Here is a 72,089-nt window from a genome sequence, read left to right as displayed (position 1 = left end):
ACTTAATTCCTATCTGTTTCTCTCTTCCAGGTGTAGATGCTCTGGACAAAGCGGGACCCAGCCTCCGTGTTTGAGAGGGGCGAGGCTGCTCCCACCTGGGCCACAAGACTCCTCTGAAACTTGGCTCTCAGTCTAGTTGTGGGAACACTACCTAGATTGAAGAGGTACAGAGATAGAAGAAAGATATTAACTCTGGTGAAGCTGAATCTGTGTCAGAGAAGGAGTCAGGACTGGTCATAGCCAAGATATCTGTGGCTGCTCCCTGACCTTTGAACTCCACCGCCATGACGACTGCAGTACAGCCCAGTGAACTGGTGTTTGAATTTGCCAGTAACGGGATGGATGAAATCAATCAGGTAAGCCTAACACCCATTAAACATAACTGGACTTGGAGTCTGCATTATTGATTTGACTTGAATAACTTTTTGACCAGAAATGAATTGATTCAAGCTGATGCACTGGTTGTGATACTACTAATAAATGTAAGACTTTTGATAGTAGCGGAAACACAACTTGTGTAAACAAAATGGTTGTAAGAATAGCTGTGGCTCAGAGGCTGTGATCTTTAACTCTGACAACATGGTGAGGGACAAGGTGGGTGGCGTGTGGGATAGAGTGGAGGCGAGGTCTGGGAACAGGAGCATGGGCTGTTGGGAGAAATGGAAAGACTGAGAAACCTCCTGTGAGGTTAGGGTGCGTAGGAGGGAGAGGGTGGGGCATGAAAGTTTTTATGGCACAGAGGTTACTGTGTGTGTATGAAATGAGAACCTGTGCCCCATGTGTCTTTTCATTGGCTGGTCAGGTGAGCAGTTATCTCATCCCCACACCCATGTCTGAATCCTGTGGAGCAGGCTTGATTGTGCATGTGGTCTCAGTGAGCTTATGTGTTGTAGTGTTTGTGTGTCTCTAGAGTGACGAATTGTCACTGGATCTCTGAATAGCACCATTCAGGCCGAACCTGACAGACAAGTTACGAGGCTGCTTGGAAGGGATTGGATAATTCCATTTAAGCGTCTTGCATTGTTCCAGCATAACAGTTTTTTTTTTGCTGCACCCTCTCAGCCTGTTGTGCAAGCAGTATTCCCCTATTTACTAAGTCTTCAAAATCCCCCCTAAAAGGAACAGCTCATGGCCATACTGGTGAAGTGACCATTTTATTCCTGCTGCCCATTTTTTAAGATTTATTTTGGCCACAAAAAAGCTGTTTTAGCTGAGTGAAATGATGTGGGTTTGGTAGGGACCAGCCATGCCAGATCTGTATTGTTTTAGGTCAGTCAGCAGCAAGCGGACAAGTGTATCAGGTCCTGTCTAACAGTAGTACAAAGTGTTTTTTATTACTCCCAATTTGAAGTAAGGATAAAACAAAAAAAATCCTTAAATTTCTAACATGATTAATGTTTAAGATAAGATAAGATAATCCTTTATTCGTCCCACAGTGGGGAAATTTTCAAACTTGATGGTATCTTTCATGGGAAGGTATGCTGACAAATCTGGTAACTGAATATTATAAGTGTACAGACAGTTGAGCTTTATTGCGAATGGGAAGTTAAAACAGAAGATTACTGGTTCATGTGAGGAAGAGCTTGCACAGATGCTTTGCTTTCAAAGGTGGAATGGGGAACTCAGAAATGCAAATCCACCTGATTCTTATCGCCTCTCTTTCCCTATTAGATGTGTTGCACAAGTCAACAAAGAGGAAGAGCTGATTAAACCCTTTACGATGTTCAGTATCATTTATAGGACTGTGTTAGATGATGGACGCTGACTCTCCCAGGAGTTTCAACGACTCACAGTATTACAGATTTTAACACTGAATTTTCTCTTCCACAACCATCCACTTGTACATAAAAACACATTTTTGAAATGATTAATTCGCAACTTCTTCTTGTTTTACATGATGAAACAAGACCCGTTTGAAGTAAACGCAGTATCCAGCTAACAACAGAACAATAGCGAAGACAGCATCTTGTGACGTCTCATGCTCTTGTCAGCAAACTGTGTCGATTCAGATACTCTGCGTTTGAAGGGAAGGTGTGGGAGCTGCTATTTGTTTCAGGAGCTCAGCAGACCAACAGTCAGAATGCCTTTGTCTGCACACATGCTCGACTTACTCAAGGACAGCTAACACCATTTAAGCTCAGGCAAGGAGAAGCGCCAGTCTCCCTGTCTAGCTATCTGATAATATGTCTACCATAGACTGTGATTAATAAGAAACATTCAGGGTATGTCAGGGAGACATTGATAAAATCTGTAGTCAAAGCAAAATCCAGGGTTTTTAATTGCCCCGGGAGGCCTGGGCCTTTTGTTGCTGTGATGGCATAAACAATATGTTGACGATATTGAGATGTGATAAACATCTTGTAGAGTCATCTTCCTTTATATTTACTCACACCAGTGTTGAGCACCGTGTACACAGTTACTAACAAACACTTTGATGGGTAACTGTTGCTGGTCCTTGTGCGGAGGCCTAAACATTTTACACTGTAATTAAATAATGGGCCTGTCTGTGAGTGTCCTTGTTAAAGTGTAGCTGAATGGGAGTGTAACCATGGACTCCCATGATACCCCCCCCCCCCCGTCTCACCTCTATGGCTCAAAGTCCAGAGATCCAAACCAACAATGCACACTTGTGTAAAGAGACAATTAAGCTTTTATTCATAGTCCTCCCATTGCACCTTTTCGTCACACTTTTCTTTTTTTAAATCACATGACAGTGACAAAGTAGTTTTAATTTATCTTTTTTTTTTGTAAAATTTGTTTTGTGATACATCTCTGGCACCTGTAGGCCAACCAACAATGCCAAAGTCATAGCTGATACAAGTATTTGTAGCCATGAACAGGAGGTATGAGACTTAGGTACCTTTACTAATATTTAAACTCTGGAAAAGATGAATTATACTTCTCTTCTAGCTTACTCTGGGTCGTTGAGATTAGATGAAAATGTCTTTTCTCTGTTGCTAAAATGTGATGTGTGATGAAATGTGTGATGAAATGAACCATTTTGAAACCACTCCTCAGGCATCCGCAGAAGTTGCATTAAGTGTTTACCACAGAAGTGGAAACAGCACCAGTCCATTATTGAAGCATAGTGTCTTGCCACCCTCTGGTGGTGAGAAGACTGTGAATTGCTTCGCATCAAAGCAGCACAATTGACATCTAAATTTAGTTCACCTTGATGAATTTAATTCAGATTAGTTGAAATAAATAAATCCACAGATGTAATTTATGGCCAGTTGAGCCAGAAAAACCTGAGTCTGAGTCATGCAAAGGACTGAATCGATCCCCCTGTCCCAGATGAACCAAGCATCCAGTGAGCGCTCTTGACACTACATTTATTTGTAGCTGTTGTGCATGTTTGGCTTCTCAGCTGCCCCTCAATGGGGCTCAAACTCCAATAATTCCCTGTGTCCCTTTACCACTCCCTGCATCAGGCCTGAAATGAGAAGGTAGGGTTACAATTCCCAAAGCAGCTCAGGACGTGATGAAAGGGGTACTTGCCTGCAATTCATGATTGATCCATTAACATTCATTTGGGCTTGTATATTTTCCGAGCGTAAGATTAACTCCTCAGGAGAAGTAGGCCAAATCAAACAGCTGGTTCCCGTCTTCTTCGGCAGGTCCCTGTGGGCCACTGCAACACCACAGAAATGATCTCTCCTTCATGCTATATGCCTCTCCATTAGCTGAAAATGAGCATGAGTCTACAGTATTTTACAAGGGAATAAAAATAAGAGACCAAATCTGGTTATAACATTAGTGTGATGTTATCTGGGGTTTTTTATATCGCATTTATGATGTGCAGTGGAGGAATTAACAGCGGTTTTATTGCATAGACTCACAGGTATGTGCAGAGACTGTCAGTCTCCCAGTGATAACTCCTGTGTTACAACATATGCTCTCTCATCACTCTCTCTCTCATCACTCTCTCTCTCTCTCTCTCTCGCTCTCTCTCTCTCTCTCTCTCTCTCTCTCTCTCTCTCTCTCTCTCTCTTTCTCGCTCTCTCCCTCCTCTGTTCAGCTGGACGACCCGTCAGTGTTCCCAGCTGTGATTGTGGAGCAGGTGCCGGCAGCCGATTTGTTGCAGGTCTATTCAGGTTTGGAATCTGATGAGGTGACCAATGGCATCATGGTGGACACTACTCTCCATGTGGTGGAGGAACAGTCCATCTTGGTGGGAGGGGTGGACCTTTCAGGTACTTTGCTGTAGTTTAAAGGGATCGGCACTCAGTTTAAAGTACAATATGCTAGTTTCAAGATCAAAACGGTTATCAAAAACATGGAAAACCACATAAAAGTACAATCTATATATTTTATTTCTATCCAGATGTGCAACTGAACTTTTGTGTCTTTCATTGCAAATTATTCAGATGTGAAATTCAACAGCTATTCAGTTTGATTTGAAAAATAAAAAGCTACGTGAAATTGTATACATTCAAATGAGAATAATAAATTGCTAGCATAGCCTCAAGAGTCTTCATTAGTTACTAAGGAGGTCAACTACATGAACAGTTTGTCTAGATTCAATCTTAAGTTTATCTATTACTTATTCTATTCTATTACTTATTCTTTTTTCATGAATACCACATTTTATTAAAAGTAAAAAGACTGTGATATATAAGTACTGAAATACCACAAAACAACACAAATATGCAAATAGTTACCCCCCAAAAGGTAAAATTGATGGCTCTGTTATCCTTTGTGGGCAGAAACAACCGTTCAGGGCGCAGAGGACAGCATGGAGACAAATGCAGCTGCAGCTGCTCTTCTCAACATGGAGTCGCCAAACAACATTCTGGACGAGAAGCGTATGAGTAAGCTCTTGTACATATTTGAAAAAATGATGAAATAGGATTTGATGAAACACTTTAAATTTATCTTTCATCTGTTTCTTGTTTTTTCTTTTTGTTCTTGTAAAGTTCACACCTACGGTATGCTCGAGTCAGACTTGACATATGCTCCTCTGAGGCCTGACCAGATGGATAATGGTGCCCTTGACATGTCTCTGGATGAGGACACTTCATCCATGGATGAGATAGCCCAGAAGTCTTCCTTAAAACCACAGAAAAAAACCAAAGGTTTGATAATGTTATCCTCCTGCTTCTCCCCCTGCTAAACTTTCAGTGTCATAGGTAATTAAATGATTTTAACTTTGACCTCTCTGTTCATAATGTTACCTCTCAATTTGAATCATAGTGCGGAAGCCTCGGGCGGTTCGTCCCTGCTCTCCTATCACCACTCCTAGCCTGCCACTCAAGAAGAAGAGCAAAGAGGGCAAAGGTAAGCCTCACTAACTAGTCTGCTTCTCTAAAATGAGCCAATAAATATCGAGGTCTCTCCTTCCCTTGTGTACACTCGGTTTCCTCCTCCGGAATGTGCAAACAGCAGTCCTCAACCCCTGCAGTCCGGCGGGGTTGAATCTGCGCAAGTTAATGGATGAGGGGATCTCAGATTGCTGTGTTTCACAGGGAAACAGAAGTGATTGCAGGCTGGAGGGCACAGCGATGCCCTACCGATAGAAACAGACAAGTGCTGCTCGCTGTGAGCCCTCATTTCACAGTACAGTGTAACACAATGAGGAGGGCTGGGGATGGCGGGTTCAGCTGCACACATATACATCACCCTGTCATGTTGTCTGGGGTTCAAGTAACTACTGGGAGCGCTGCTGTATTAACCACTTCTAGCCAAACCATTACGAATTAGAGTAATCTATTTTCTGGCGCGGTATAATTAATTCCCTTCTAAGGCGCACATTTAAACTCAGCTGACATAGTAGCAGTTGTAAGAAAAGACTAGCTTCTCCTCTTACCTCTTAGCTGCAGTATAAGTAATCTCCTAAATTACTAAATAAACTATAGATATTGATATAAAGGCTCTGAGGTGCCACCACAAATGTGTGACATGTTATAATGGCTTAATTTATTCCTTAAAATTTACAGGCAACACAATCTACCTGTGGGAATTCCTTCTGGCTCTACTGCAGGATAAAAACACCTGTCCCAAATATATCAAATGGACACAACGGGAAAAAGGCATCTTTAAGCTGGTGGATTCAAAGGCCGTTTCAAAGCTGTGGGGCAAACACAAGAATAAGCCTGACATGAACTATGAGACCATGGGTAGAGCTCTCAGGTAAGAATAACACACAAAGGATTTCCATTCCAAGTCTTGGTTGTCATACTCCATAACCTCTACTGCACTCCACTGATCATAGGTGATAATACAGTAACCGGACTTTCTTATTCATTTAGGTACTATTATCAGAGAGGAATTCTGGCGAAGGTAGAAGGGCAGCGGCTTGTGTATCAGTTCAAGGAGATGCCAGCTGATCTGGTGGTAATTGAGGATGAAGACACTGGCCCTGATTCCAACAGCTGCTACGGAAACCAGAGATCGTCCAGCGGGCGGTCGGTCGTCCGTGGAGGGTCCAAAGGGCACGGGAGGGCTCACAGTCAACATCAAGTCCCAATGAAACAGATGAAGAAGGAGGCTCACGAGGAACATCTGTACCAGGAAGCCAGTGTTTGTCAGACCGAACAGCTCCTTCAGACTGTCAATATGTTGCAAGCCGGCCAAGGATCAATTGTTCAAGAGCCGGCACAAGCTATGAGGTAGGAGATTGGCAAGAGGATAGCACTTTAAATTACACACACTGTTAAAGTTTTCCTCACTGTGAATTATCCCGTGGACATTTTAGAACGAATAATGATTCAATTTAATTTTTATTATGAATATAGCACAGTTGGCACCAGTGAAATATTTTCTAATCAGAGATTTGTGATTGTTGAAACTCGAGCCAGACTCCATATGGATATATATTCATTCATTAGTCTATATCCACAAGGATAAGTAGTGGATTTCCAGAAATATGCCTGTTCTCTCTCTTTTTGAGAGAAAGGGATAATTTGATGACTGAGTTATTTCTTGGTGGTGAGAAGATGCCAAGCTACAACATATTGTTTTTATAGTATCATATAATCTGTTAATTAACTTTAGAGGTGCTGGTCTGCAGATGTTTTCTTTTTTTAATCTTGGTTCAGTGCACGGCAAAACGATTCCCTCCAAGTCGGGGTAAATAAATGCTGGCTGTAATGTTGTGTTTATTGAACACCACACTTGAGAGAATAACCTTATTCTGAAGAACTTTGCTTAAAAGTTTTACATACAAAACTACACTACAAAACTCCATAGTCAGCTTCTACGCTAAATTCATGAAGCTTCTGAGTCGACTCTTTGTTATATTGATCAGGGCATTAGTACAGCTGTGTGGGATCGTATACTTGGTAATGTTCACAATTCGCCTCAATCTCGTCTTCTCAGGACCATCAACAATCCAGTGTCGCTCCCCATGGTCCTGACACCTACTGGTTCATTTCAGTCTGTTCCTCTCACCACTGTTCTGGCCAATGGAGACTCCAACCACTGCTCCCCACCTCAGGTTATTCTACACACCATGCCCTCCAGCACACAAAGTGGTAAAGATGTGCTCACAATCCATGCAGCTTCTCTTGGAGGTGAAGCCAGCAGTCTGCAGGATGGCCTCCCTCAACAGCTCCTGGTCACAAGTCTTTGTTCCTCCACCATCTCCACCTCCCCTCCCTGCGCGTCTCTTCCAGGAGTTATTACTTCCACTGCTTCAAATCTCAATGGCCTTCCTCGTTTGGTCACCATCAACACAACCTGTGGGCAGACCATGGTGGCGCAGCAGCCCGGTACTGTAATTGCCACCGTGCTCAAATCCAGCGACCTCTCTGGGTTGCAGGTCAAAGAAGAGCTACTGGACCCCAGCTACTTCCAGTCGATGGTGAATGGCGATCTGTCACTATCGGCAAATACGTTTGAGAAAGAAGAGATTGAGGCAGGGGAGTCTGAGCTGCAGTATAGGACTGTGATCATTGATAGCAGTCTAAGCCAGAGCCAGGAGGCTTTAAGTGAGACAATAGTTAATGGACATTCTTCCCAGACTGGCAGCCCCAGCGAGGGCCTGACCCCGGTGGAAGAGCTGGAAGTGCGTGGGGAGATGTCCTTACAGCCTGAGCAGGGAATCAAAGGCCTTCAAGAGCTACCACTGTCTGTCCAATTGCCTGCAAACTTTATCCAGATAAAGACAGAGCCTGCAGAGGCTTAGAGCTGCAGGACTCTTCCATGCAAGTTGAACCAAAAACAACCATTGAATCCACTTTGACCACAGACATTTTTTTCTTACCCTACCACAGTGATCTGATCAAAGATCAGAGCAAGGAATCATTGAGCAAGTTGCTCTTAAAAATTGGTCAGTTCAGCCTCAGGATTTATTGTTTACTCACACATTTTGTGACTTTGTGCCTAATTTTAAAAATCAAGGGAGTGTTTAGTTTTTCCAGTAAGTCATTTTTCAGATTTGGGATTGATTTCTATAGACTCTATCCTCAAGATGTAGAAATACAGCTACACAAGAAAATACACACATGTTCACATAAAACAAGCCCCTCTCCCCCCACCCCCACAGACAGCAGCAGTCACATTAACCAGGGATTGCTGTCTACCAAATGTGCCAGTTAATAGTTTTATCTTACGCCGCTTTGGACTGTTTTTAAAGAGGCAAACACAACAAACCAAAACTTGGAATGGAATGCCAAATGGTGCAATGAGTTCAGATTTCTGAGTAAGCACAGAATATCTGTGTGTGCTTTTGGGATGGACGCTGTTTCACGGTGTAGAGTTGAGAAACATCTCTCGAAGAGTGCCTTAGAGGAAGTTCTAGCCCCTGAGACCGTTCCGTTCAGACATCTGATTCAATGACATAAATATCTTTTCAGACTTTGAGACATTAAAGAGCATATTAATCATTTATTTTCTTAGAAATAAAATGTTACGGAATCACTCTATTTTACTCCTGGCCTTAAAACACTGTGCTACTATGGAAATGGGAATTTTCTGTCCACTAAGGACAGTGTAACAGTATATATAGTAATGCGGACCATAGGTACAGCAGGATGAGGAGTCACAATGTAGAGAAAGAATGAGCAGGAATTTTTTTATATCAGCTTCTGCTGCAGAGGACCAGGTGTTTATATGAAATGGAAATATATGTGTATATATAAATATGCAATTGAGATTAAATTTTAAGGCCATAGCAAATTTATTTATTTTGTGAATTTCTAAATTCTGTGTGAAAAAGTCACATTTATCGTCTATTTACATGTGTAAACATGAGGGAAAATACAAAGAATATGAACTGTAATAGTAATACCAGATTGCTTTTTTGGTAGTTTTTTTAAGACAGTTTTTTTATTGGTATATCATTCCATTTAGCTTGTCTTGGTATTTTCTTGACTTTTAGACTTGATTGCTCTGTGCAACATCATTATTCTACTGTTTTATCATTGTATTGTAGATATCCCCTGTTGTATGTCAAATTTAAACATGTATTGAATGTGCTTCTGTTCCCTTTTTTTGATAAAACATACCTCTTTACCTTTTTACCTTTGTTTTATGCAAAAACTGCATTAAATCTCAAATCAATCACTATGTTTTTGAAATTAGATTTCAAACTGTCTCTCCCTCCACTGTTTCTTTTCTCCTCTCTGCTCATCTCCTTTTCTAAACCCCCCCCCCCGCTCTTGGATCAGTATCGTCGGTGCCTCCCTTATTTGCTACCCCGCGTTGTTAAGGACCTTTTAAAGCCAACCGTGTGATTGGCCCCTTGGCCCTACCAGCGATGAAGCCATATTGATCCTGAATTGTATCACAGTTAAATTGGTTGTATTTTCCACCAGTACTGTTGCTGCAGAGTGAGGACTTCAGATATACTGACCTCCACCTTCATTGGTACCTAAGAACAGGATCCAAACGCTGCTTTACAAACCCATATCAGCCAAGGGCGCTCTGCAAAGACACTCTGAATGTATTCATATTGTTTAAATACATGCTTATGCAAATCTTTGACAATCTGTAATTACACTGGGTTATATTTGCTTCGAACTTCGTCTGCCTTTGAGTGAGATTTGCTGTTATTTTTTGATTATTTTTTTGCATTGTATATGTTCCTTTAACTGTCTGGCATTTTCCTTAAAGCACTATTGTCTGTAGGTATGTTGACTGCTTATGCTTCATTGCTTATATTTTCTTGGGTTGTCCATTGCATCCCCTATGCTGAATATAGAGTAGATTTTTAAGAAAAGGAAAATGTACTAATTAAAAAATTTCATTTTATGTTGGTCTTAGTTATTTTCATTTAATTTTTTAAAAAGAATTTGACACGTGAAGCAGAGATAAAATATCATACATTAAAAAAGCAGCAAAGGATCACTTCATGAATAGAATTCTGCAGTGGAGATGATGAAAATGAAATTAGGTGTTTCAGCCCTGGAAGTCAGTCATATTATTGGGCTGCTGCAGCGTTCAGGGACGCTCATCCACATGGTGTTTGAGGAGAAAGAAAAAACTAATGTTGGAAACTGGATTGCAGCCATTAGCATGCCAGAGACTGATTGGACTGTACTTAAGTGCACTACTTCTCCAGTTGCTGTGGGTGGATGAATACATTAGCATCTGACATGCCCAGAGCTGAAGACAGCAGAGTCTGTCACCACAGCTTGCCGAGTGAGGAGTGTATGTGTGTTTTTGGGCTTCGGTTGACAGTGAGGGTTATACTGAATTGGATGGATTCTTTTTGAAAGTGTGTTATCTTGGTGTGTGTGTGTGTGTGTGTGTGTGTGTGTGTGTGTGTGTGTGTGTGTGTGTGTGTGTGTGTGTGTGTGTGTGTGTGTGTGTTGCATGCATTGGCTTGGATTGACTGTCTGAATGGTAAAGCTTGGGAAGGAGGGTGATGGTGTTGAGGAGGCTGTCTGGCAGCAGGACTTGCCTATTGTACCTGGTTCTCTCTACACCCACATACACAGCTGTGCACCACACAATTAAATCTCGCCATAGGGTTAACACACACATACAGTGGTTCATCGATTGCCTGCCAAATGGTAAGCGGAGGCTGATATAGATTACCAAAATAATGAAAAGCTACGAGCAGCCCTTGCATCCACGCTATTCCTTTGGTTAGTGAGTCAGAGACCCTAAAGATGGAGTGAAAGTCAGGTCCTGGGAGAGGAGGACTATTTCTGTGTCGCCTGCAGCCACTGACACAGCGCGAGTGTTTACTGCTGTGCCATGCTGCCTCTCACAGTGGGAGCTGTTGAAGGATGACGGCTGACATTACTGTGCCTCCAGCCTGTAGCAGGAACAGTATAGGGAGCTTATTTAACCATCAGGTCACCAGACTGACTGCAACATCACACAGAAAAGGACTTGATGACTGCAGCTTCATGGCCACTGCACCTGTATGCTGTCTATTAAGTCAGCAGGCTGCAGCTAAGGTCAGATTGAAATAGACGTCTTTAAAATTTGATGGTTACATCGCAGTAGCAGGACTAAATATATTTTTAATGACAGAGGATGTAGTTATTTAAATAATAGTGAGGAAAACATGTTTTGATGCTGCAGCAGTACACCTCTCTAAACACAAGATGGCACTGGCAATACATGCTTTCTCTGAAGAACCTGTGCCTCTGACTGGATTGAAGAGAAGTATTCCTTCAGGTTACTAATCTAAATACAGACACTTCTCATGCATCAGTTTCCCCTCTTCTTCGCCCTAGAATAGCAACTCATGGATCTAAATGAAGCAGTTATTATTTGAAATGAAAATAAGCAGCTGGAAGTGAAGTTTCCCCGCTTTTTTGATAAGTAACAAAAGGAATAAATTCACATGTGAGCCTTGATGATAGTGGCCGATTCCTCAGGCCTGGTAGGCAGGCAGAATCCTTTGAACTGCGCTAACCTGGTAAATGCCTGGTATCTCTGTTTATCTGGCAGAGTAGTCGATCTGGATTCGTCTCCCAATCAAAGCAGAGACAAACATATGCTGGAGGGGGGTTTCCTAGACAGTGGATACGATGCATGTGAAAAAATGTGCAGGGCTTTTGAAATGATCCACTGTATCCATTTTATCTGGTCTACAAACATAAGAGAAGAGTTTCCTGCATTAGCTTTGCAAAACAAATGCAAAATGATTATAATGAATATATTTACAATTTACCATTATATTTAACATTCATACTTGTAGATGTAGAAGTATTAACAACCACAACATTAATTCTTCCAATAAAATTGATTGTTTTTTAGTTGTTCAGAGGAAACCCATTATTTTTTAAACAAAACTGCTGGTGTGTTTTTGTTTAGCTGTACTCTTGACATATTGTCATTGTTTTTTAACAGCAATCATCAAATAACCCACTGGCTCCACTACATTAATTTAATTAACCTCACTATATTTGTTACATCATGAGACATATTTCAAAAAGAATCCATTAAAAATGAACATTGTTATAGAAGCTGTAGGTTTTTGTGCAGTGGATTGAAGATGTCACTTACATTTCTCTTTTTTTCTTGGTGATCCTCTTTTGCTCTCATTTAGGTGTATTTGCAGCATCACCACCATCTATTGCCTCGCTGCTCTGCCACGATGACTTTTAATTGTGAGATATTTCTACTTCTACGTTTGACTTTCATGGTTAATATTGGACTTTTGTCCCAACAGGCGTGAGGAGCTGACAGGAAGCCAGCTGTAATATCTGTATCAGCCTCCCCAGTCAGGGTAAACCATCCCATTCAGTAAGACTCTCAGGGCTTCCATGGCAATTTGCTCTCACGACTACACAAAAGAGTCCTTGGAGTCTTCTGAGACTTCTCTAGATAGACAACTAAAAGCGCTTCACATAAAAATGACACTTAACACTATTTCCCCACACCAACAGCAGCAGTGACTTCATTCTGTCCGAATCTGATTCAGTGATCATTCAAATTATTTGATGTGATAAACTGGAAATATGAGAAAATGAATTATATAAATGCTGATTTTTATGAACTTTTCAAAAATGCCCTGGAGGCTTTGACGTTCACTTGTCAGTTCATTTGAAGAATATTTGCAATTATTGCATTTGTTAACTCATACCGCTGTTTTGTCTTGTTTGTTTTTTTACTTGACATGCCGCTTTAGGCTATTGACATTATTGATTTAAAAATAACAATATGTTTATGAGCATATCCATGAAGCATTTACATAAAGTGATATGCTTTGCCCTCATTTTCACAACATCCATACCGCTGCCAAATAATATTAATGTCACTGACATTATTATTACACTGAGCCAGCATGAGTCAACATTTAGATTTACTAAGCAGGCAAAACAATGCATCATTATGCATCAGATACACAAGAGAGTCTCATGTTATGAACAAGAATCCATAAAAACATGCATATCTATCTTTTCTTGTCAAGGCACTTTTAACCTGACACTAAATGTTGCCAATGAGCAGTGGTACTGTTGGCGGGGGGGTGGGGGGGGTGTCCATTCTGTAGACTTCATTTAGCAGAAAACCATGTTTCATTTGATGGAATAGCTGACATTATTTATATAAAGAAAACTAAGTTGGAAAATAAGGAAAGAAAAAAGCAAACTATGACAACAAGAGTTCTCCATTTTTGTCTCTCTGTTAGGCTTCTTGAGTACTCCTGGGAATTTCAGTGTCTTGTTATTCTGATGACAGAACATCAATTACAAATGCATATCTCCTTTTCTTATCTGTTGGTTGCAGATGAGTTCTTTCAGCTCGACAGATTGAGATGTGGTGTTACAGATTAAAATCGCCTCAGCAAAGAGGGAACTGTTTGAACAGTAGCATTATTTAAAGCATTATGTGGCTGGCAACAACAGTGCAGACAACAAAGAACAACACAGTAGAAGCTGCATTGCGAAAGGCAGCTGAGAACTACAATTATACCTCCCTAGTTTAACATGATTTTACAAAGAGATAAAGTAAATGAGATGTTGAGAGGGGTGTAGGGACATATGTCTCATCTGTAAATACCCCATAAATAAAAAAATAACTCCAGAAAACGGAGACAATATAGGTATATTTATTTAAAAGGATAAGGTAGTGGCACCACTTACACTGTTGGTATACTGTATGTACATTTCAGTATACTACATTAGCAGAAGAGAAGCTTTGTTTAACCTTGAGGTGAAATAAATGAAGACAAGGCACAAGTAACACATAAACAGAAAAGATTTTTTTAGAGCAGATTTCTTTCTAATACTTTCTCCCAAACTATCTTTAACAGGACCAAATAGCAAAGATACTGAGTTTGCAGATTAACAAAGAGCTTTTGATAGCTGTAAAAATGACCACTGCCACTTAGGTGAGAATACAAATGCTTCCGTGTCAATTAGTCTGACAAATTCTAGTGAACCATCTTTAAGATTGCTTAATAATCTTCTGCAATACACTCCTTTAGCCTTACTGGTGGTATGGGGTATTTGTCAAAGGAAGAATTTTAAGCTACACTGACCCAGACAGTACTCGCCCTTATCAGACCCTGCCCAACATGCGGGCGATCCACCAATTGCATGGCATGACAATCTGACAGATGACCCGACCTCCTTGGTAGTAGTAAGGCCAGGGGTTGAAGCCACCCAGGGGCTCGTGGTATCGGCGGCAGTAGCGGTAACCACGGCGACAGTACTGGCAGCAATAGCCGTTGTTATCCAGACGGTTATCCAGCTCGATTCCAACTTCTGTCTGCAGAGGACACAAGAACGGTCAAGTTTACAATAAAACACATGACAAATGCCAGTCCTCCTCCTGAAGGCAAGGGCAGGAGAGGAGGAGGAGGAGGAGGAGGAGGAGGAGGAGGAGGAGGAGGGGGATCGCTTGAATTGATGAGCCTGCTTTGCTTGTAGGTCAGCAGAATTTATGTAAAAACCAAACATGAGTGAAAAGATCACAATTGATGTCTGTGTAAATGCAAAGTTGTGCTGTGCTTGATGGCTGTGACAAAGAGATCAAGATAGACGTGGGTGGGGGTTTATTTAAGGTCCATGAGCATAAAACATAACACAACACCCTTGACCTTTCTATTATACTAGAAGAATGGACCGTCTGCTCTTAATTCAGTATTTACAGCCTGTACAGTGGCACTATCTCTAATCAAAAGGACACTAACATAGATACAGTAGTTAGCCATATGTTACACTTTGTCTTTCATATCTGACTTCTTAACTTCCTCGACTGATGCCAACAGTCTGCACAAAAATGGCTGCTTCTCCTCCAGTATTCAAATTCAAGCACTCCATGTCTCGGCGCCCTCCCCCTGACCTTGACTTTAAGTGCATGGCACATTCCTAAAGCAATTAGCAGAGTAATGATCGCCTAACAAGGATTCTTTCATTTGCTCTTGCTGGCTGCCTCTGAATTTATAGAGGGGCCAAATGAAACCCAAACTAAAGGTAAATTGGGTAGAATTAATGGCCCTTGGATTTTTCCATTGTGCTGGTTGGTTCATGCCCTCATAGACTCGTGGGGCTGAGTGTCATGCCTTTGATCAAGAGCAACTCTAAATGGGCTTTTGAGAGGGGCCACTTAACTCACCATGCAAGTCAAAGCAGCAACTGCCCTCAGTATGTATTTGACCACATTTCAATCTCTTTAAGTAAATGAATCCCCAGAGACAATCTGGCGCTGCCTTGCAAAGCTGCTTGGATCCAAGAGTCAGTGATTTCACATTTAGAACTAACCAACATAATTCTTACAACGCGCTCACAGTGACTCAGCTACATGCAATAGTGCAGAACAGAACACATCCTGTTCTGGGAGTAGATAATGTGTGGGAATTGTTTAATAGGACAGGACCGGCAGGAACAACTTCCAGTCCCTTACTACATTAAATATGGGAATAAGGGGTTGTCTCACAACACACACACACGCACACGCACACACACACACACACACACACACACACACACACACACACACACACACACACACACACACACACACACACACACACACACAGTTTTTTTTTGCTACAGCAGCTCGCAGACGAAAATCATGTACAAGGGAGTCACCATAAGCTCGAAGCATAAAACAGTACTCCATGCATTTGATGCAAGATATGATAAATTGTGTAAAATTACACACTCGTGAGACATACTTAAAACACATAGCAAGGCTGTGACAGATGATATCTAGTATAGCTGGGCTTGATTTATTACTATGACAAGCATAGGTAGGCAATGATTTATTGTTTCAGTCAACTTTCAGGTCATCAGCTTCCAGGCAATAATCTGTTATGGAAACAACATGAATGCTGTCAATGAACCAATGATAATCTTATCTGCTCCTTGCAGCCCGTACTGGAATGTTAAGAAATCCAGAGCTCCTGCTCAGAAAATGAAGATTTTATTCAAATGATTCCAAGTTTATCAAAACAAACACCCAATAGGCAGCATTGTACCTTAAAGTCAATTAATCAGAGCTATCCTTTTAAAACGGAGGGCACATATTAATCACTGTGGCTTTGAGTTCCGTCTCTAGTGGGATGCTGCTGTGATAAGACTGGTTCACCTTGGGAAATCTGAGCTAGTCACTCAAAAACAAGCATTAATGAAGAGTAAAAGCCATTACCCCTTGCTGCATCTGATTTCATCACAGACACACACACACACACACACACACACACACACACACACACACACACACACACACACACACACACACACACACACACACACACACTGGATATGAATGAGTCTGCAGAGTAGAAAACTGTCAGTCATTCAATAAGATGTAATGAATCAAAGCACGACTCCTCTAATCTCCACACTTGTTGGTGTTATTTCACACACACTGATCACTGCTCTTCATGAGCTTGAAGCACATGCCTGGATGTGTTATTAAATCTCATAGCAGAGCTCATCACATTCACACTGGGATCAAAACAGTGGAGATAACATTTATGTTTTATAACCTACTCTGTATTCAGAAGATTTTTTTTTTGCGCAGGACAGTGCAACATATGATAATCCCTCATTGTTCGTCCTGATCACAGATTTTGATATTACTGTACTCTACCGTCAGGTGGAATGACTATGAAATCGGATATAATTGAATAAAGCAATATTCATGCACGTCAGTAAACTCTTTCGGTTTACCAGTGTGATAAGGAGCTTTAGGTTTACTGTAGAGATTTCTCTAGAGGCATAAAAACCTCCTGCACTCAAGGATTTGGATTCCATTAGCTTGCTGAGCAGTCATCCACCATGACCATCGATGGTGCTCCAGAGATCTTTAAGGCTTGTCAAAATTTGACATACAATACAAAAAACCAAAAACCCAAAACAACAACATCAAATACGTTTATATGTGTGTGCGTGTGAGGTCAATTCACATGAGAAGCCCATCTTTACTATATGGGTCAAGGACGGTGGCACTGTTCCTATCGCCTTGTCAGATGACAGTTATTTAGGTTGGAAACTCAAGGGCCACCTTTGATACGCTCTGGTATGGCAGCTGTGGCAAAGGTCAGTTTCATATATATATATCTGTCAGCCTGTGTCACAGGGACTCAAACAATTACTTCATTTTTACAGACATGGAAGAACGCCGCACTGAAATTCAGACTTGTGTAAAGCAGAAGGAGTGAATTAATGCTTTTTATGTGCGTGGCTCGGTGTGTCTGAGTATGATAGATGAAAGGCTGTAGGTAGAAAGAGAAATAGTGTGAGTAGCAGACTATGTGTGTGTGTGTGTGTGTGTCTGGTGGATTGCTGACTGACTGCACATTTACATGAGTTCTGAATGAAGCATAAAAAAAAAGGTTTGGCTAACACGTTGGTTATCCCACTGGAATGAGCGAGAGTTCAGACTCCCAATTACAGACTGCTGCCTGGCCTCTGCTTGGCCACAAAGGCCTTTGTTATCGCCGGACCCACAAACAGAGCCTGTGTGCTGCTGGAATGGATTGTAGTGGTATACATAGCGCAGCTGATAAATTGTAGAATGCTTCAAAAGAAAAGCCAAGTTTTTCATCCCCTGGTATGTTTTAATTGCATAGCAATCGCATCTCTTGCCACAGACGATGAGGAAGACGCCGTTGAAGCTGATGCGAAATTGAAGAGCCTAGCAGGAGGTGTTTCTGGGATGGACCTGATAAATGCCAACATGCACAGGAGGTCTCATTTCGCTGAAAATGTCCCCACCATTTCCTACAGCTTTGAATAGGTGATGAAGCCGTAGCCCATCTTTGGTGGCTACTCATCTGTTTTAAGTGTTGACCGTGTGTGTGCATGACTGTCTTGTCACCTTTCACATGTACCTGTGATTACCTGGTGTGCATCTACTCTGTTATTGGGATCAGTATACATCTAAGTACTGCTTTATGATTCCCTCAACAACGCAGGATAATTACCAAATAGTACTGAGTTGTTTACTTAAGTAGACCAAAATATTCAATTTATTCATCCCATTTGATTTGTGTGTTTTGATAATGAATATGTTTTTACGACACTGTGACTTACTCATGCAGCAGTGAGTGACCTTGGGGAGCCTCGGAAAGAAGAAGGAGAAGAAGGGCGCCAGTGGGTGCTTTAAGGCACAAGTTGCTGGCTTTGAAAGCCTGGATATTCCTCTCAATTAATGGAGAGACATTAGGGGAGTCTTCAATGAACTCTCCTTATTTAAACAGATATATAGAGCAATTGCTTTGCCCTCCAGTGCACAAAGTCAGTTTTAACATCAATTAGTGAGCAATTTATATGCAGAAAAACTCCAAGCTGAGTTGAAGCTGACAGGAGTTGCTTTACAGTATTTTTGTGGTGTGGTCGCTGTTTGATGCATGGGAGGCCCACTTACATAGTCGTTTACTGGAACGTGCTCCAGGACGTCTCGGGTGAAACGCTGGACTGTAACTTCTGTGTCAGGTGCATCCACATTACCCACCTCAGTATCTGAATTCATAGTGAACAAAGGGAGATTGTTCTATTATTTTAGATTTAAGTTTTTCTAATTTTTGATGCTCCTGGATTACATTTTCTGCATGCACAAACTGATTTGATGTTATTTACTTCAGAAGAGCGGACTGGTGTGCCCACATCCACTAGCAATGCAGGTGCACAATAGCAATGAGAAATAATTTGTAGTCTCTCTGATGACAAGGGAAATTTACTAACATTCAACAGAAATATGGTGGAATTCATCATCATCTTTTTAATGTGGCTGTCAAACTGTAGTGCTGCTTCAGTTGTTGTTGTTGTTACAATAAAGCTAATTTTCATAAGATACTAATTGTTCAAACCTGCATCCTTTTGAGAAATATCCTGTCAAAAAATCACATCACCAGATGATAAGAAGTCATAGAACATAAAGTAAGTTCTTACTAATTGCTACACTGCTGAGGGAAATATCACTCTCTGTATAACTTTCATCTGATTGTTAGAGTTATATTTTGTTTGTGACTTTTATTACTCTGATTTGATAAACAGTCTGTCGGGATGCTCTCGTGAATTTCCCTTATTTGAAAGTCATATTGCTTTATTTTTGTAGTGTATGGAATGGATTTACAATTGTTGTATATGTGTTGCATCTACACAGATACTGATGTGTGGTAAAATAAAAAAAAAGAAATAACAAATATGAAAAACTATTTCAACAACTGAAGTAAGTTTTACTTCAGGGCTGACTTTATAGATAATTTATATTTTTCGCAGCACAGAATATGATGTGATCATTATATAAAATGGGCCTAGTTCAAGAAGCCAAAAATGTTACAACATTTTTATCTACAAGTGATAAAAATCCAATAACAGCTCTTACGCATTATGAGAATTTGTATGTCAGCTACTTTAACTAATTTAACTGATACAAACATCCTACGTACTTTTACTTAGATAGGATTTTGACTGCCAGTGAATTTAAATGCATCTCCACTAGTCTTCCTCCTATCCAAATACACAGAGTGTAGCCCAGGCTGGTAGTCTGTCTGGCTCTTGGACATACATATGGCTGCTAGGAATGCCCTCCAGCAGGAGAGTTAATAGCCTGTGTTTAGAGGCAGCGATGCCCCTTGCTCTCACCACCCGGAAGGGAAGGATGGATCCAGTGAATGGGCAGCTCCTGGCAAATCTCCCAGATCTTGGAACCAAAGAGGAATTCCGAATTAACGATAGGCTCCTCGGCTGGAACCCACACTTGGGACTCATCCACCTTCATATCCGTGGCCTCTGTCTCATCCACCTGCTCGAAAACACCACACAAACGGCAGACACACACAGACACATACATTCACCATGTCAAAGCTTACGAATATGTTAAAGTCCAGCTAAAAGTGTTGTCCTGCATTTGCACTCCTCTTCATCACAAAGCACCTCCAGCCTCAACGTTTTATCTATCACCTTTCTGTCCGCTGAGAGGGCTGCAACTTCCTGACTCCTGACTCCCACTATCCTGACACCCTCCTCTTTCTCCCTCACCCTCTTCTCAAGCCTCCGGCATGCTCTTTCTATTATACATCATTGAAATTCACAGACAGTGATGATTTGACTTCTAAATGACTTTAGAAGTGGTCTTCATTACTCTGAGTGTGGCTGCAATATCGTTTAATGTGACAGACACAATAAAGCTTTGCACGCTCCCACCCCCTTATACCACCACCACAATGCTTCGCTTGTCACCCAGCACTATCAGTGGGCTTAATTTGTTGATACTGTAGTTCATGAGCTGTAAAGTAAACTATTATTGCTTAATGATAGAGATTACTTGTCAGTGTTTTGTAATAGAGACATATGAGGAGGATTTAGCTATGCTCTCCTCTAACAGTAGAGATATTTATTTTCTTCATGTATATGTAAATACACACACAAATAAACCCCTCTTCCCATTCCCTTGTTAATTAGCAGCCCAGAACAGAAAAACAGTTCACTTGACAAATGTTTTTACAAGGTGATTTTCTCCCAGTATAAAGCTTAATTGCACATTAGTTAAGCTTGACGTAGAGTCCTAGGGCTATAGAAGGTGCAGGAATCATTTATTATGGGTTGCGCCCCCTCTCTCATGTGCACCCCTGTCACTCTTGCTTGAATTAGAATATCAGCTTCCGTGCTGGTTCTTCTTTGTCATCTCGCAACACATTTAAAACCTGCAGAGAAGGGAAACAAAACTTTAACACATTCTGTCACAAAAATTGTGTTGTGGGATGGAGGCGTCCTTCTCAAGCTTTTGACATATTTCCCCCACACTTTTGAACGCGGGTGGGTCAGGAAACTAATGATGACTCAGAGGATTGGTGTAGCGAGGTTGTGTTGGCCCTGACGAAAGGTTCGGTCTGGAATTGAGCTAGAGCGCGAGCAGTTCCTGTGGCTGCAGAAATTAAAATCAAACTGGAGAAACACAAACAGCACTCTCTAATTGGACCTCTTAACCGCTGAAGCCAAGTGAGTCTTCTCTGGAAATTAAATGGAGGTCACGACAGGGGGCTCACAACATGACTTTGACTTCACAGTTGAGAAACAACTCCAATAACTAGTAAGAGGGAGCCTGAGGGGAGTGTTAAAGGTCATAATTTTAACATGGGGCAGGGATTTCTAAATGCCAGTCGACACGCACAAAGACAACATGATTGCAGTCTTCTGGTTTACACACACACTTTTTAGAGACTTTTCCATTTTGCCATTGACAAATGGTATATTATTAGATCACAAGCGACTTTTTTTTTGACCAAGTATTGGACCTTCTGAATGATGATAATTTGTTTTGTGCAGCTTGGTCCTGGTATATGTATTCTTTCCGCCTGCAGTGCACAACCTAATCATACACCACTTGTGCTTTAATTAATGAATTTAATTTGCCTGCCACTGAATCCCAATGGGGGAAACACAAGGTTTATAGTGGTGCTATGTTTGCCAGACACCAACAAAGATTTTTTTTTTCTTTTACAATACCCAAGAGTGTTCACATGTGCACAACAAAGGCAAGGGTGATAATATTATGTAGTCAACCAGGATATGAATTTAATTTGAACTTTGACATGCAAATTCACACCACTGACAAATAGCACACTGTCTTGACGATGCTGATGCTGACCTTTGAGGGAATTTCTTGGGAATCGGAAAAGAGGAAGCTTGTAGTCGAGGAAGTGCTCTGCGAAATTGGGCTAGCAGTTACTTGGTTGAGCATATGCATTTTTTGAACGAACTGTGTGAGCAGGTCGTTCATGTTACCTATGTTGGGTATGAACAGAAAAAAGCTGAGGTAATTAGGGGTTAGCTCACCAAATTCACAGTTTCACTAAATAACTAGTTGCTACTATTTGACTTTGACAAACATGAATTCTATCATGAGTCTGTATGGTGTGACCAAACCGTCTGAGTCACCGGTCAATTTCTTATTGTGCAGATTATGCAGATATGAATGAATGAATGAATGAATGCTTTATTTCGAACATGCGCGCAGAATAACAACAAAAATGAAGACAACAATAATACTAATGACACACAAAACATGCTCAAAAAGGAGTAGGAAGAAGCATAAGCTTATAGAATCCTACCCCTTCTTCACTTCTCCATTGACATTAATTCCCCAAGTACAAAAAAAATAAACAAATGAAGTACTAAACATATATACAAGACAATAAACAGAAAAATAAGTTACAAATTGAATTGATAGAAAACACCCACTTATTAGACCCCTTCCCTCCCTCTCCCTGTACCCAGTGAAAACCATTTGCTTAGATAAATATGAGACAAAACAAACTGTATACTGTATACTGTGTGCTTGCGGCAGATTTGTGTAATCATATCCTTCGCTGGGATGTTGTGCTTCAGTACTCTGTTTTTTAGGCCTGCAGTTGTCTGAGTGGGAGGTTTTTGAGGTGAGCTTTTGTCATCCATATTAAGTGGCTGTTTAATGGAGCAAGAAGCATCCTTTGACAATGTTAAGGGGTGTGAAGGAGGCAGGTGGTGGTTTCTGTGTCAGACTGGGAGAACCAGAATGAAGCTGAGGGATTACTCCTTAGACCTTTCATTGAGAAAATAAATTGAAAAAGGAAGGAAAAATCCTGGCAAATAATTCATGTTTGTCACCTAGTTCTCCCTCGCAGGGGCTGCATTGCCTTATCAGCTGCTTGCAGTTTTTCCACCGTTTTTGCCATTGTTTTTAGCCTGACTCGAAAGCCTGCCACATCTGCTCTGAGCCCTCTCTGCTAAAAGCCTGCAGCTGGTTAAACTAGGAACCATTAGCGGTTGGCTTTAACCCCTGTGAGCTTCATTTGTGTCACAGCGTGAGGGGAAACCAGTGCTGATCTTCCCTGGGGTCATGCGTGGGAGGATTTTCACACTGTCTGATGTGAGGACGGACCTTGGTGAGGTCAAGTCAAGGTTGCTGGTTATTACCTAAACATAACCCCCTTGATATTTACTGTATTAGGCCATTGCTACTGTCCTTTGACTGACTAATCATTTTTGGTGAATTTCTCCTTTTATCCTGAATTCTTGGTCCCTGTGGCCCAGGAGCTGTTCCTTTATCCTTGCACTTGTGAGCATGAGTGGAACCCCTGACAGACGGGGGTGGGGGGTGGGGGGGGGGGGGCTGCTCCTTGGATGCAGCTTAGGAATCAATGACTATAGAGTTTGGACTGTCTGTTCTCTAATGCAGTTAATGACATTCAAATCTTGCGTCTACAATTTGTAAATACTTAACTTGTGCTACAATTTTTAATTGACTTTTTTTTGTCTTCAAATTTATCTAATAAAGGGTAATTTTATGAATAATATTGTCCAACATCTGTTTTTTTACGTTCCGGGGTCATAGCAGTTGTGTTTCTAATATCATATCTGCCATTCTTGCATTAAAAAAATATCCTCTGCAGCTGTATTCAGTGGTGTGACTGCAGCGGGTAAAGTAATGATGGAAATAAACCATCCTACGCTTATCTGGGTTCTTGCCAAGAATTTGATGAGAAGATCAAACCCACTCTATTGTTTATCAACAGATGATGGCCTTATGCACAGCTCTAATTTAATTCATCTTCCAGAGGGCGGGAACATTGTGCCAGCAGAAACATAAAAGTTCCGGCGCAGACTAGAAATGTCTGGATCATCTTCATCATTTTAGTTCAGTCATGATTACAAATTTGTTGACCTTTGAAACAGGTTTTGCAAGGTGACTTCAGTCTCTTTAAGGAACCAGTCATTCTGAATTTCTAGTTCCAAAATAGGTTATTTGCATCCTGTGTCTAACATGGAGTCAGAGTATATTAAGGTTCCACTATTTTCATGAGATATTGCTGTGTGTTTTGTGTCCCGGCTATCAGATCTGGACCACCTGTGGACTACAAGTCATCCCTGTATTGAGGCCATGCATAAGTGGGTTGCGCTGCTCATCACTGGGCCAGACCTATTTAACTAGAAAGATGGTGTATTGGGCACACAAGGAAGTTAATGTGCCTCTGTAGAATCACAGCTAAAAAAAAAAAAATGAATGGAATGAAAATAGGCATGGTGGTGCATTGGGTAGCTTTGTCAACTCACAGCAAGAAGGTTCCGGGTTTGTTTTCAATGCGGAATTTCTATGTTCTCCCCATGTCTGGGTGGGTTCTGTCTGGGTTCTCTGGCTTTCTACTATCTCCACAAACATGCAGCTTAGGTGAATTAGTCACACCAAATTGACTGTAGGTGTGAGTGTGTGTGTAAGGGGTTGTTTGTCTTTCATGTGGCCCTGCAGTGTGCTGGCGATGCGTCCATTTTCTACACCGTCTCCTGCCCACAGCCAGCTGGGATAGGTTCCAGCAACATCTGTGACCCACAAGTAGAAAAGTGGCCAAAGACAAGACGATTACGTAGATGAGACAATTACGGTTATCTCGGCTTCAAGAAAATGAATGGATGGATGAATATAGATTAGATAAATTAATAATATTGTACAGATTGTGATTTGAGGTGATTACAGATAGCATTTATTGAGTTTTCAGCAGTAAATGAGACTGAACTGTTTTCCACTGTTTTAAGTGTTTAGTTTAAGCCAAGCTGATGGTGGCGGCATTAAATTACCATAAAGGAATAAGAGTGGAATTCAATACACTCAATACACTCTCATCCCCCAATTTGTCAAATAGTGCAGCTCGGTCAGAGGCCATAAGTCTCAAACAGAGAAGCTTAGTCAACCTTCAACTTCAAAATAAAGCCTGTAGACTAGCATTTGTCATATTATAAAATTTGGTCCCAATTTTCCTCTATGTCCTGGGTTCGCTCCCACTCAATCCACTCATTCCAGTCACCTGTGTTGCTGCAACCACCTGGTTCCCATTTCTAATCGGGCTCCACCTACTTAAACTCAGCTCAGACCTCAGTTTGCTGCCAGATTGTCACCAGCCTGTTTTGAGATTTTGGTTTTTTCCTATGTTTTGCCTGTTCTTCAGAAACCTGTTGTAGCAATTTTTGTTGATTAAATTACGAATGGGGACTTCTCCTCCGGCGTTCTGCATGTGGGTCCTAACCTCACCCATAAAATCCCTTTGGCTTGTCCTGTTAGTGTCATCCTTTTTCCATTTTACATGAACACTCATTTGTTTGGCAAAGTTTTTTACACCAGATTCCGGCCGCAACCCTCTGCATTTATCCAGGCTTGAGATCAGCCTTCAGTTGACAGTGGCCGGTGCCCCCGCAGGGCTGCAGGTGCCGGGGATTGAACCCTGGGCAGCATACATGAAGCATGCACTCTAGCACTGAGCTAGATATTTCAGTTTATTTTAGCTTAAATATTAAAAAAAAAAACTTTGCCATGATATTGTAATTTTTTGAAAAGCACTGGCAGAGCTGTAAAACCCTGGCATTCCAATTGACCAATTCCTTATCCTTTTCATCCACACTCTGCTTCAGCTTCTCCCATGGTGGTCAGACTGAACTGCGTCTTTATGATAGCCTGATTATTTTTGGATATAATGAACTATAATCAACTATTGAGTAGAATGGGGTTGCGGAAAAGATTTAAATACTATAAAGACATAAACTTAGAAATGAACACGTCAATACGTATCATTAGTTATGCAAATAACATAACACAAGTTAAAAACCTGTGATTTAACTGGGCTTAACATAATAAATATGAAATACATGTATATATACTGCAGCTATGCTGAAAATTATGCACATAGCTACTGTATGTACTCTAGTCTTGGTTGTCAAAATGACGGCTTTCACAACTAATAAAAGTCTTTGTCGGTTTCGCGGCTTTAGAAGATTCACTTTGGAGCTGTGAATTAACTCTATTAGGTGCCACAGTGCATGCAAGAAGATGGAAATGGCACAGGCATATGGTGGTGCCTTGGCAATTAGCATGTGTTAAAGTAGATCAGACATTATGAGTATGAGAGGGAAAAAACAAAATGTTTGGTTTTTGGGCATAACAGCTTGTGTTCTTAAAGTTAAAACTGTCTGGGCTTTGCTTAGGCCGACAATTGGCTTATGCTGTTTTCAAAACGAAGCCGTGAGTGGTGAGCGTCAGATATTTGCCAGCTACTGTACTTTTTCCCAGCTACAATGTGAAATGTAAATGAGAGCATGCAAGTGGAAGAGACATTTGAGAGAAGGATTTTCTCTTTGAACATACAGCCCACTCAGTGAATTGCACTGTGACATTGAAAAATTGGGAATTTTGATTGATTGAATCTCCTCCATTCCTTTTGCAGGAGTTCACACACAACTAAGGGGAAGAAAATGAGATGCTCATACTCAAGGGGAAGGATCCTTGTGAATTTTATGAAGAAATAATCTTTTAAAAATACTATTTTAATACCGTACCTCTTTCTAAGACCTCTCCCGTACCCTTCCTCCTTCAGGCTATTTGGATAGAGCCTTTAGAGGAGATGATTAAAAATTAATATTGGCTCAAGATTGACGGAAAACACATTTGATGTGAGCCACAAAGGCGATGGGTTTGTGGGCAGTTTTCTGACAGTTTCACAAGCACCGCAAACCCCAGTTAATTCTTTAGTGGAAGGGGTAGGGGGGGAGATAGGATGAGATGGACAGACAGAGGATTTGTGTGGTGTTCACACAACTCTGGTTATCTCCCTAGAATATGCATGACAGCCTCTGTAGGACTACGGAGAGCCTGAACTACAGACAACTGAGGGAGGATGCATACCAGTAACTCTGTCTCTTCAGCCTCCACCTTTGCCACTGGTGGTAGTTTCCTAGTTTGAGTCCTGATGTAGCACCTCTGATGTTCGGCAAACCGGATTCCAGTGATTCCCTTTGAAAAAAAAAAGCAAAAGGAAAGGACACTCAGAAATTCAGATATATGTATCTTTCATTCGCTCTCTGTGATGTGAATATCTCATAAGCAATGGAGCAATCATTTTAAAACATATGTTTAAGGTTTCCGCTAATAATCAAAGCATTTAAAGAATCTAAGTGAAAATCTTATGTGTGAGAAGAGATATTTTGATCTCTTCCTTTCAGCGTGGTTTCAACCTGATGGCAGCTTGGCCTTTGCAACACATCTCTTGCTTTCAAGCTGAATAGGAGGAAAAAAAGAAGGTGGCATTCCATTGTGACTCCATAATACCTTACAGAAGGATATAGCTCACATGAGAACCAGTGACATTGTTGAGAATGAAGTGTTTTCTACAGAGATTGCCCCTATTGAATTAGAAAGTCAGAGGTCCCTGTCATTCTGTTAATCTGCACAGTCAAGTGTGGAGTCACTCTCTTCAGCTCCACTGATGATCCTCTAGCATGTGGACTGCTCCATTCAGTTGGACACACAGCCTCAATAGGCATGAAAGATCTGTTAATTTTCTCTCGCCGTTATTCTATGTTAATCTAACATATTCAGCCGCAGTAACTCTGTAAGACTTTCAGTAGATCAGATTGTATCCAATTTTCTTTCTGCAGAGCGGAGCTGCTCATTCAGCAGACTGTATTAGAACAGACGTCAGGATCTACATCTGGCACTGCTGCGTTAAAATTGTATCAACTGAAAATTGTATGAGCGGCAGCATGAAAATGGTACTTGATTCAATCTAAATTTAATTACAGTAACACAGTGATTGCTATGACGTCTCCTCTGGATCAGTCTACTTGACCATGTGGAGGCTGTTTCTACACGTTTGGAGGAGCTGTCACTCTGGAAAACAGATACCAGGCGAAACACGACAAGATACGAAGTGATGCCTGCTACAATCTACCGCATGCAATTTCGCCTGCATGGAAAAGGGTTAGGACAGATGCACAAAGCATAGTCTCACGCAAAAGCATAATATGTCAAGCTTTATTGTGATGAGTCTCAGTTTAATTTGGGTCCAATAAATTGTTGAACTGCAGCAGGAGAGGGTAATGTTGTGATGAGATACAATGATTACTGGGGTTGCTCAATCAGAAAATGAGGAATGGCATTTTACACTGGGATGAGAAATGGAAAAGTTATGTCATTTTAATAGACAATGTTACAGTATTCACTTATAACATCCATGTGCAAGATCATTCACGCCTATGCAAGAGAAAGCAAATATACGACCGCCTGCATCATTCAGCGCCTGTTAATGAAGAGCTTGAGTAATTTCACCCAGTGTTAGTTTTTGAAAGCCTTGATATTATCAGCATAATTTATTCAAGAGACATTTCTAAATCATTGACTATATAAGCCACAGTCACAATATCTGCAAAGTGGTTTTATAAGTAAGATGGAAAATACCTTTAATTTTTCAGTTTGTTTTATTTCATTCAAAACTGTAAAATTACATTATTTGTACATTTGAAACCACTGTTGTTAACGACAATAGTGACCAATTACACTTCTATTTTTTTAGACAGTTACTCCACTATTTCTACAGTATTATACTTCTTACAGTAAATAACTAATATAATGTGCAGATTATTATAGTAGGATTAATTTCCATTCTAAAAATCTGCATTTTTCTTTGTAATTTGAAAGTAAATTCTATTAGTCTCACATCTATGTATATCTTTACATTCAAACTCCAATTCTCAATGCAAATGTAGCTTTTTTTCTTTACACCAAACCTAATGTCTTTCTGAAAGATTATCCACAATAGTAGGTGTTCTGATGTAACAGAATTCCCCACAGATATATAACAGACATAAGGGTTGTTAACCATGTCATATGTTACAATGGTTTGCACAGTTGTTTTACAACAATAGGATTATGGGTTAGAAGAGTAAGGGAGTAGGATTAAATTATGTGAGTTGTTGTTTTGATATTCTGGAGAAATCTAAAAAAAATTTTTTTGTAAAAATTCTGTAAAAACGTTTTGCTGTAAAACTTTTAGATGCTGTTGCTTCTTTGCATTTGTTTGATTGATGCAAAATTTCCATTAGAAAAGTAAAGCGCTAAATGTATTTATGCACTAATTTGAATCCAGGTAATTCAAGTAAGCAGGTTATCTTTAACATCATTAGTATTATCCAAACACTTAATTCTTTATTATATAATCTAAAATATTCTTTACAGTTTTATGCGAATGTGATAAACATAGCTGAGTGAAACATGACTACATCTCTGCTGTTGTACAGCTAGAATAAATACACTAATTTGTGCTGTAAAACCAAAGCAGCTTTTTTGAACTACAACTTCATAACAATTTAAGGTCTTAAATATGCTTTTGCATCCTTGTCAAGAAAATGTATTATGAGTTTATTTTCAAGTCTAAAATGACCTGGACTGTTCTTTGTTTCTCTCAGTTTTTCTCCTCTTGATGGTCTGAATTCGTATAATATTGCCTGGAAACAATAATGGATTGATTTAGTATGTTTTCCTGGTACCATAATCCCTTCATTTTCCATTCCTCAAACAGCCTTGGGGTTTAATGAAGACTGTTCTAGTAGTGGGTTTGGTAAGTTCAATAACTTATAGCAACCCTTTTCCCAATTAAAATGTCTATTCTAACATCAGCGCACAATGTACCTCTTATTATCACCAATTGTACGCTACGGTTTTCATCTCTTCTCTCCCACACAATGAGGTTTTGATTACTCTGATCACTTACTTGTGTCTTAGTCCTTCAATGTGGAACACTGGATCAAACACATTTCCTCAGGGAAATGTGGAACAGGAAGTGGAACATACATGGATGTGCTTGTGATTATGTGGGATACACCCACCCACCAAAGTGTTCGCAAAACATCCTGGATTTTGAAAGCGAGCCAGAAAGACGATTGGTTGCAGAGGTAAAAGTTTTTTTGGTGCTGTGCATCGCTTCAGTATTTTATGTTAAAAAAAAGAAGAAGATTTTAACAAAAACAATAAAAACTCAATGCAGGTATTGGTTTTGGGATGAATTGTATCCTGTAACATTCAGCCTTGCAACCAAACATTTCACGGTAGATAATGGGGGAGAATGGAGAATAAAAGCACTCATTACCTTGTGGAGCAGCATGCTCCCCATTCCAGTGTGTAGCAGGTGTAACCTCCTGCACACTCAAGCATGAGTTGGGAATTAAAGGTAAGTTAATGAGTTGGTGGAGACAAAATTGTAGTTCAAATAGGTGTGAGAAATGAAATATGTAGATAGATGGACTTCTTAATTATGTTTGTCTCTGTGTCTCTTACTTTATCTTCCTCTCTTTGCTGCAACAGAGCAAAGCAACAGTTTGTGAAATTGTCAAGGAATATAATCACAAAATTTATGTACATGGACACAAATGTTAATTATTTTTGTAACTCTGACCAGAAATAAATCTTGTTCCTGCCTGATTCCTTTAATGAACTTATAATATCTGGGAAATATTCATAATTTAGTTGACATATTAAAAAACTTTTAATCAGTTGAAAGAACTGATGGCATATAATTTTTGGTATTTGACTCCATGAATACACATACAGATCTTATTTTATAATTTGGGCTGTGATACTGCGGTGGCGCTTGTGCATGTAGCACAGGAGTACACCTTCTGATTATATGGGCCCTTCTGATCCATGTGCACACCTCACTGAGCACAATTTCCATAAATTTGTTTCCCAGATGCTTCAGAAGCTTATCATGCTGATGGAGGAGCAGAAATAATGCTGCAGAAGGAAAATTATTTCAACAAAAAATCATTTCTGTCAACTTGCTGTTTAAGAAGGGACGCTATGTGAACAATACATTCTTTTGTAGAGCTGAAGAGGAGACACAATTATGGTGTCGAGCTTTTAACAGAAGAAAAGTGACTTTCAGAAATTTGCTTAACCTTGTACTTACATTTTTGAAGTCGTGCACCTCAAGAATCTCTTCGCTACCATTTCCCATTCTGAAGATCTCAATGCGGTGACTCGGGTCAATCTCCATCACACTGTCTGTCTCGACACCATCCAACACGGCTTTGTACCGATGGTCATAAACCTTCAATGACACAAAACAAGCTTCCAGAATAGAATAAAATGGATCATTGTGACAGTGTGTATTCTTTAGAGGTTCTATCATCATTACTTGAAAAAAATTGAGAAAGGTCAGCAAAAGATGTGCCTTCTGAAAATGATGGTCACAATTTTTCATCATCTAAGAACTTTGCGCTGAATATGAGAATAGCCTGCAGATCACTGGATAGTTGCTCACTTTTTCTTTTTTCAGAATTACTGTGTTGACAGCTGTTTCCGAAGTTGAAAAAAAGCTGTTGGAATTTTAAAGAATAGGAACATCCTTTTCTTGAACCAGACCCACAAGAAAAGCAACAAGAACAACAACAACAACCAAAAAACAAACTGATTTTACAGCAAAAAGAACTATTGAATCACACTCGACTCCAAATTTAATGAAAAACTTACATAACAGCAACAGCGGCTCAAATCGAAACAAAAGCAATTTGATCCATAAGTCACTTGGTTCTGGATGAAAACACAAATCAGTTGACAAGAACACAATGCCAGTTGTAAAAACTGTTGATTTCTTTTTTAGCCTCTTGGCAGTAACGCAAATTGTTGTGGCTCCTCTTTTCTTTCCTAACTCATGTTTTCCCTCATGTTTTAGCTCCTACCATTGAGGAAGTGTGAAGAGATCTAAATACACAAGAGGTGGAAGCAAAGAGAAATCTGCACTTCTTTGCTACAATACCAGACTCCTACCATTTTGATCTTGATGATGGTTGAGGAAACGATAGTATTTTATTTTTGAATAGTCAAATCATCTTTAATTAAATAATTAAAATCATTCAGTACACATTATTGTTTTGCCATAAGAAATGTTTTCCCTGACTTTTACGTCTGTGTGGTAATTCAGTAGGACTAATAATTCATCTACGGGCTGTTTGCAGACACTTTTAATGGAGGAGGAAAAGATGAAAAGCCAAAGACATGCCCATCATTAGCTTTGTTGAAAGTGACAGTTTCACCATCTACAAAAACCATCACTGCATCTGCATCTCTTGGTGTGTGACATGTGACGAAGTCTTTCCTCTTTTCCTTTTCTGTGCTTTTTTTTTGGGTCTCCTGGTGGCCTTAACAAAGGCCCAGTTGGGGTATCCACGTCTGTGCCTGCATGACGGTGGAGTGTAGTTTGTGTTTGAACGACCACGCTTCTGCCAAAACGGAAATATTTTTTCTGTTTTTTAGAGAAGAAGTTAGTATAATCACAGAACACCTAAACACACACCAAGACTTGAGAAACAGTCACCTTTTCACAAACCTAGATGCATTCAATGAACTGTTTTTGTATTTTCAATCTAGCATTCTTTCACATTTGTCTTTTTGGTGCAGAGCTGGTCGTCCACAGATGTTTTTTCAGTGAAAGTGATTAGCAGTTGACGAATGCAGTAAAAACTGAACCAAAACAAATAAAGTTGTTGACTGTAAAACCGAACCAACAAACTGTGAGATGCTAAAATGCTTCATGGCACTGAGGGGATGAAGAGTTGCATGATAATCATCTGTGGCTTTTGCCTCTGCAAGAAATCCTTCTAACATTAAATCAATTTATTAATATAGAAAATGAAACATCACAGCAGCTACATTTATCACAGGGTATCCGGAGAATAAAATGATAGCAGTTTAAACCAATGCATTTACAAACTCATATCAATGATAGTTATCAATTGTGCAACTAAAATATTTGGCTTGACAAGCTGTAGAGGTGAGAAATATTACTGTTATTATAATATTGATAGAAGGTGTGTGAAGTAATTAAATAAAGAGCTTTGGAATCTCCCAAACAGTAAATCCCTCTCTTCTTCTCGCCTTAGAGCAGAGATGTTTATCACATCTGTTGGTGCATGTACTGTTTTTCGGACATGTACAGATAGCTCTTAAAATTCCCTGCATGAAAAATGATTCATGCCCACCAGCTGAAAAGATGCTATTAATATTTATGTGAGGGTTGTGTTATGATGAGAAATATATTGCTGAGTTCATCTTCATCTGTCTCAGTAGCAAATCAGAGCTTTGCCAATGAGACAAATGATTAATGAATACACTGAGATGGGAGTCCATCAGGATTTATATCCCTCATCAGAAACATCTGAATGCCCTCTCAGGGTCTAACACAAAATTAGCTTCCACTTTATCCACTTTTCCATCATTAGTATTTAACATGTTTGCTTCTTGCTTATTCTCCGCATTAATTTAAATACAGTGTGTTACATATGGAAGTGACTCACAAGAGAGAACAGAGTGACAATAATCAAATAGGATATAATTCTTAATAGAAGAATAGTGTTAGAATTATTCTAGCTTATAAATCTCCTTTAACATGGGTTACAGTGGGATTGGCTACAAAGAGAAGAACTTGAAATCGTCACAAGAAACCAAATTAAGATGGACTTGAAATTTAAGTGTCGATTGAGCAGTTATGGATAAAATCAGAGCTATTAAACAATCTAAAAGTCTGTGTGGTGAATTAAAGTTTTATTAGAGGGCTTCTTTTATATTAACATAAAGGTGGAATGGGGGAATAGATTCTGGAGGTTTATTGATTTGTGCTAAAACACTGAATTACATTTTCAGCAGGCCATCACTTTTGATGAAAATCCAGCAGTGAGAATCTCCCCATCATCCCAGGTTGAAATAGATAATAATGTATTACAACAGTTTGACTTCAACTGGTTCAATATTCAAAGCTGCCGCTGTGTGCGATAATTGGCATTCTGAAAATAGAAATGAATAGCCTGCGTTTGGCCTTTAGATGCTTCACTACATTTAGAAACTTATGGTGTGATTCATTCTACAATAAGTGTGAGATTTTAGAACATAATGCAATATTTCTCCCTCATCGTAATGTTGATGATAATTTTAATGGGGTTTTGTTCTCATTTAATTTGGACATTTGTTAGAAAATATGCAATGGATGACTTGTTTCACATAATTCACTTCTCAAATGATAATCCGCACAATCTGTTAGTTTGCTGCAAAACATGAAAGAAAAAAACCCCAATACAATGCAGAAGGTTAGTTAGTTATCCATATGACACTAACAAAGATCAAAATAGACCAGCAGCAACCCATGGTACACCCTTCATCTACACAAGGGCTACGATGTGAATTCTACTGCATTTGAAACTCTTGAAAGCACTGTGCACATCAAAACTGCAGCAAAAAGATCAATTCCAAAACTCACCAAAAAGTAACAAAGTCCATTTGCCAAAACAACCTGAGACACTTGTCATTAGATGCAACTGTTGAAGTATGTGGTAATATAGATAAACCTGGCAGAAAAAGATTGTCTCTTCGAGGTACATGGGAACACATTTGATCCTTCTTTATTTGTATATTACATATATTAAAGAAGAATAAACAAATATTAACTTGAGTTTTTTGACATTTACAGTCAGAATGACTGGACCAACACTACCTGAAATAACACTACACCTCATTTTCCCAAGCTTTCAAAAACTGGGGTTAAATTTTTTGGAGGGATGGGGGGGATCAGTATACAAAGCTATAAAAACAACTTCATTTTTTTGATAAATGTTTCATCAAACAGTGCATACTCTATTTTCTTTGCACAGGAGGAAATGTTTCACCAGCTGTTAGCAGGATTGCATATAAACTACAAGGCAGACTTTCCTGAATGTTTGTGGGCATATTCTGGAGTGGATCCATTATCAAAGCATTTCCATACGGCAACAACTTGATGTTTTATTTAATACTATAAATATAGTTTTTTCTGATTCACTCTGTCGACTGGACTCATTGCCTTGCTGTACACACATTATCACCGCAAGACAATCAACAACATTTGTGATTAACATGACATCACAACCCTTTAAAATAATCCAAAACATAGATTTGTTTCTTTTGACATTGAGAGACAAACCAACACTAAAAAGCAATGGATGCGTGTCATCAGAACAAACCTCCCACATAACATTTAGCAAATGTTTCAACAATAGAAGGAAAAAGTGGAGAGACTAGAGACTATTGTCAGACACATTAATCCATATTTGGTGCTCTAGTGAGTATTTGTGGCAGCAGGAAGGCTTGTGTGGTTGAAATAAACTATGGTGTCGTTCATGGTAATGAAGCAACATGTCACCCAGTGCACAGTGAAGCTCATTAATGTGTTTTAAAGGAGCTCTATGAAAGACAAGAGGAAGATGCATCAAGCTGTGAAACACACACAAGGCTTGTTAGGAGATACTGTTCTTGACAGTAAGAAAAATATTTACTCTTAACCTAGTGTACTAAACTCTAAAAGGCTCTGTTATATATCAAATTGTCTTTTTTTTAACCTTCCCGAGGAGGTTAACTGATAAGTTCAGTTTGTTTGTCTGTTAGCAGGATTACAAAGAAGCTACAGAACAGATTTGGCATTTGGTGGGAGGGTTGGGAAGAAAACTTCTCAATATGGCGTGGATTCAGATAAAGGGGTGGATCCAGGAGTTGAAAGAAAGTTTTGATCATTGTAAGATGAGGCAGTTTTGACAGTCTGTTTCAGTTATGCTTAAATCAATTGATGGAACACCCTGAAATTGGGTGGAAGTGTGTGCATTGTCCCAAAGAAGAAAATGTTGAATTTTGAATTAGATCAGAATAAAAGGGTGGATCCATGATTTTCTTTCACTTTCTTTATCCTTGCCAAAACCCTGAGGCAGGCGCGGTGCCAGGATTCCTTCTTTGAGTCAGCCAAAATAATTTTGCGTGCTCTTTTTAATTACACAAGTTGTCTTCTTTTGATGGTTTCTAACCATTTCCCTAAAAAAACAAATGTCAGTCTCATTCTGACACCTTTGGATTCTGATTTTTTATCGTCACATTTTTCAGTGAAGTTTATATTTATTACAGCCATCACATGCAGGTATACTGTTCAAATAGTGTGAAAATTAAACAAACCATGTTTATATTTTGATGTGGCTTGTGCAGACTGATGCATTGATCCATCTGTGAACAAAGAAACCTCCTTATTTAAGTCAATTTGAGGATATGCCATCTGTTTTTTTTAACTGCTCGATGAGCTAGACTGACTTTTAACAAGAGACGGATGCAATGCTCTGTCAATCCATGAAGTAGTGGGGCAAGATACTCAGCTCTACCTCCCTTGTAGTTTACATTGTTATCTAGGTTCTTCTAATCATACACACAAAACAATTAGCAACTGCAACATGAAGTGACTCTGGTGACTATTTGTAGGCCTTTATTGATGTTGTGGTATAACAATGGATTACATTAGCGTCTACATTTTTTTTGCTCAAAAGTAGTCCTATCAGTGGACTGACAGTACCTAAAGGTGTCTTGAACACCTTGGAAAATGGCTTTTGTGATTGGTCCAGACTTTACACAAGGTACTACTAGCTTAATGAATTGATTCGCTGTGGCGACCCCTGAAGGGAAAAGCCGAAAGGAAAAGAAGAAGAAGAAGAAGACTACTAGCTTAATGAATGTTATATGTCACATTTTAAAGTTCACAAGAGGGGAAATAGTCTTCATCTTTGTTTTGTGTTTAATTACAAATTTAGATAATATAAAATAACGGCTCAGAGTTGTTGGAGAAAGACCATCTGTACCAGCTTGCCAATTAGGCCAACCCACATTTACTGTATTTCTTGCCTGGTGAAAATATAAAACTGCTCTCTAGTTTTGAAAGGACTCTGCCTCAAGATGATTTCGAAATTTAAAATGCAATACTTTCTCATTTCAGCTCTTAGTCTTCAACTCCTCCTGATGAGCATATCTTCCCCCTTTTTTATGTGAAATATCTGAGCATAAAATCTCTACTCTTAGCTTGCTTTCCAATAACTTGCATTTCAACAGCTAATAGAAACATTCAGAGTTAATGTCAACTGTAAATGTCAATCAATATCTGTAACAACTCCCTTGCTTCTTGTTTATACCAGAAACACGTCAATATGAGGAATTAAATAGTACAGTTGTATGTGGCTAAACTGGACACTGATGGAGGCTGGTTTGATGCCAGCAAAGTGTTAGTCTGCAGATGATTAGTTTGCAGTGCGATAAAATGATAAGAATGAAATGTGCTACTGTCATTGAAGTCAATGAAAATATTTACAACACAAATGGTCTCATATCAAAACCAACCGTTGACATATTTCATGTAATGTTATGACATAAAACCAAACAGATTCTTGGAATTGACAGTTTTATAACAGATTAAGTCATTTGTGTTGATTCCAAGCTGTCATAACGAAGAAACATTCTGATTGCACAATTTTCTCCGACAGTCCCAGCTGTCGATTACCAACACACCTGACCCCTCACAGCTCAACCAATACTTTATAAATCCCAATAATTTACCCATTTTGCTGTGGATTGTCAAGTCAAACATTGTCTTGCATTCTGACTCCTTGAATTTGTAGTCACTTTAAGATTTGTTGTTTCTGCATTTCATGCTGACAATCCCCATTTTTCCCTGTGCACAAGAATCACCATATACTGCAATGATGTTTTGCCTTGCACCAGCCAGACAGCATGTCTGTGGTTTAAACCTGCAAACCTCTCCCATAAATCTCATTCATTTTTACCCACGCTCATTATGCCAGTGCGCTGCTTTAGTCCCACTCGTTGATCATAAAAATATGTTTCATAGCAACCTGGCTTCATTATAAAATGTCCATTGATTACCTAAAAAACACTGTAACGTCCAACCAATCCTTTTCTTTTATTAACTAAATGCCATCTGTTGTGTCCGAAGCTGATACAATGGCTTGTCCTCTTTCATTATGACGGTATGGATCAGATTATTGTTCAGTAAGAGTTAAGCAAATTGGACCGTCATAACTGAGGAATCATTTAAGCTCAGGAGTTGGAGAAGATCTGTAGTGAATCCTTCACAGACAATGACTTGCTTATTTCCTGTGTTTGAGGTTTGTCTTTGAAGTGGTTCTTTTAACAACCTCCAAGAATGGTTCCAAACACAGACTCACATTGAATGGATTGAATGAGAAGTGGCAGGCACGGCCAGACCTGCGGGTTGTTTGTGGGATGGTGTGGCACCTGAAGGCATTAAACAAAGGTCATGTACTGTAGATGTTGTAACAGGTGAGTGGCTCACAGTTGGTAATGTGTGTGTGTGTGTGTGTGTGTGTGTGTGTGTGTGTGTTGTGTGTGTGTGTGTGTGTGTGTGTGTGTGTGTGTGTGTGTGTGTGTGTGTGCGTGTCTGCGGCATGCAAGGTTTTGTATATGGAGGAGGCGGGCGTTGAAGTAAAAGAGATGAGTTAATGGCAATATGTCCTCACAATTGTCCTTGGGGCTTCCAGTCAGGCGGAACTGGATGCCTGTCACTCACAGTGGGGCGGTGATGGCAGTGGAGGCAGGGGGGTCGTAGGTGTTGGGTACAGGGTGGTGTGGGGGCTGCACAGTGCACTGGCCTCCTGGGAGCCATATGCAGCCCAGTGATACATCAAGATGGGCAGCAGTTTTGTCAGTCACATGGCGAACAGTGTGTCCTCTTGTAGCCTCTGTCTGGCTTCAGAAAATACATTATTACATGAGATTTCAAGTATAATCAACAGTGGCTTTTTCAGCCCAATATGAATACTGCCAATTTGTTATTCACTGTATATTAGTACTAATAATATACCACTAATTTGCAGAAAGTACATTTTGTAATGATGTGTTATGCTTTTTACAAATGTGACAAATATTGAATTATTTATTTCAAAATAAGAGCACTGCACAACCTTTACTGCTAAAGCAGCAATTCTTTTTTCCAATGACATATTCCCCTACACAGAAATATCTGTGCAAATAATAACGTTTGATTAAAAATGAAGGAAATAAAATTAAACAATTAATTTAATTGCCATTGTAAATATATAATGAGCAAACAGAAAAATCAGAATTAAACCATCCATTCTATGACTTCAGGCCTGACTAATTTTGTAGACTATAATTGCACAGAGAAATGTAGCGAATCTAAGTAAAGGAAAAGGTATGATCTAACCATTCCTTGAGGACCAATTTCTTCACAATTAATTTCAGATTATGGTTTTGGCTTGGTTGAAATGACAGTTCATTTTGTGTTTCTAAGAGGTAGTTTTAATAATTTGTGAATGGAAGTTACTTATTCTGCTGTGAATTGGAAGAAACTTAAAGAAACTTAAAAGTTCCTCATTTGAACTGACAACAAAACAGCAGGTTGTATTTCTGTCTGTGTGATGAGTCGCAGAGTTTGATGCCTCTAGTCTTTCTTTTGTAGTGTGCCAGCAGTTCAGCGGTGTCATTGGTGTGATGTCAAACTCGTGTAGACTTATGACATTTAAGGTTTTTTATTGTTTTTGTTGCAGCTTTTAAGTTTGACATTGTTCGGTAACTTTAACATAAATGTCAATGAATTACAGGACTAAAAATGAGAGAAGATAGGCTGTATAATAAGGTCTGTCTCACAGGTACAGAAGAAGGCACTGACTCAAAACAGTGGAGCATGGGAAATCAGAGGTTTTATTTCTCCCTCTCCATCTCCCTTATCTTTGCTGCTGATTGTCTTTAGGCTGCATGCAATAGACTTATTTTTCCAAATCTTAAGACCATTAACATGAGCGGTCACATATTTAACAGCTGCTAATGTCTCCCAGGTACTCTGGTAGCTCTCAAATTGGCCATGGTTTTATTAGGGCTTTTCATTTTTCTCAGGAGTGAAGATGGAAACTCTGTCTGAAATCACCCCTGCAGCCTTTATAAATAAAATGAATACAGTTAACATCACAATAATTAATCCTCCCCAATTTCATAACAATGAAATGCACACACTTAACACACACAAAAGTAGCACCGGAAATGTGAAGAAATTAGACGATGAAAACAAATATGGAATTTGGAAGCAGGGATCATGCACATTCCTGAGAAGATTTGCTGAAAAATGTCAACTCACAAGAGAAATAATTACAGCTGGTAGAGATTTCCCACAAAGGAGCAGTAATACATGTGGCCCTCACACATGTAAACACATGTGTATATTGTCTACCAGACTCTGTGTAGTATTCATGCATTTATGGATGTGTTTACACTTGCAAGGTGAGAACCAGAGAGAAAAGAGATCTGTCTTTATGGTATCCTGAGAGGATGAATCTTTTAGGAAGCTGATTACCAAGTCTGTCAATTTCCAAGATCTGGTGAAGTTCAATAAAGGATGTTCTTGGGCTGCCAAACACATGCAGGCCGGTGTTTGGTGATGTCTGCTGAATACAGGCAGCTGGTTCTGGACAGCAGCCAACTTGGAAAATTTAATTTAAAAAAAAAAATACTGGTCAGTCTCTAATGTGTCATCAACTTAGATGGTACAGGGAAAAAGGTGCCTGCCTGGCATAAATAAATGTCAGGACAAGCTGACAGTGACTATAATAAACATAGTGTAAACAGTGGAAATACTGTCTATTACTAATTTTATGATGATGTAAATGTCTAAATGATTCAGTGTCTGTGTCAGGGGTACTTTTGCATGCACGTGGATTGAAAATGAAACTAATTTCACTGTGTAAATGGCTACACAATCAAAACAATTTACTTAACATTCAGATCAACAAACACATTAAACTTGCTTGGAAGGAAATTCAGAGCAATCTTCCAAAATGCAAAGCCAAAACATGTCGTCTTGACTTGACTGGAAGCTATATGCATGCATCCAGTCAGTGTGTAATGAAAGGATGCAATCAGACTCTGGCTCCAAATACAAACATTAGTAAGGCTCTAAAACAGTTCTGCATTGTAATTAGCTCCAGCCTTTTGTGTGGTTTTTGTTATATGAGGTAAGGAGCTGCATTCAAGCAATTATGTAACGGCGCCCAAATTTGTTCTCTCTGTTTTTTTTGTTTATATCCGGGATGTTCTATCAATAGTACTTACAAACCGCAGTTGTTTTACCTGAAGAATCTACTTGACATTCTTCAGTTTCTACTTCTCACTAAAAGCTGATATTAAAAGTACAACTTACTTTTAGCTTGCTAAATACACAATGCTGCATATTTGAACTTTGTACTTGTGTAGCAATTTAACATGTGTTTGTAATCCATACAGAAATCATGAGTATGTGGTGAATACAGCATTAAAAAGCTTAAAATGTGTTGGCTTGGGGCTAAAACTCCTTTGGGAAAACACTCAAGCAATTACTTTAAGCATCAATTTAATGCTAAATTTTTTTACAACTGCTATTGCCAAACTCCAGTTAAGGAAAACACTGAGGTCATTAGCCTTTCAACACAAATGCTACGCTGTGTCAGGATATCAAAACTTAATGGAGCCATCTTCTGAGAGCACATTAGCACTCTCAAAAGAAACAGCTACAGGCATGCATTTTCCTTCTAAGCTGTCAGTTGTTTTGCTTAATAATATATTTTCCTCATTTTAGCACATTACTAGCAAAAACATAAATATCTGCAACCACACTGCAATGTTACATTACCAGCGCGGCAGTTTAATCACAGAAATTTATATGTAAAAACTACATCACTGATGAAGTTCATGCTTTTGACTTCTACAAGACAAAAGCATAAAAAGCTTCTTTCTAGTCAAAACCCATTTTGCACTGATGCTGCAAAATCATAATCATGTATAATTTGCATGCTAGGGCAGTATGTAAAGCAGACTCTAATGCAACCACCCCTGCACTTCATTCAGAGAAAAACATACCTGGACTACACTAAACATTGTAACTGATGATACATCACAAGACTATCGAAGATTAGATTCTGTATTTCATTTAATCTGAGGCAAAGCAAAAATTGTGTTTTCACCAGTCTACTACATAACCCATTGAAATGTTTATACATCATATACATTTATATACATTTTTTAACTGCTTAAACTGTGCTGGATTGCAGAGGAGCCAATCCCAGCTGACTTAGGGTTCAAGCTCCACACAGAAACATCCCAGTTGGATAGATTCTTCTTCAGGTGAATTTGAGCATTGAACCTTTTTTTCTTTGAGGCAGCAGCACTAACTACTGTGCCACCATTCCATCTAGACATAAGTAGTCATGGAATTAGACGAGGATCACAAAAGGATTCTAGTCTAGATTCCCTAGTGGGTCAATTCACTGAGTTGAATATATCACAGTGCTCAATATTCAACATGTCATATCTTGGTGTCTTCTTCAGTCTTCTCCGCATGGCTGTTTCTGCTGTGAACCCAAATACAGCTTAGAATGTGTTCTGAGGAGCACTTCAGGCTAAAAAGGAGGTGATAAGAGGAAATAATAAAATAACAATAACCTGTTACTAAATGAAAAGGTTCTTTTATGAACACCTTTTTGTCAGAAATAATAGAGCTCACTGATATCTCAGGGCTTATTGAATAAATGAGCATATTGTGCAGTGATGAGTTTTGGCAGAGCTCTCACACTGTCATGTCCCTCCTGTTTCATTTTCATTGCTGAAATCAATTCACAGTGGAGCCTCTGAATCTTGAATGTAGCCTACCTTTCTTTCCTGTCATCCTACTCGTACCTGAGAGGGGTGTAACGACCCACTTTCTCTCCTTTTCCCGGAGCGACTTTGCCACTTACCACGTTTGACCACCTTGCTGTGGTCGAGTACAGACTGCAGCTGCTGTTAATTTACGGGAGCACTGTACACTCCTTTTCCAGCTCTGAAGCATATATGACTAATCACACCAGTCATTTTAAACAACTTGAGCTCTCTCTGGCAATAAATCACCTTGATACTTGCTACTGTGGCCATAATAGTGCTGCATTCAGGAGGGAGGAGGGGAAGGGGAACTCTGGGAGCTATTCTGTACTTTTGGTCAACACACTATTGTGAAACAAACTTAGGGACTGGGACATGTTGTTTGATGTTTGTTTGGTTTTATGATCTCAATAAAAATCTAAGTGAGAACAACAAAGGGTTGTATTTTCATTGCACAACACTTTGGGGAATATGATTTTTTTTCCCCTGGATGTTTTGCTTACAACGTACATACTTTGTTTTTAAAATCTTTTTGTAGCTACAACTTTCAAAAATCCATAACACAAACTTAGTGTTCTCAAAAATATAACCAGAGAAGCTTTTCAGGACACAGAGTTGTGCATTCAAATAAATTTGACACCAGTCCTACCCGGCCTGAAAACGAAATGTTGTTAACTTACATTAAACTAATGTTTGATCATATTCTAACATTTTTTCGTAGTTTAACCAAAGCCCCAGATAAACCAGAAAGAGGAAATAGCCCAATAGAAAAAAAAAGGCCTGCAACATTTATCAGCACCTGTGAACTGCACAGGACAGTGCAACCTCACAAGGCCTTTGAAGATGGTATTAAACTGCCCTTTAAAATGTGACAAATGACACAGTGGTCACCAAATTCCATAAGCTAGCATGGGATAGACCTGTCTCTCACAGAAGTTGTGGAAAATCAAGTGAAGTCTTCCATGATAATGACAATTGGTGTGAAGTTGTAAAAATTTAAATTGAGTTAAATGATATAAAAGGTCTAAGGTCTGTACCATGAAGCTGCTTCACCATTCCCAGGATATCTTGTTATAGGCTAAGTAGCCCCATGAAGGTGATTGTCAGCTTGACCATTCATTCATTCATTCATCTTCCAACCCGCTTAATCCGCTAACGCAGGTCGCGGGATAGCCAGTGCCTATCCTGGCAGTCTCAGGGCGTGAGGCGGGGGACACTCCGGGCACGACGCCAGTGTACCGCGGAGCCACATAGAATCAAACAACCACTCACACACACACTCACTCCTATGATCAATTTGGGACCGGCCAATCAACCTGAAGCGCATGCTTTTGGAGGTGGGAGGAAGCCGGAGAACCTGGAGAGAACCCACGCAGACACGGGGAGAGCATGCGAACTCCGGACAGAGCGGGACTCAAACCCGGGTCCGCCGTGTTGTGAGGCAGCAGCGCTAACCACTGCGCCACCGTGCCGCCCTCAGCTTGACCAATATCAGAGTAAACATAAAAGAAGTTGTGTTTAAAACATCACTGTTCCTGCGTGTATTGTTAAGTTACTGTGTTGTTATGCTTTACAATTTTAGGTTTATTTTTCAGTTTAACCCCAGTTTCTTTGTTGAATAGACCTAGAAGCCAATGACATAACGTTCTCAAAGGCTTAATGTCATCTGTTACTCATAAAAACACTAAATGATTCGGACTTTCAATTAGTCTCTGTTGAAAGACGATGGTGGTAGACCATGAGAAGAAGCGGGTGACATAGCTGACATTTTTTCAGCCAACAGGAAAGACATTAAAGGAAAAATAGATACCTTGAAATAATATAACCGCAACTGAAATCACATGATTTTGAAGTACCTGAAAGTGACTATGGTATTAGTGCAACATCGCAATGATTAGGTTCCTACATGGATCCATTCATCTTCCAATTGTGCTTTCCTCTGCCTGGTAACCATTACTGTGCTGAATAACAATCTGCTTCTTGTAAAGTGTGTTGAATGAATCCTGATGCTTATTGTCGAGGTGAACGTGTTATTTGAAAATGAACAATCTCCTGTAATAAAAGAGCCATTGTGGTTTATGAAATATTCATGAAAGGTATCCTGTGGAGACTCTGAGGCATTCAGATGCATATCTCAGAATCTGAAACAGATTATAACAGATAGAATACTATAACCAGTTACTGTGAGCTTCCACACCATGAGGCTAACACTCAGGAGTTGGTTTATATCTAGAGTGAATTCACTGGTGTGAAAATGTGTTGGACTCACTCCTTATTTATTTATTTATTTTTTATATTTGTCTCACACACACTGACAAATCTTCAAATAAAATTCAATACAGAACAGAGACAATCCAGCCTAAAACAAAAAGATTTAGATGCTAATTTATCTAACAAGGCAAAAACATGAGGACGAAGGTGATTGAAATCCATCAGTCTGGCAATGCAAAGCTCTTTTTAAGAATCTGGCACTCTGCAGAGCCTTTTTATCTACATATGGAGACAATGGAATAATTGTGAACCTACCCAGAAGTGGCCGACCTTCTTCTATCAGAATGGTGAATGGTTATTCAGGAAATCACAAAAGATTCAAAGAAAACATCCAAGGAACTGCAGGACTCTCACCTCAGCAAAGGTCAGCATTCAAGGCCCCACTTTTCAAAATACATTGGGCAAAAAGGGCATCTGTGGGAGAGCAGTGAGGCAAAAGCCACTGCTAACTTAGAGAGTACATTTTGAGATCAGCCGAATAGGTTGAACAAAAAACAGCAGTCCTTTTACATCTGGCAGAAACTGACTACAGCAGTCGGACAAAAAGAATATTGTACCAAAAGTCAATCATGGTGGCAGCAGCAAAATGTGTAGATGCTTTGCGGTTTCAGGTCGACAACAACTAGCCATGACTGAGTAAGACACAAATTCTGCTTTTGACCTGAAAATTCTAAAGGAGAATGTCAGATTGTATACATGAGTATATCAAGTGATTTTTCAGGCCAGGTAACCATTTTAGTTTAAAATAAAGTCATCACCTCAAAGAGGCATTTTTATGTTTTCTCAGGGTTTTTTGTTTGAGATATGGACAAAACCAGAAAGAATCGAGCCTAAGTTCTATACCTTTTTACACAACTACATGTCTCTGTGTCACTCTGGTATTCATTCATTTCACCTAATAAAACAGCAGCAGACTCCGTGCTCTTGTGGCTAAGTGGCATTTAAGAGAAAAACAGCTTGTGAGAGCTGTAAGACTACAATTTGGATCATTTAGATGCAAGGCAATAATTTTCCTAGATGAATGGCATTGCTAAGAGCCGGATAGATTTTGTGCCTCTAAAGAAAAGGAAGATTCAAGGTAGCATTATAATAAAAGTTAGCTAGGGTTCAACTTCTTATAGTTAAAAGCACAAAGTACTTTGCATTTGTTCAGATTCAATTAATACAGCGCACAATTCTTAGTTGGAATTATTTGTATGGCAAATTATGCATAAAATAAAATGTACATATAAAGCAATAAAAGTCAGAACATGTATGAAAGGTATTATTTTGCTACAAATACCAAAAAGCAGGCATCTGTGTCAGAATGATATAAAGTGAGAATGGGTGTGAGCTTGTCAACATCTCTTCTCATCTCTTTATCAAAACACACACACACACACACACACACACACACACACACACACACACACACACACACACACACACACACACACACACACACACAGAGAGCTACTGTGTCTGTTAGATATACAGTCTCATAATTGTTCGTTGTTTACACCATGTCTGCCTTGAAGACACAATAAAAGAAGAAGCTGCGGTTCTATGCAGACACAGGACTATCAGACTGGAACTATGGGTGCTGATGTTTGTTACCATGCAACCCCTCTGTGGGTTGCATGTCCGTGCTTGTCCTTTTTAATAACATTGACAAATACTTTGAAGACTCACAGGGGGAAACACAACACATTATGCTCTCGGTGGTTTGGGTTTACGATTCTACAGCTTAACTCCCACTAATATAAAATCTCTGGAGCATCGTCGTATGACTCAGATTATCAGTATTATTGAATATTAAACATACCTGGTTCCTCGTGGTCAACCAATAATGGCAGAAATGGAAAGCAAGCACTTAAAAAACAAATTAGAGTCGCTGGTCAGAACGATGAAATTAAGCGGGGGGGGGGGGGGAATTTAATTTTCTTTTCTGTGAAGAAGATATAAAACCAGGAATTCTCTGTAAAAATGTTGCTGTAATTCAAGTCTGCAGTGTGACAATCCACCATTGACTATTAGGGGATGTCACTATCCATAACAACTTGTGTCAGAGTGAAGGTCAAATATAGTACCAGGAAGTCACTTTGGGTCTACACATAACTGTGATTCAGTCATACAGAATATCCTTCACAAATTTCCCACATTTCTGAGTCTATGCAGCACATTTAATGTATATTCCAGCACTGAAGAGCAGACAGTAACAGCTCAGTCTGTGGAAATATTGGATTTAAATGCTGGATTTGTCCCAGGCAAACATTTTTATCATTCTGTGCAGAAAGCTGACATCTGTGAGATCATGAGAATACCTATGAATTTCCAACCTGCCACATGCAATAAGGCTTGTACAAGGAAAAACCATGAGACATAGCCATTGTACAGCATGAGGAGGATGGTTAAATACGCCATCCATCCACTTTCTTGGACAGATCCCATGCAGACACGGGGAGAACATACAAACTCTGCACAGAAATGAATGAAACCCGGAACCAGCGCTACCCACTGTGCCCAGGTAGAATACTATTTTAATAAATTAATTTTCACCATGAATCAAGAAAAATGAATCACTAAGCTGAATAACTCTTCAGATCTCAGGGTGAGTGCTGTGTTGTCAGAACATCAAACTTCACATACATTTGAATAATATTTTTCCTACACAAAAACTTCACAATAATGAATAAATTATTCTTCAACACATTTACGATATAGCTGAAATGCCCTTTTATTCCATGTTGGCCTCATTTTTTGTGCTGCAATTATGCGAAACTTGTTCATGTAATTTTTGCAACAACACATACATGTAATGAAATGTAAATTAAAGTTAAAATGATCTGCTAATAACTAAGGAAATGCCACTATAAGTCATGTAGCATACCTTCAATAAAAACTCGATGGTATAGATCGACTAGATGGACTAGATGGTATAAAAATCTGTTTCTCAGCTGGAATTATTTCTGATATTAACATGTAATGTATGACAACATTGTTATTAATTAAACCCTGCAACATTTCACCCTGGCCATTATTTGTTTCTGCCACAGAGCTAATGAGCTCTACATTATCTCAGTGAGAGACAAAGGCCTAGAGGACTTACCGTACAACAGGGGTTTGAGACCCATGGTGAAAGCAGTTAGAAGAAAGCAATGTTTCCAGAATGATGGGTCTGCATTTACACTGAGGAGACGAAGAGACAAATCATAACAACAGTACTCCTCCTCTTACATTTTCCATGATTTGTACCTTCCATTTCAACTACTTTCATTGTACTCACTCATGCAGGTCAATGGATCAGTCCTGCAGCCCCCATGAAAATAAGGAGGGGGGTTGGTGATCTTGTCAAGCTTTATCGTTATGAACTGACAAAGTGAAGAACATTTTCTTTGCAAATGAGTCACACTAGCTGACCATGAACTCTCATTCATAAAATTCTGGTGAATCTGCTGGACACACGTCACAAGAAAATTCCAATATACTTCAGAACATTCAAAACACATTCTAAATACTCAGGGACTCTTTGGGGAATGAGACAATCAAAAGTAGACAGGCTACTTACTGTAAAACACAAATGTATGGGCAAATAACAACTGACAGTACAGTCATGCTACTGATGAGACTGACGTGAGCCTAGAGTACACACAGGTTTCAAACTGTTTTCACCCTGGCCCTAACTAACCCTAACCAGGCATTAATAACATACTTATGGCCAAACACTCCCTCCCCCCCGCAGAGCTGAAGCTTAACGTTACAGCAAATCTTTGGGTTGGCGAGAATATACATTGCATACTTGTGCTTCACTAAAAACAAAACAAAACACGTAATTTACTCCAAAAGTACTCGACTGCTGAGCTTGAGTAAATGATTATGACTGATGATTGATTTATTCAGTGGGTCCCTGTTGACCTTTTGACTACTGCAGTGCAATTTTTGTTTAAATGTATGAAACCTGATGTGATACGACAAATAAGTCGAAGCAGGTAGGCTCACTAGCTGCATGATTTTTATTTTTAGTTCAATGACTTCTTATAAATGTATATCTCATCATTAGTGAGGGTCATTGCAGCTTTCAAAATAAGTTGTCCAGTTACTTTGCTTCATTTCCCATGGAAACACTTCATGTTTCTCTGGATGAAAGTCTTGCCTATGCACAGTACTATATTTTACTGCTTATTTTTCAAGTTTATTTTCCTAGTCGATAGGCCTAGCAGGTCTGAATGAAGGTCATTAAAATTTGCGATATTACAACTTGCAGAATGTTACAAGTTGAGGCTGTTAATATGAAGATCTAACTGCACACTAAACACAAACCCACTGGAATGATTTTGGTGCAGCGTTCCTCCTCACACATCGAAGGTGACCAATGGAGCAGATTTGCAAGAAAGTCAATTCATTCTTTAAATTGCTGAAGGATATATTTCTAAGCGTGAGGACATAGCCAATGTTAAGAATACAAATTTCATCATTTCTAAAACGGTTATTCAATTGAAATGGTGGTTCAGTAAGTCAAACCATATCTCCTGGTGAGGTCAGAACAGTTAGATTCCGACAAAATGTTTTGTTTTTTTCTTTGCAAACTGCAGATATCACTGTAGTTAATCTATTTTTTTCAAACAAACTTTTAATAATGAAGTCAATGAAACCTTCATCTCTAATGTTGTGAACAGGCTTTCTTTCATTCGATGAAAAAAGCAGCATCGTCAAAGAAGAGCTAAGTGAAGTGCTCGCTTCGGCAGACCTGAGGTTAACTATCACTGAACAGAAGCACAAATACACAATACTTATTCAGATGTTCTTTGATGTGCATTGTCTCTCCTTCCAAATATAAGTAGTAACTAGCTCTGGTCTTTTATGCTAATATTCTGAACCTCAACAGAAATTTGATCAGAGCAATTAAATATTCATTGCTTACTCGAAAGGTATTTAACTTAATAATGTTGAGAATGCTGACATGGAACTGGCCAAGGTGTGCTCTGTCCAGGAATGCAGTCTCAGGTATCATATCTGGCCAGAAAGTATCAGTGTAACTAGCACACTCTTCTATCAGATTAACACATTTCCCCGTAGAGATCCATAATTTGCCCTCCTGTACATCTGTTTAGCCTCCTGTGTAACGGTGGCTAAACATAATTTCTTTTATTTATGAATTATAAGTCCTGGGAAACGCAGAATGTCCCAATTTTGAACTATATTCTTGGTATAAATCTGACCAAAATCTTGAATTGTCACATTTGTTTTTGTTGTCTGCTAGAGCTTTGCAATATAGACTTTATGTGGCAACTTTTGAGAAATGCAGAAGGTCCAGTGCAAATTACAGACGCCGGCCTTACCAAGTTGTTGCAAGGGTCACCAGTAAGCATTCTAAAATGATATTAACTCAATAGAACAATTTTTGAACTGCAACATAAAATATATGTTAAATTATCAAATGAATGTTTCTGAGTTCTTCTGCGCTGTGACTGTGAATTCACACTGAGGATATAAGTTGTGTAGACGTTACTGGGAGACAGTAAAAAGATGAGAAAGCTCGATCACATTTAAAATTGTAAAACAGAGCAGAGAAGTCTGCTTGGCAGTCACAGTGATGGGACAAGGAGGAGCAAGAGGATTAGAGTTGTGGAAAAAAAGAAAGAAGAAAAGAGTATTTGTGTATTTTATCCGATGCACTCTACATGTAACTTTTTTCACTTTAGGTCTGGAAGCCTGGAAAAAATGAAGCATGGACAATTAAGGTGGCGGTTGTAATTATATCTCTATCATTCTCTTTTTAAAGGGATTTTAAACTCACATTTAAATGCTGTATACCACAACAGATAACTGTTTTCACGTTTTACCCTGCTGTCACATGTTGTGAAGAACTCCTTATATCCCAGGAGAAGGAGAATGTGATACACCCACCATGAAGCCTTCCTACCTCAAGCAATCCACGGGCAAAAAATTAGTAAAACTTTTTTGTTTTCTGTCTACATTTCCAGTCTCTTTCTGATGGAGCAGAAGGTATGACGTATATGTCATCTTGTTGAGGACCCTGTAGAGAACAAATTTAACAGCCAGGGGTCAAACACCAATGGACACTGGGCTGAAAATGAAGGAATGAGCTTAACTTCCCATCAGGTCTTGACAAACTACCTGTTTAGATTAGCTGTATCAGCTCCACAGAAAAATAACATAAGGAGAAGATATATTTCTAGAGACAAACTAAGACTAATATTGAAAGAACAAACATTTCCAAGCCTGACAAATTATATCATGATACCAAATGTTCGCATTCTGTCTGCTGCTGTATGTTGACATGTGGTCACCAAGTGAACTTGTGGGCTTACATGGCCTATACATACATCGGTAGTATATAAATAAGAGGGGGAGGTGGGGTGTTAGGCCTTGGAAAGCCACACACCTGTGATCAGTGGAAAGGCAGTAGGGGTGGCAGCGTTTGCTTTAAGAAGCCTGTCCTGACAGTGAAGCATTTAAGAGGCCATCAGGAGCGACAATTCAGCAGCTACCTTGGGAAAGGCATCAAGGTGTGCAATGCAATTTCAGCTTGAATAATGGAGTACTTTCCTCATGTCTGACATTCATGTATTTCACAGGGGGTTTTGCCATGCAATCCAACAGCACCTGTAAGCTATTCAGTGTTCCCCAGAAAATTCTGGTTTTCAATGTCTTCCGGTTCAGAATTATTCTGTGCCTGGCTGCTGCTCTGCAGATAATCTCACTCAGAGTGGTTCGTGAATTAAAAATTGAACCGATTACATCTAATGGTGTGAAAATGTAGTTTTTGCATGCTGTGTAAGACAGAAATCGCACACAGCAGACGTCAAGATTGAGATTTTAGTCTTTAATAAAATGATTTGGTCAAAGCAAACATGTTCCTTTTTGACTGGATTTGTGAGGCAGATTCCATTTTCCAAGAGTTGCTGATGTAAACTGGTAATAACAGAGGATTAATTTACAAGGAGGTAAAATCCCCTAGTGAGTCTTGTGGCCCAGAACAATAATGAGCACAAAGTAAACAGAAATTTGCCTTAAGCCAAAAGAGAATTCAGAGGCACCTAATCTAATACAATGTACGACAGTGTGCGCAGACAACATTGTGTGTAAGTACAGCCATGCTTTTGATAAACACACACAGACACACATAAAGATAAAATGATGACAAAGTGACTTCCCCAGGCCTCCATTATAACATATGTTTTCAGGTAATTAAAAGAAGAACTCAAGTGGTTATCGTGTCATATTGAAATACAATGAGTGGAGCAAATTACCATTATGTGGTTATTAATATAAAGCTGGGTGCACAACATTATGTTGCTTTGGTGAATTGTGAGAGCAGATGAAAAGTGTTCTTAGCTGCAGCCATACTGTGGTTTTGACTGCTAATTAAGACACTGAGTTTGAAGTGCTACGAAATATTTTTAATCTGTGTAATTTACAAGATTTGACCATATATATATTATGTGTGAACAATAGCCATTTGCAATTCTTTTTAATGGAAGTTATGTTATTGACTTAGAATGAAACATTCTTGCTAGTAGCAAATTTGCTAATTGAAAAGCATATTTATGAGCAGAACACATTCTGTACTCAGTGCTTTTAGAGTCCATGAAATGCAGAAATTAGGCACACTTTGTTTGCGATCTACTAAGCTAAGGATTGTCAAATTTGTCAGTTTAAAAAACAAAAATCCTACTGAGAGCAGAGCATCTATTTTATTAAACCTGGAGTTAAAGCACCATACTGTTCAATGCCATCAACAAATTTATGTCAGGCTCCTTCCCAGGGGTGCGCCTGCCTCGCTTTCATTTGAATAAGACTAACTGTGAAAAGAATTTGACTCCAACAGCTCATTTGCACCTCACATATTCACAGCTGTATAGAAAATGTCAAAACAGCTGGAAAAAACAAATTGTACACCGAGAAAATATACCAAATCAGAACATTCACTAGAAACTTCTTTTTCATTTGTGGATCTCTTCAAAGTTTATATTTTACGACAATTACCACATGAATAATTATGTTCAATTATATAATTATATGTATAATCCCTAGCATATGTACTATAAGTGCAATATAATTGCTATTTAATAAATGCTAACAAAACAGCACTTACAAGTTATAGAGTGGCTTACTTTTTTGTCTTTTTAGGGCTGCAATGAAGGATAAAAGCAACAATGAAAAAAAAAATCTCAACAATATAATAAAGGAATTAATGATGAAATAGGACATGTTGGAACAACTTCAGGTTTCCTAAAAAATGCAGTGTAGAATTCAGTTTCTCTGCAGTGATGTAATATTCTGTCCGCATATGTCAAAACACACTTAGGTACCAGGAAAAAAGTTGGTCTGGAATAATGGCCATTAATTGGGCCTACTCAAGATGCAGTTATTTTGTACTGGGTGCATATTCTATAATCACAAAGAGGACCTATATTACCTATAATTATCCAACTGAGTGCTACTCTGGACTGTTAAGGGAAGTAGATAGATAGATAGATACTTTATTAATCCCGGAGGAAATTGTATATATCCACTGCTCAGGCATTACATAACGAATAATACTGGATAAACACCAGGAGAAAAAGAAACACTGATATCACAGGACATACCACAAGACATACACTACACTAACAGACACATGTAGCACTAACAGGACTTATATACTAAACTATAACTAAAATATAAACAGTATTAAATTAAAATATAAACAGTATAAAATTAAAATATAAACAGTATAAAATTAAAATATAAACAGTATAAAATTGAATTAAAATATAAAACAGTATAAAATTTAAAATAAATAAATAAACGGTATAAGATAAAATTAGTAGTGGAGAATTATTCTATTATTGCAGCATATGTGTTAGCAGTTGAGCAGAAATGTGTATACTTGAGAGGCAGTTCACTACTATTACTAATTGGCGCACACTCCACTACTTGCAGACCTAAAAGGTGGAATATGCCCATTAAAAAAATGGATTTCTCTGAGATGAAGCCATTTTCTTCCACATCATTCAGAGCTGATATGACTTAATATATAATATCACTCATTACAAATATACAAGCAAACTCCTTTGCCGGTATATTTCCTCCTTTATCAGTGTTGTGTACCTGACTATTCTGATTTGACTTCAATAAATATCATCCAGTCACCCAGTAAATTGTTAGGCCTGATAGTTATCCATCCATGTTCTTGTACATACACTACCATAATCATCTTCACTTCTTGGGAGTGACCAGGAAGGATAGGATCAGGAAAGAGTACATCAGAGGGACAGCACATGTTAGAGGTTTTGGAGATAAAGTCAGAGAGGCCAGACTGAGATGGTTTGGACATGTCCAGAGGAGAGATAGTGAATATATTGGTAGAAGGATGCTGAGTTTTGAACTGCCAGGCAGGAGGCCTAGAGAAAGACCAAAGAGGAGGTTTATGGATGTAGTGAAGGTAGTTGGTATGTGAGAAGAGGATAAAAAGGACAGGTTTAGATGGAGGCAATTGATTCGCTGTGGCGACCCCTGAAGGGAAAAGCCGAAAGGAGAAGAAGAAGAAGAATTATCTTGACTTCAGCTGCTGTGGGTCATTGATGTTGCTGGAGCCTATCTCAGCTGAATATGGCGAGAGGCGGGGTATGGTCCGGACACATCGCCAGCGCATCGCGGAGCCAAGTGAAGGACAAACAACCAGTCGCACACACTCTTACCTATGGTCAATTTAGATTGATCAATTCACCTAAGTGCATGTTTTTGGAAGTGGGAGGAAGCCGTAAAACCCACACAGATACGGGTAGAGCATACAAATTCTGTACAGAAACGCACTGTGCCACCCTGTCACCCATCTGATAGGCACTGGAATATAAAATAACTTTGTTTGATATGTTACTCTACTAGACAATATATATTGTGCAATGTATACATGGTTTTTATTTAAATAGTTCATGAATAAAAGAGCCAAAAATATTGTATAATTATGAGTTTTATGATTATTTCTTTCAACTTGGCAAAAAATTGGTTATAATTTCTTATATGTAAAATGAACAATATCGTCCTACACCTTTTGCGCTCTTGACTACGTTCTTTCATTTGAAGAAAGCAGTTACGGATAAAACAAAAATGTGTATGAAAACTACCACAAAGCCATGAAAGAGCATCAAGTAGGCTGAGGTGAACATCATGTATTTATGTTCAGTACCCCAAGGTTATGAAGGAATTATGTGTTGTGTAATTCCGTTTAGAATATTCATCCATCTGTAGCAAGTACAAGGTATATTTCTGATAGACGGATAGATGTACTTTAATGATCCCAATATGGGAAATTCCCATGTTGCATCAGCATTCAGACATACAAACAAGATGGGTAGAGGGATAAAACTGACAAGAAGAATATAAATTGGAGATAGAAGAGAATTAAGAGTTGTGTCAAAGTAGGTTTTGCAGAATAATAAAAATGTCAAAATAGGTTTTGATCTGCAGAATAATTAAGACATGTGACTGGCAGATACATATTACATATTGTATTGTATCTGCAATAATTAACATCTTGGGATAACAAACTTCAAAAACAACAGTAAATGCAATCTTAGCAAGCAAACCGATACCCATCTACTGGAAGGGTTAAATGTCAGTGAATAAAACCTTCTGCTTCAGCTGTAGATCAGAATAATGAGCTGAAAGGAGACAAAAACATTCTAAAATTTGTGATTGTACTTTTTTGAGTATTTGGGTCAGTATTTTGTCAGCTTTGGACAAAATAAAACTGGGAATTTAATAAAACACAGCTCTTTCCTCACACTTGTCGTCTTTATGTAGTTTCTCAAAAGACACTTAACCTCTTTCTAACTGCTCTGTCTCTGAAAGGGCTTCCTTCCCCATCTGACAGGCAGGTGAGCCTCCTTTCAAGTAGCTTCATCGCACTTTCTTATGTAGAGGCCAGAGAATGAGCCTCCCCCACAAGACCCCATTAAGGCAAAACCCAGAGTCCGCAGGTTTGATATTCATTGCCTGGGCAACCTCTGCCATCAACACATTTTGTGCCACGTGAGAATGATCACAGCTTATTAAAGTGGAAATAATGACTGCTCTACCTCCGGCATGAAATATTTAACAAGGACAAAGGAGATGGCTCAGAGGTGATTCATATCTATGTTGAAAGGAGAGGATATGAACAACACCATCTTACCAGGAAGTGAAGATGAACCTTAGTTAACCTAAGCTTAGAAGAGATAGTCTGCAAAATGAAATCTGTGTCTAAATAAATAGTGGCATTCTGAATAATTGTTGATCAGTCACAGTCACAAAGGTATAAAGCCACGTCTTGTCTAGTACATTTTCTTTTTTCAGTTCATATCATAGCCTACACAGACTTATCTATTCGATGAGGTCTGAAATAAATATAGCTGCCATTTTTAACTGGCATTCCATTGTAACTTTTTCCTCTAAGTGTACTCAACATACAGAGCTTACAGTGTGCGGATGTGAAATTATCGATGTAGCTTTTTTGGACTGTTGAGAACATCACAGGAAACAAGAATAGTGAAAATGTTCTCCACCAAGTGTGATTGAATTGGGATTTTACAAGATGAATTGCCTGGACAAGAGTTTGTCCCAATTACATTGCCAGGAGGATTCAGCCTTGCTACAGCCATTCTGGTCAACAGCAATTAAGAACAACTTTGGGTAACAGGATCCCTCATTCTGAAAATATGTCTGCAACGCAACTGGGAAGCAGATCAATGTAACAGGCCAACACTTCCAGCAATAAATGGAGGTCTGTGGTTTGGTCCAGGAATTCACGAAATTACAGGTCTCACAGCCAAAACATGAACAGAGCAAAACACAGTTGTCGTGTTTATTTCCCACACATCTTTTAATCTAACAGTACAATACAGACTGCAGTCACTGCCTATTGCTCTTTGGGTGGCTGTCCATTTTCTTTTCTCAAGTTTTTTTTTTTCTTTGATAAAACTTTTCTGATTTTCTTATGTAGAGATGTAGAGACCCCATCTGTTTCTCATCGGGACCACACCACAGGCACAGAAGATGGCAGTGTGGTGTCAGACGGGCAAACACTGGCGATATTTGCAACAGCAATTCCAAAAAGATTGGATATAACTTACAATGTCAAAACACAGAATGCAACTCCTAACTTTTAACTGTCACTGAATACAGTGAAAAAATAGAAGATACCTAATTTTTAGACTGATTAATACAATTGTTTTCTAAAATAATAAATATATACGCCTTCTGTATTTGATATTTTAAACATGTGGTTACAGGTGCACAGTTTTGAAAGTGGAATTTTCTTCTATTCTTGACTCATATATGGTGTCAGTTGTTGAACAGTCAAAGGTCTTTATTACTTGTATGTGCCTCTCAGCATCAATATCACCTTCAACGATGTATAAGTCACTACTGCCATGAATGGCAACAGCCCCCCACACACAAACAGATGACAGCTGTTGAAATGTACCCTGGTTACAATCTTGATGGGCCTTTCCATTTTTTGCACAGACACCTCATTCATCATATCCAGAAACTATTTGAAATGTAGACTCTTCACTCCAAAAGACACTTTCTTTTTACTTCAGTCCATCACAGATGGTTCAGGGCCCAGAGAAGTTGATGAGTTTTCTGAATCTTCTTGCTATATACAGTAGCTTGCAGTTGACATTGTAGAGTGTGAACTGTGCAGCAACACATTTTTTACTAGCAAGACTATTCCAAAAGGATCCCAAGCCCATGTAGTAAATGCTTTACAAAAACATGCAGTGGCACATGAGAGACTGTAATGTTTTCTTCATCCCCTAAACTCAAGGATTTCTTTTGAGCTCTTGAGTCTTTGATGACATAATGACCTGGAGTCGATGGACCTTTTTGAGGAGGCTCATTTCATACTCTGTCATACCATCATTACCTGTGATCAGTTAGCTTCTTACCTGAGGAATATCCCTGTCAGGTGTTATTAACCTTTCGACCCCTTGCCCCTGTCCGAAACCTTTTCAGATGTTGCTTACATGAATGTCAAAATCCACATATATTTACGATAATTAATGAATTAAAATTAATTTCAATAAGGTTCAGGGAATGATTGCTTTCTCTTCCATGAATGTTTGCAGAGCATGCGTAGGTTTTTTTTTAATTGGGGCTGTGGAATATTTTAGTCTTACCTTGCCCAGGCTGGGGCTCCACAGATATCTTAGGCTAAAAACACAAATAGCCAAAACAAGAATGACCAGAGCCAGAACCAGAGCCAGTCGCTGGTAGGTGAGGTTCTTCACCTTCTTCTCTTTCCCCACTTCAACCTGCATACAAGGTAAACCTCAAATTAGACAACATTTACATTTCAAATAACATTTAGAATACATCTCACTGCCTATGACTCATAAGTCATCTAGTTGTATAAGGAATCGCGGAATATCTTGGAATGTGAAATTTTTTTCAGTTGCTTGTTGAGAGTAAAATGATGCCAATGCTATCTTAAAAAATATTTTAGTTGTGATTGATTATAATATGAAATTAAATTAATTACAATACCTGTAATCATATATGAATAATCACGATTAACTAAGCTGTACATGTACTTTGGGGAATAAAAAGAAATGCCTGTGCTGTTGGAATATAGGGAGATGAAAAATTTATGATTTCCTGATAGGACAAAGAATTAGCTCAGAAAAGATGTGCCAGAGAATGATTTTATTGTACATGAATCCAGCAGTGTTTGTCACTGTCAGTCTTTGTCACCCTGTCATATTCATTGTTGCTGCAGTCACTTTATAATTTTGAGAGTTTTTTTCCCAACCTGTACATCCTGGATGAGTGACTCCTATTCTTGACCATGAGGGGGTTGCTGAACTTTCAGTTCTGGTGTCTTTACAGGGCTGTGTTTGAAATGTCAGACTGTTTTATAGCACCAAAGTACCAACAAAGCAGCTGTCACAGAGAGTTACTGTGATTACTCTCTGTATGATGATTTGCCTTTAGTACACCCTGGTGAAAAGCTACATTGGAGTTATGGGACAAAATTGTGGCAAAACATGCAAGCATTTGATAATTTATGTTAAAGCAAAATATATATATAAAAAAAGTTTCTCCTCAGCAGTATAATGCTTAGTTTTCACCCAACCTCAGGGACACCTTTAACAGAATTTTAAACAACATAACTGGATGTGTCTTACTGAATGCACACCTTGGGAGTTAAACATGACATTTCTGCAAAAGTTTACATTTACAGGCCTGTGGTTTCTATTTTGATCTGTTGCATTGATGATTCCACATCCACAAGACGGTTGCAGTGTCAGGTCATGGTGACCTTGTTGAAGGTCACAAATGTGTGGCCTAATAATATAATGAAGTTGTTCCTGAATTTTCCTATTTCCTCTTTCCTTCTCCATTTAGAAACAGGTCAAGTTGCTCTAGACACCCACTGCTCTGCTCTTCAGTTTAACATCATCATCTTGAATAAGCGATACCTAACACAGTTCTTTCCACTTTCCTAGAATATTTAACAAATGCTTCTGGTAAGAAATGGGTTTTCATGCTTATGACATATTTTGTTATTGAACTTTTTCTATTTAAATCATTTTGCAGTGAATACAGAGTTACATCTCGATCTGACCACTCTGCATTTAGAATCCACAGTCTGCTGTTCAGCAATAGAAGCTTAGCACTGTCAATTTGTCAAATGCAGCCCGAACAAAGAGATTGAAAGCTGTTCATTCTGACTTAGCCACATTTAAAGACCACGGAGGACAAGAGAGAAACAGACAGATTCTTTAAAAATTTTTTTAAATGATGACAAAAGCAGCTGGCTCTATATTTTGGCTGATGTTGTGGCAATTGACATACCTTGGATTGGACTGTGTCATGCTGAGTTCTGATTTTAATAATATGCTCTGTTCAGAATTATCAAAAATTCTGAATTATATATTTAACACAAATCTTTCTTTACTCTTTCAAATGGTGGAGATATGTTTTTCCAGTTACGGTGTAGTTAGCGCTGGTACTTGTTGAATATAATATCCCTGATTTCTGGTGAACACATTAATTTCATGACAGAAGGACAGATGAAAGGTACCATTGATGAATTCTAGAACTTTGCCCTTCTTTAGTGGATATATTATAGACAGTATTCACAAAAAAGAAAACTTAAAAGCATTCTGCATTCATTGGTATGATGAAAAACAGAGAGCTAGAAATTCCTGGCATTGTACATTTTTCTGAGTGGAAAAAGACTGTGGCTAAAATCCTCTGCTTTCCAGTGGGAGGTTGCATAAGCATTGGAAACTAGAGGACAAATCTTTCCCTGCCTCTGCTTTGAATATTGAATACTCAGAGGAGGGAGGTGGGATTGAAATAGAGATGGACAGACAGACGCAAAGAAGAAGCAAAGGCAGAGATGGGAAGGGAGTGGGAAGACTGTGTGCACAGTCACTTCCAGCTACTGTTTAAAGGTTTAGGAGTTCAAAATCAGTCACACATATCCTTCTGTGTTTCGCCTGGTGCCCCCCTGCTGTTACATGGAGGAGGACTTTCTCCTAAAAAAATGGAGGATAAAAAAAGTCCCAGATGCATCCACATGACAAACAAGCAAATGTAGCTGTTTATCACATTTATTTACTTCTGTGAAAAAGATTCTGAAATGTTTTGCCAAAGGTGACCATTATCCATTCAGCATTTACTTTTGCTGCTCTTGCTCTGTTGTTCACAATTCTACATGTGAACCATGAGTGGCTACAGAGGGAAAATTTATTGCAGTGTGAAAAAAAAACAAACTTATTATCCCCTCTTCTTCAATAATAAAGTGTTAAAGACATTTTGGCATGCATATTTGAATGCTGCTTGCACACAGGAAGCTAGCTACAGGTAAAAAGCAAATACAAGTGGTTATGATGAAACTGAATTCAAGAGTGGATAGAAAGAATCCCAATGTGAAAAGCCAAATGATATAAAAAGAAGAAAAAAAAACATCCTAAAGAATTCTGCAAAAGATCGAGAAGCTCTCTTTTTGGATTCACACATATTGACAATATATCCCACTAAAAGCTTACACTTAAGTATCACAAGCTTTAAAAGAAAGCACTACTGCCACCTGCACTTGCTTTATGAGCTGTAGAAGTGCTCCTGTCTTCTTCACACTGTGGTTGCTAATGTTCTGCATTATGTTCCTTAAATCACTTAATTAAAAATTATGTAAAATCACAGTTATTGTAAGTGCAGTAAATCAAAAGAAACTTGACTCACATCTTTCCAAAGAACCTGACAGCTGGGTTGATTGCAAGTCTCCATGATGGAAGCACACAGGAGAAATCTTTCCGATTGTCTTAACTACGTAGAATACTCACACTCTGCCGAGCTCCATTCCACTGCTGTAATTCAGGAGTGTGCTGAAGGGGAGGGAAGTCTCACATGGAGTGGAATTACTGAAACATTTGCAATACCCATTAAAATCAAGGCAGATGTATCCCCTGCCTGGCTGCTGCCATTTCAAAGGTGGAAAGCCACAAATGGACTTAGAGTGAAAGACATATGAGCCTATATTGATGATTTACTCACCATATTTGAAAGAAAATGCATGGAGGATACAAAGTTTGTCTGTGAGAAAAAAATGATTATGATCTTTCTGCTTTTGGTCGTCGCTCTTTCAATTCACACATTAGAAGCGAGGACTCATTAATATGAATACCACGATAAAAAGAATGAAGTGAAATAAATTTGAGGAATTGACAAATTTAGTGCTTTTCTATTCAGCCAACCACTCACAAGGCTATGGTCTACAGTATATTCCACAATCACATTGATGTCAAGCTATGCTGTACACCCTTACTCATCAACTGTGCATTTTATCTACATTATATATTTATGATTAGCCAATCACACATGGATAGAGGCGACTGTGGGGGTAAAGAATCACAGACCTTAGTCGAGGAAAACCCACACTACATCTGGACGTTAGACACATTAAAGAAAATGAATAGAGTCAACATGCATCACAGAAAACAAAAAAAATGGACCCTAAAATGCTTATTAACCAAAACAACATCAACAACGCAGTCAGAGACTGCAACATCATGTGACACCCCTGAATTCAAAATTTTACCCTGACCTACTTGCATAGTAGGTCAAAGATCAAAGCTAGCACTAGCTCTGATCTATGGCCTTACTCATACTGGCCTTCTATCTCATCTTTCTATCTTATCAAGGTCATCATCTAATTTTTATCCCCTTTGCCACCCGAGTAATGTGTTTTTGTTTCATCTGTCTATCTACAACAGTTGCAAAGATATTTGGTAGACAAACGAAAGTATGGACGGACGAAGAAACGGACGAACACTGACAACTACAATACATCACCACTTTGAAGGGGGATGTAAAAATTCTTACAGATTACATATGTTCCTTCATTGTGATAGAATATAGCTCTAGTTAATTTAATCAGTTTAACTGCTGGATGATGACAAAATGTTGCCTACCAGATGTGACAGTCAGTTTAAATGTTTCATTTAGGATTTGAGAAATTTTGACAACTCTAGCACAAGAATGTGAAAAGCCTCTTCTTCCAAATCCTGCACAAACTTAAGTGAACATAGCAAAACACATAAATCTAAGTAATGCAACCATAATCAAACATTTTTATACGAAGGGGGACTTTAACGGTCACCTGTGAAGGTCTTGCCAATCAAACAGCTATGCATAGGGCAGCGAGATAGGTCAGAATTTTTTTTTAATGTCTGGCCTCTCAGTTATCTTTTCATTAGTATTGACTTGCTATAAGGGTTCACCAGAAAGGGGTTTAATAACACCTGCTGTAACTTGAGCTCCTCAAACATTGGTGTGGCAGGTTATCTTTTCTCTTCTTCCTCTGCCCACTGAACTGTCACTGGAGGGATCTGTTGATTTACCGACGTACTTCCTCTTCCTTTTTCTGGAGCCTGACAGCTGGTGGGTTTGATGTGCTCCACAGCCTGGCATGTCTCTTCCCCATGCTTCTTTGTGATCTTTTAGCCAGCACTTGCAAATGTGGCTGGCACACTTCCCGGGTTTGATCTGAAATAATGTGGCTAAACCTCTGCTTAATGTAGCCTCGCTTCACTTGAGCTCTTATGATGTTTGTGGTGATCAGCTGGGGCTTCGCACCTTCCTTTCTGCTATTGTCGTGGAAGCTATCCTGTCCTCCGGAACATGTGTAGCAAGGCTGTGCAACATGCTAGTAGCATGTTTTGGGCTCCGACTGTGTAATTTCTCCTTTGCCGTTTTTTCTGTCTGCAACTGTGACAAACTAACCCTCACCATCCATCTCCCTCACTCCACCCTTCCTCACTGGCACTCTCTGAAGTTTAATAGGCTCTTGGAGAGCGTACACAGTTCGTTCTCTCATGCATACAATGCACCTTTGTTCGCTTCTGAAAAAGTCACTGTGATTCAGGGAAGGTGTGATTGCATCTGCGGTTCCATTTGTTCAAGTGCTGTAGTAGAAAAGTTAACCTTGTTACATTTTTTGGGATTGTTTTGAGTTATATTGTTCAGCTTGAGGTGAGTCGTTACTTGTAAACAACAGCGGCATGGAGACACATTTCCATCTGTCTTTTTTTTGTAACGGCTTAGCCTTGCAGGGGCTAGCTCAGCTGACATTGAGTGCGGGCCTGGGTGCATCCTGGATAACTGGCAACTTGTCCACATGGCCAACACATAGAAAGACAAACAATCATCCAAGCCTGCAGGCAATTCAAACCAAGCAATGCATTTATACTGCATGTTTTCAGACTGTGGGTGGAAGCCAGTGTACTTAGAGGAAACCCACGCACACATGGGAGAAACATGCAAAGACCACACAGGTGGATTTGAACCAAGAACCTTCTTGCTGTGAGGCAACAATGCTAACCTCTATGCCAGTGCACCATCCAGAGTAACATACAGTTTTTGTTTTTTAGCAAACCGTAATCCTATAAATGCAGTAATTTTCAGTCTCGCAAAATTACATGAGAATGTCAATTTTGAACAATTCTGCTAAACAAAATTTCCTTCAACGCCAACCATAGATTTCTGTACTCTATCATTAAATAAATAATGGCTTACATATACTGTATAAAGGTTAGCCAACTAAAACACTGGACAAGGTTTGAGGATATGTCTCTCACCAGTGGCAGTAAACACTGTCATAGATTTATGTTTAATGTTCTGGCTTTTTCTGCCTCAACTCACTGTTTATCTTCTACTGTCTCATTTTGACATGTCACTACACCAATATGTGGAAAAACTCAAAGAAATCTCCAAAGTAACTTATTTCAGAAATCAACAATGTAATTGAATACACTTATTTAATAGAAGCCCAACAGTTTGAAAAATACGCAAATATCAACAAAGCAGATATTGGATTAACTGTGATTATTACCATTTTATTGCTTCTCATGGAGCAAATTTTAGATGTTGGATGCAATTAAGTAACAGGCCTGCTTCCAGCAGTTACATTCTGCCCTGTTTTTTTCAGATAAAATTAGGTTGTGCCTTTCTCCACTACATTTATCTGCTATTGTTTGTACTTACTTTAAAATTCAGATTTAATCTTAATCTCATTTTACGCATTTTACATTTCTATCAGAATAGTTTTTTCTGTGGTTCTGCCCCATTAATTATTATATGACCTGTCAGATTTTTTTTTAACCCTTTGGAGGTATCCACTGCTTATATTGGGAAACTGCCATTATTGAATATGAATATGAATATGAATATGAAATTGACAATATTTTAAGTAAATGTCTGATTATACATGATTCTGTCCAATTCCTACAATATATTAAAAAGATTTATGCACTAAACACCACAGAATGTGTTTATGTAACATTATCAGCCACACCACCTATGTGCCTGGATAACAATATTTCATTGCATAGCATACACAGCTTTTAGTTAATGTTGCCTCAGCACATCTTCTAATAAAGGATGAAGTGTAAAGTATCAAGCACACCTGTGTTCAACTTATTTATACATAAAAAACACCTATGGGAATTTTTAATGTGTTAGAATGTTTTGAAGTGATTCCAATCTATTATTAACGTAGTTTTCCATCCAAAAAAATTTCCACTTCACACTTGATTTACACATGTGAAAACGGCGCCTCTGTCAATGCTATCTGAGGTGGAGCATTCCATTGAAATTGGTCAACCTGCAAGCCTTTAGTGTGGCAGGGAACATTTGAGCATAGACAGTATTAAGTCTGTCAGATCTGATAGCTGTGCAACCTAGTCAGCTCTTTCCCATTGATATAAATTCTCACAATTACTGTGACATTTTCCTTGGGTAAATCAAGTAGTAGGTCCTTTTTGGAATAGTGTTGTGTCAGCAGCAGAGTCGAGCATCCTGGGAGCCTCATTCCCCAGATGGCATTCATAGGGAGGCAGAGGCTTTGACACCCACAGAATAGAATAAACAACAATTTAGTTTGGAGTACATACTAGATACTCATAGATTAGAGCAGAGGTTGATGGGTGCAGCCTTAGCAAACCAGGATGAATCACAAAATAAACATTTACTCTATTCTATTCACACTCCAGGTCTGATTGCTTTGATAGGGTTTTCTTGTATTTGTCACTTTTGGAAACACAGATTGAGCTCTACGACCAACAACGAGGCCCATCACAAATCCTACAGACTGAGATGGATTTTTCTTTAAATGTAAATAGACCATCAGACCACAGTAGTTCTGCTTAAAATGACTTGTTGTACTTCCAGATACTTACAAGTATATTATTTGCTTGTTAAGGCAGCCTCTAAACCATTGTCAAACATATTTCTCTGCCACCGATTTGCCTTTCCATACAAAGAAAAAAAATGGCAAAAATGCAAATGTAAGGATAGAAATACAGGAACAAAAAGAAGGATTGAGCAGGACTGAAAATGTGTTAGCTTTTCTTTTGCTCCCTTTTAGAAAAAAAAGAAAAAGAAATTGAATCACTTTTTGTCAGTACAGAAACTGAGTCCATCATGGTCAAACGCCGCACACAATCCTGTATGATTTCATTATCTGTCGACTGCCTCAACACAGCTTCACCAGCTCAGTCTTTCATTGCTCGGGAATTGAGAGGTGGTCCAGAATGGGCTCATCATGAACAGGCAGTCACAGATCCTTTCTCAGTCTAGACAAAAGAATACCTCCACACAGGAAGTTTACACATTTCTGTTTCCCACTCACCTCTCGCTTCAACAGAGTGTAGCTAAGGTCTGACACATGTTGACGTATGACTGCAAATTCCTGGGTGCAAAAATATTCAGCGAGGCCCAGTAGTGATATTCACAGGTAGAACATTTTATTAGAGTGTCAGTGCTTTCTCATACAGACATTCAGTAATTTGATTCTTCATCGATACAATGGAAATTGAAACTAGTGCTGCTCTCTCCATTGTTATTATTTTATTAATGTCATATATTTCAAAACATATAACATGATATGAAAAGGCGCAACTCATGGTACATAGAGTTAGGGGCTATGGTCATCGCCATCAAGAATCCAAAATGAATGAACTGGTTGCTAGGACAGCTCACAAAAAATTCAAATTTCAGACTTACCGGAGTCATAAACTGACTTTAAAGAGTTTTGGCATCATTTTGTTGAGGGGTTGTATATCTCTTCACATCAAGAATTCCTTGTCTGCTTTTTAAAAGGCAAAATATGATGACTAATTTTGCAAACAGCACGAAATACTCCTGTGTGACAAAAAGTAGAAACTCAGAAGTAAAGAAAAGTAGTCAGACACAAATGCAACTGGATCATACTGGATCAAACACAGACTTTATACTTATATAAGGAGCTCTGCACTACTACCATAGCTGGGCAAGTCTGTCCAAGTCAAATCCAAGTTTGTAAGGGTCTGGGAAGGTTATTCATTTTCCTAACCAGTTTTATCCACTGTGGCGGGTTGCGTGGAGCTGGAGCCTATCCCAGCTGTCCTGTTTTCTGATTTTTGTTTTATTAGTAACTTTGATTTAGATGGTGCTCCACTTACCGACAGGTTGGCAGTTGTAGTCCCAGTATCCCCCAGTCATTAGCATATCCTAAAGTTCAACCATGATCCTCACATAGCCTACAAGCTGTTGTGCTAGTGAAAGTTGCTATATGATAATTGTGGGGCTATGGCCATGGTAACTTTAACCCTTAGGTACCGATTAAAATGGCTCTACACCTTAGCCAAAGAGACAAAAAATTGACATTTCATAAAAGTGTTAAAAAAAATTGTAATACAGAAATATATTTTTTTCTTTCAATGCACCAATCTTTTACATTACTTCAGCCCTATCCATAAATATAAAGTTTTATTTATTATTTTATATGTCTATATGGAATTTGCCATCATAACCTTTTTTTCTTGCAATGGGAAAAACTCGAAATGTGGAATATTTCCAGAAGTTAGTGCACAGTTAAATACTTCTGCTAAAGATATTACAACCTTGACCATACCAATAATTGGTAGGATTATTAACTTTAATGCATCATTAGTTTTTGGTACAATGAGAATTTTAACTTTTCTGAACACTTTAACCAAAGAGACAAAAAATTGACATTTCATAAAAGTCTGGAAAAAAAATTGTAATACAGAAATATATTTTTTTCTTTCAACGCACCAATCTTTTCCATTACTCCAGCCCTATCCATAGATATAAAGTTTTCCATTATTATATATGTCTATATGAAATTTGCCATTACAACCCTCTTTTTCTTCCAATGGGAAAAACACAAAATGTGGAATATTTCCAAAAGTTAGTGCACAGTTAAATACTTCTGATAAAGATATTACAACCTTGACCATACCAACAATTGGTAGGATTATTAACTTTAATGCATTATTAGTTTTTGGTACAATGAGAATTTTAGCTTTTCTAAACACTTTAACCAAAAGAGACAAAAAATTGACATTTCATAAAAGTCTAAAAAAAACATGCAATACAGAAATATTTTTTTCTTTCAATGCATCTGATCTTTTCCATTACTTCAGCCCTATTCATAGATATAAAGTTTTTATTATTATATATGTCTATATGGAATTTGCCATTACAACCCTCTTTTTCTTCCAATGGGAAAAACACAAAATATGGAATATTTAGAAAAATTTGCATACGGTTAAATATTTCTGATAAAGATATTACAACCTTGACCATGCCAGTAATTGGTAACAATATTAACTTTAATGCATAATTAGTTTTTGGTACAAAGAGAATTTTAAAGTTAATGAACACATTGGCTAATGGTCCAAAACGGATCATGTCATGAAATTGTATGCGCCTCGCCATGGCAACGTGTCCGGTGCAGACAAACAAAAATGAGACCTTTGTACAACTATATATTTTATTATACATATAAACATTTCAACATTCATTAAATTGCAAACATAAGAACATAAGAACAATATTTGTGCAGTGTATGCCGTGGTATGGTATGTTTTGTTGTTGTTTTTGTTGTTGTGTGTGTGTGTGTGTGTGTGTGTGTGTGTGTGTGTGTGTGTGTGTGTGTGTGTGTGTGTGTGTGTGTGTGTGTGTGTGTGTGTGTGTGTGTGTGTGTGTGTGTGTGTGTGTGAGAATGAGAATGAATGTTTACTGGCACTTGAAACACGACTCACAGATAATCCTGTAGTGCCTCTTACATGCATGTGCGTAACACTTTGCGCACTGGCTCCACACTCCCTTCTGATCAGCGCACAGCATATGCAAGTCTTACGTGATTTGGCCGGGACCGGCTGTGGCTCCTCCCCTGCCCCATCTTCCTCTTGATTGGCCCGGCCCTGGACTTCACGGACCAGGCTCGCCGAAAACGGTGCTCTAGGCATCCGCGGTCGGTTCTCCATTGCTGGGGTGACGAGCGCTGCGCCGAGCTGCTCCAAAAAAAGGTGGCGTTTCGTGGACCGAGAGCTGTTCCAGCCGGGGTACACAGACAAGAAAAGACGGAAGGCGTTGTAGCAGGAAACATGGACCATGTGATAAAAAAGACACCTGGGCCAGCGGCGCGTTTGCCGCGGCAGGAGTAGGTGCCACAAGCCTGCGGAAGAAAAACAAATTACACGAATGATATGCATACAATTTCACACATCCCTCTTGATAAATAGAAAAATATTCAACGAAATAAAGTGCATAGGCTATTGCTATATCGCACAATCAAACGTAGTGAGTAACAGTAAATAAATACCAGTAAGTGAAATAAATAAGTGATGCGTAAATACCTGGTCCAGGTGGTCGACGGCTCCTTTGCAGCGATTATAGTCCATTATTATTTGTGGGGGGTTTTTCCCCGATTCCTGGACCTGTGGTTCTCGGTGTTTTGTGCTCAGGAGAAGCACGTTTGTTTTGTTTTTTTTGGGGGGGGGGGGGACGACATATGACACGGTCGCTGTCTTCATGTGTGAATCCGAACAACGATGACTGCACTTGCCGCTGTTTACTGTCTAAGAGCTGCGGGGGGAGCACAGCCAGCCCCCCCAGCCAGCGGAAAAGATGTAAAAAAAAAAAAAAAAGTGTCCGTGGTCAGCGTGTGGCCCTGGAGCGATTCAGTGAGCTCAAGTGCCACACGCATTCCTTGGTTGCGCTCCACCGGAGCTGACGCAGACCTCCCCGTATAAACCTGGAGCCTCCACGCGTAAGGGGTCTGGACATCACACAAAGCCCAGATTTTGAGTCCGTACTTGGCTGGTTTGGAAGGCATGTATTGTTTGAATGAACAACGGCCCCTAAAAGTGACCATTTATCTACTGTGGCTTCTTTTGATCCAGCAAATTTTGCTGGATCAAAAGAAGCCTCCGCTCACCTATTGGATGAATGGAAATACATATTTTTGCAGGTGTGTAAACACACACCTGCAAAACAAATCATGTCCTTTTTCATGTCCTTGTGTCACACCAACCACCTTTCATGAAGGTAGTTGTTGTGAATGAAGGAACGAAAATAAGAACAGGAGGAGTAAACAGGAGGAGTAAACACAGACGGTGGGTCTGTGTCTGGGCTGTGGGGTCAATGTGGGGACAGTGGCTTGCTGCAGACAATGAAGATCATGTTTCATTATAACATGTCAGCATTATTGTATATAGTAATATATATAATATGCATATATAATATATTAATATATTATATATATATATATGCTTATAGCATATGAAAAATATGTGGTTATAATGGGAGTCAATGAGACCATTTTTGTACCAATTGGTTCCTGTGTGTACACTGTGACAATCTACTATTCTATACACTTCCAATGACAGGCATTAAGGAATTTAGAAAATAAAGTTGAAAGAAAATGACTGGCAAAATTTAATATATTTAGCCTTTTAATTGACTGATTTATTGGGAAAGAAAAACATAAAAACAACAAAAATGTCACTTTTGGTACCAATCAGTCCCCAAGGGTTAAAGGCAGTGACAGTCTTCATCTGTTGTTTGGTTTTATAGCAAAAGACATATACAGTGATTCTCTCATTGGCCAGTTATAAAACAATAGATATTCCAGACTTATCTTTGTTTTCATGTAGTATGACCATGCTTCATTAATATACCAGTCCAGGTTAATACACAGTGAGCCAGGAGTCATTGCTATACAAGTCTAAATACTTTTTTGTAGATGGTCCAGCGTATTCATGTATGATCTGAGCTACTGAATTAAAAGCACTCCTTTTCTGTCACATCTCTTGGTGGGGTTGCTGATGTACGCCGTTACTTGGACGTGCAACTACTGATCCTTATCTCAGCCCAGGACATTTCCTAACCACTCCTCTGGAACGTTCAATATCAAGAACTGTCTTTAAATGCAGTACATGCTTCAGCTATCTTTTTTGAAAGTTTTCCTTCATATTTATTTTTAATGAGGTATCTGGGAATGCCAAGTGCTCCAACATCTAAAACACTTCAGGTGAGAATTCAGTGTTGGACAGACACAGCCTTTGATTTCTTACAGGCTTCTGGCCAATAGAAAAATGAAGACTCCAGACACGTGCCTTGTTCTTTCAGAACACTTTAGAAAATTCTGCCTGCACAAATACTCCTGATTGTCATTTTTTGATCAACAAGGTTGATCATCAGACTGTGGTTGCAGATCATATCAACATTTCTTGAAAGCATCTAACAGTAAGGTAACTTTTTTCTTATTTTAAGTGTGTGAGAAAAGATTATTGTAGCCTAAAGCAGACTTTGGTTAAATGAAGTCCACTGTATTACTAGTTTTCTTCTTTTTGTCTGGGTCCAAGTTACATGGTCATCAGTCTCAAAGGTAACAAACTTCAACAAACTTTCTTCTCTCCTAGCACTTCCTTTAGATCTTCTGGGGGTACACCGAGACATCCGCTAGCCAGTTGAGAGATATAATCCCTCCTGCATGTCCATGGTATACCCCTCATCTCTGAGGGTGAACACAGACCCCCTCAGGAATTAGGCTATTTCAGCTACGCATCTGAGATCTTTTACTACTGGTCATTACCCAAAGCTCATGGTCATAGGTAAGGGTAGGAATAAAGACTGATGGATAAAGTGAGAGCTTCATTTTGTGGCTTAGCTTCCTTTTCACCACAACAGACTGGTATTTGCCATCAATCTCCCTCCCCATTCTTCATTCAATCATGAAAAAGACCCTGACATACTTATAAGTCCCTCATTTGCAGCAGCAACTCATCCATGACCTGGAAAGAGCAATCCACCTTGTTCTGACAGAGGACCACGGCTTCCGAATTGGAGGTGTTGATTCTCATCCAGCCTGCCTCACACAGCAGCAAATTGTTTCAATGACAGAGACATCATAACGAGACCACACCATCGGCAAAAGCAGAGAAGAGACCCTAAGCTCATTAAACCGGATCCCGTACACCCCATATGGGGTGTATGGGATCCGGTTTATTTATGAAGCATGGGCACAGTATGTGAAAAAGGCAACATGCTAAGTTTATCAAAATCACTGTTTGACTTTGAAGTAATCTGCTGCATATTTCCATAGTCTTTTTTATGTTGGTGCAATCAGAGGAAAGACTCACCTGTGAGCAGTCTGATCATCCTGTAATGCGACAGCTTGACTTTGACTGTATCAGTGATAAAAACAAAAGCGACCAATCAATGCAGCCATTAAATTCACCATTAACAAACTTAGCAACAGAACGTTCATGTGCTATATTTGTGAGTGAGTAGGGAGAGTTGAGCACATGCTCACCACAACCTCATTCCCATGGCGCAAATTTGGT

The 72,089-nt window shown here is 39.1% G+C and overlaps 2 protein-coding genes across 4 annotated transcripts in view; one reads left to right on the top strand and one right to left on the bottom strand.

Annotated features, from left to right (window-relative positions):
- The window catches only part of elf1 (E74-like ETS transcription factor 1), a 39,117-nt gene extending 28,926 nt beyond the window's left edge, over positions 1–10,191 (top strand). For both annotated transcript variants that reach the window (XM_068325765.1, XM_068325764.1), the window contains exons 2-9: positions 31–356; positions 4,019–4,193; positions 4,707–4,811; positions 4,917–5,075; positions 5,194–5,277; positions 5,937–6,129; positions 6,249–6,608; positions 7,318–10,191. In XM_068325765.1, coding sequence (XP_068181866.1) covers positions 285–356; positions 4,019–4,193; positions 4,707–4,811; positions 4,917–5,075; positions 5,194–5,277; positions 5,937–6,129; positions 6,249–6,608; positions 7,318–8,125 — 1,956 coding nt within the window. In that variant the 5' untranslated portion in view covers positions 31–284 and the 3' untranslated portion in view covers positions 8,126–10,191. The remainder of the gene's footprint in view (positions 1–30; positions 357–4,018; positions 4,194–4,706; positions 4,812–4,916; positions 5,076–5,193; positions 5,278–5,936; positions 6,130–6,248; positions 6,609–7,317) is intronic.
- A 3,744-nt stretch (positions 10,192–13,935) lies between these two features.
- tnmd (tenomodulin) lies at positions 13,936–61,281 on the bottom strand. 2 transcript variants are annotated; one of them, XM_068326502.1, is made up of 7 exons: positions 61,138–61,281; positions 58,065–58,199; positions 31,064–31,204; positions 27,007–27,114; positions 19,944–20,106; positions 18,724–18,818; positions 13,936–14,613 (listed from the first exon to the last, which is right to left on the bottom strand). In XM_068326502.1, exons 1-7 carry the CDS (start codon positions 61,180–61,182, stop codon positions 14,404–14,406), a joined length of 897 nt encoding a protein of 298 aa, XP_068182603.1. In that variant the 5' UTR covers positions 61,183–61,281; the 3' UTR covers positions 13,936–14,403. The 2 variants fall into 2 exon arrangements, with proteins under 2 accessions (XP_068182603.1, XP_068182604.1); XM_068326503.1 differs by having other exon boundaries at positions 19,944–20,103.
- Positions 61,282–72,089: the final 10,808 nt, after the last annotated feature.

The sequence above is a fragment of the Antennarius striatus genome, chromosome 10 (genome assembly GCF_040054535.1).
Source record: "Antennarius striatus isolate MH-2024 chromosome 10, ASM4005453v1, whole genome shotgun sequence".
NCBI classification, from domain to species: Eukaryota; Metazoa; Chordata; class Actinopteri; order Lophiiformes; family Antennariidae; genus Antennarius; species Antennarius striatus.
Note: the sequence above shows the minus strand (reverse complement) of the source record. Positions and strands in the feature narration are given on the sequence as shown.

What these genes read in the sequence shown, in the direction of transcription:
- tnmd (XM_068326502.1), bottom strand. Translation starts at nt 61,182, where the DNA reads ATGGAGACTTGCAATCAACCCAGCTGTCAGGTTCTTTGGAAAGAT. An exon ending in CCATCCTTCCCTTCCGGGTG is followed by an intron (nt 18,819 to 19,943) that starts GTGAGAGCAAGG and finishes CTATGAATTCAG; the next exon opens with ATACTGAGGTGGGTAATGTG. An exon ending in ACGTTCCAGTAAACGACTAT is followed by an intron (nt 14,614 to 18,723) that starts GTAAGTGGGCCT and finishes TGTCCTCTGCAG; the next exon opens with ACAGAAGTTGGAATCGAGCT.